We start from the raw sequence: 72,089 nt of genomic DNA, 5'->3' as shown, positions 1-72,089 counted from the left end.
TCCCGGTCGTGCACCGTGTAGTTTCTCTCAGATTTGTTCAGCTTTCGCGAAAAGAAGGCACACGGTCGCCACTCTGACCCCTCCTTCCCCGGCTGCAGAAGAAGCACCGCCCCTATGGCTCTGTCAGAAGCGTCTGTTTCGACCCTCAGCTTTTTTTGTAAATCCACATGTAGAAGTTGTTCGTCAGAGGCGAAGGCCCTTTTCAGGTCCTCAAACGCTCGCTCCGCCTCCCCCGTCCAAACAAACTTCTTTTTGCTGCTGAGACAGTCCGTGATGGGCGCCGTCAGGTGGGCGAAGTTTCGGATGAACTTACGATAAAAGTTTCCAAACCCTAGGAACCTCTGCACATCCTTCTTGGTCTTGGGTGTTTTCCATTCCAGCACCGCTTGAACCTTGCCGGGGTCCATGGCCAACCCCTTGTCTGACAAGCGGTACCCCAGGAATTCCACCTCCTTGGTATGAAACTGACACTTCTCCAGTTTCACCCACAATCTGTTGGCTTGCAGCCTGCTCAACACTTCTCTGACGTCTCTCACATGTTGCTCCTCATTCTCCGAATACACCAACACGTCATCTAAGAAGGCCACGCAATTCTTGTAGAGCAAAGGCCCCAGTACATGGTTCATAAAGGCTTGAAAACACGCGGAGCCTGTTTGTAATCCAAAAGGCATAACGAGGTATTCAAATGCCCCCAAAGGGGTGAACATGGTGGTCTTCCATTCATCCCCTTTCCTTATACGTATCAGGTTGTACGCCCCCCTTAGGTCCAGCTTTGTAAAAATCTTTCCTTTTCGCACCCTGGTCAAAATATCATCAATCCTGGGCATAGGAAAAGCCGCCGGCTCTGTCACTGCATTTAGGGCCCGAAAGTCACATACCAGCCTCGGCTTGTCCGTGTTTTTTTTATCCACAAAAAACACTGGGCTACCCCCCGCTGCCTTGGACTCTCTGATGAAGCCTCTCTTCAGGTTCTTGTCAATGAACGCTCGCAACTCCTGCATCTCCCTGTCTGACATGGCATACAACTTGCCTACAGGAAGCTGTGCTCCAGGGAGTAAATTGATCTGGCAATCAAAGGGCCTATGCGGGGGTAGTTGGTCCGCTTCCTTCTCGCTGAACACGTCGCTGAGATCAGCATACTGTGGTGGCACCTTCCCCTTCTCCATCACTTCCGTCCCTGCTAGGGTGGCTTGGGCCCCTGCTGACCCCTTTTCCCCCCTGCAGTGTTCCAAGCAATGTGCTGAACCGAAGGAAACCACTCTTTGATGCCAGCCCACCAGCGGATCATGTAGGGCTAGCCAGCTCATTCCCAAAATAATGGGAGCGCCTCCCAAGGTGGCCACATTAAACGCTATCAGTTCTGTGTGCCTTGCCACCCTCATTATCATTGGGACGGTCTGCAAGCTGACGCCTCCTCCCAACAGTTCCCTGCCATCAATCGTGGTCACCTGCAGGGGGTTGCTTAAAGGGATAGTCTGTATCTGGTGCTCAGCAGCAAACTCCTTGCTCATGAAATTGCAGGAGCTGCCTGAGTCCAACAGCGCCTTTATTTTTAGGGGGTGTCCATTTTGCAGCTCTAGAGACACTTCAAGCACTAGAGCAGGTCGAGGAGCTTCTGGCACTGGCACTTGGGGAAGGGGCACTTTCACTGCTCTTTGGCCTGGCTGCAGTGCCCTGCTGGCAACCAGGCGTTGGCTTTTACCTGCTCCGTTTCTCCCTGCTCTTCCCCCTCAACAGCTCCCACCATCCCTTGCCATTCCTTCCTCTGGGGGCAGACTCTGGCAAAGTGGCCTGGCTGTTGGCAGAGATAGCATTTCCGGGCTCCCTTTCCCTCCTTCTTCGCCCCCTCACTGGGCTTTGAAACTGCGCGCGCGCGGGCTGTTCCGATTTCCATCGGCTCTGCCGGCGGGAAAGCTGGCTCAGGAATGTCTGGAATGCGTAACTCCTTCCAACGTTCCCCTCTCCCTTCCCGCCTCTCCAAGGCTCTTGCCTCCTGGCGCGCTCCAATGGTCAGCGCAGATTTGGTCAGCTGATCCATAGACCCCGCCCTGGGGCTCCTGGCCAGCTCGTCTTTCACAGCTGAAGAAAGACCTTCTTCAAATAGCATCTGAATGGGTGCCGCCGATAAATCCCACCCCAATCTGTGAATCAGCATGGTAAATTCAGTCCAGTACTCACGGACAGATCTGCTTCCCTGCTTGCAAGCCATTAGCTGTCTGCGTACCAACCCTTCCTCAATATCACTGGAAAACATGATATCCATTGCACGAAAGAATTTCATAGTGTCCTTTAGGATATCGTTGTGCGTTGCCATCAGGGGTCGAACCCAGACCCGCGCCCCCTTCTCAAGATGCCCAATTACGAACGCAACTCGCGATTCCTCATCAGGGAACTCATCAAACTGCACATTCAGAGCATTTTGCATCTCAGTCCTAAAGGCATGGTAATCCTTGGGGTCCCCCCCAAACTTCTGCACCAATCCTGGTACCTTTCTGGGGAACTGAGTGGTTCTCCCCTTTTTGTCAGCATCCTGAGCCCTTCTCTCCTCGAGCCTCGCCGTCTGCAGCGCAAGTTGGACCTCCAGAGCTTGATACCTTTCTTCCAAGCTTGGACCAGCTCCAACCCCTGCGTCTCCGGTTCCGACTGGGTTGCTCATGATGCTTTCTCCTGCACAGGCAGCGTACAGAGACTGTCAGACTGCTGTCAGGGGATGGTTAGCTGCTTGTGCTTAAAATTGTGCCCCTTCAGAGTTTGTGCGACCCCACAAACCTCTGTGTGTGACAGAGCTCCTCAGACATGTCTGCTCTAGTCACTAGTAGAGTCTGACAGTGGCTGTCTGCGGAAGCGCTTCCAGCAAAGAAGTTCCTTAACGGAAACGCGTCTCCTGGACTCACGACGTGGCAGCTTCCGGCGAAGCATGGGTCTCCCTGCAGTAGCTTCTGACACCTCCCCGCTATTTTCGCTCGAAGTGTCTCTCACCCCTTTCTCTCCCCTGCTGCTTCCTGCCTGGGCTGCTGCGTCTCTCTCAGCATTACTGAGATCCTCCTCCAGAGACCCCGCGCTCCCCCTGCTGGTCCCTGCTTTGGCTGTTGACTCTCTCCCAGTCTCTGGGAGCCTTACCACTTCCCTTTCCTCCGATGTCAGTTCCCTGACAATTACCATTCAAATGGTGTGTGTTTTCCGTGTCTTGTGAATGATTATGCAGGGCAGGGAGCCCTGCCCCCCCCCCAATATTTTATTCAAGTCCCCTCCACCGATACTTCATGGAAAACACAACTGAAGTCACTCTGAAAGAAGATACTGGAGCACTCCAAATAATTTGCCCATGTGCATGTGCAGAAAATGGTAGATCCAACTGAAAGGCAGCACACTGAGATCTGCACTGATCATTGCAATGGGTCCCTTAATACTATTATTGTATAATGATAAGATTAGTGTAGAATCTTAAAATGAATGTGGCTGTGAGGGGCTTGGCTCTGTGAAACATGAAGTTACTGTTCTGTACTTCTGAATTTGGCACTACATTATTGGGTGGCCCTTGAGCTTTCATGGACCCAAGTTGTTAAGAACATTGTCAATTAATGCAAGATGAATGCAAGATGATCTTAAGCTCTCCTGGCCATTCCCCCTGTTGGAGGACGGAGCTGTGTATACTAAAGTCTTGCACACTCCTAAACCAGCCTGCTGCCTCAAATGTAGTGGAAGACACTATGCAAGCAAGAAGGAACTGCATCTGGTTAGTGGAACAAATCCTCATCCCCTACAGGCCAACTTTGACAGGATAATGTCATGTGATGGTCAGTTATCAAAGTTCAAAGGAGGTTACTGCACCCACAGTCATCAACTACAGCAACATCCTTTGAAGATGCACCTTCAAAGATGCCTGCTGATTGGCAGTTACAGGGAGCTGCTAGATCAGATCACTGGCCTTTCGTCTGGTCCAGCAGTGCTCTTCTTATGCATATAGGTTCAATCAGACCACTGATCCACCTGTTGCCCTAGTTCTGTCCACTCTAAATGAAAACAGTCTTCATAGATATAGAAAGAGGAATTTCCCAGCTCTGCCATTTAAAATCCTTTTGGATCAAGATATGGGGAATTAGAGTCACCACTACTGGCACAGGACAGTCATAACAATCAGGGAATCACCTTGAAATGACATTGAAATTATAGCCTTGTTTTTTAGTCTTGCTGGCTTGGAAAAAAAAAATCCCTACACCATGACTTTGAAGTACTTGGGGGGAAATACCGCAAGATATGTACCACAATAAACAAACAAACAAACAAATAAACAAACCTATTTTTGTCTGGAATTAACAAGCAGCCCACTCATTGAAATTGCAATGGTTCTTTTTTGTTATGGTGGTGGTGAAGTTTTAAGTCTACATCAGTTAACAGGATGTTTACGCATGTGTTTTTATCTCAAATTAAATGCTAGCAGCCAAGATGCTGGGGCAGCAGTTCAAATTGCTTAACTCACTGGAAGGAATCAACGTGAGGGAGGTTGTTAAAGCTGATTCATCCTATTAGGTTTGTTGCTGGTATTCAGCTGTCTGCAGTCTAATGGGCTCGCCAGTCTCCTCCCGCCGATAAAAAGAAATAATATGTTTTTATTTCCACGGCCAACCACAACTTCGGAAACAGCAAATGTGACATCTTTCATGTTTATTTAGGTGCTTGCTTCTTCTTTTCTGCCTTCATGGATTTTTAATGGGTAGATATTTGATTGCCCTGCACACACACACGCACACACACACACACTATGGCTCAGTGATAGAGCATCTACTTATGCAGAAGAACATAAGAAGAACCTGCTGGATCAGACCAGTGGCCCACCTAGTCCAGCATCCTGTTCTCAAAGTGGCCAACCAGATCCCTGTGGGAAACCTGCAGGACATGAGTACAACAGCACTCTGCCTACCTGTGATTGTCAGCAACTGGCATTCAGAAACATTGTGGCTGGTAGACATTAATAGCTTTTTCTTCCATCAATTCATCCAACTTCCTTTGAAAGCCACCCAAGCTGGTGGCCATCATAGCCTCCTGCAGGAGCTACTTCCATAGTTTAACAATGCAGCAGGTCCATGGCATCTCCAAGTAGGGCTGGGGATGTCCTCGCTTGGAGAGCTATTACCAGTCAGAATGGACAGCACTGAGCTAGATAGGCCAATCGTCCTACTCAGTTTAAAGCAGCTTCCTATGTACCCTTGTATAATTAGGACAGTTGCTTCCATGGGCCTACTGGGGTTGTATCAAAATGAGATTATAAAGCCATAGCTTTGTGCTTTCCATGCAGGAATTCCCCATTTCCTGGGTAGTGTTGGAAGAGACCCCTTCCTGAATCCCTGGAGATTGATGCCAGTCAGTGTAGACATCACTGAATTATATGGACCAGTGATCAGACTCAGTATAAGGTGCTTCCTATGATACTGTAATGTGTGTGCTTGCATGTCCACATGTGCATGCATGGTTTCCTTGCCACAAGGAAGGGCCATACTTGCAAAGACAGACAGCTTTCCTTGTTGGGATAATAATATGCCGAGGGGGAGAACTATGAATGCCTCCTCAAGCTCCTTAGAGAAAAGATGGGATATAGGCAAAATAATAAAAAAGCCAAAATGACTTGGTCTGATCCTGAGGCAGTTTAGTACTCTCAGATTTGTAGCTATGGTACTAGTGGTAGTATAGGAATGAGTAATAAATATTCTTGTGAACCAACCTAATTCACACTTCTGGAACCAATATGCAAACTGAAACACAGCTCTCCTTTGAAATGTGCACTTGTCCAAATTGTGCTATGAAGCTATCCAACCACAAATGCTTTCAGAAATAATAATAATCAAAGTATTGGGGAAAGAAAATAGTTTTGTTATAAAATGCACACACACATAATGATTATGTTAGGAAAAATAATGTGCAAACATGTCATATTAGGAAAAAAATGATTGGAAATAAGTGGGATGTGACTCCAAAGGAGGAGGGAATTGTAGAGGGCAGAGGGAGATATGGAGTGGGGCAACAGTACCATTATCATCAAAGGAGGCACAACAAGAGGGTGCTGGTTGCACCCATATTCTCCCCCTATTCAAATAGCCAGGAAAGTCTTAGCATCAGTCCACCAAGTTGAATGCCAGGTCAGTGAATGGCAAAAGAACAGCTATCCAGGACTTGGTTCTGGAAGAACATGCTGTGCTGGCTTGTATTGCAGAAACCTGGTTTGATGAAACTGTTTGGTGATGGTGGTGGTGGTGGGGGGGTAATCTCTCTCAGATTTGCCCTCTGGGATTTTCTGTACAGCAGCAGGCAAGGTCTGGGGTGTGGAGTTGCAGTGTCTACCATTGTTACATCCCCCTCAACAGGCGTCCTCTCCTGCGCTTTGCTGGGTTTGTGCATGGATCTGAAAACAAGTACCCAGGAAAGACTCGGGATCCTGTTAGTGTACCACCCACCTTCCTGGGCTAGCTTGGAGTCCATCTACTTGTTGTGCTGGGGGCCTTTAACATTCATGTTGAGGCTACCCTGCCAGGGGTGACTCGGGATTTCATGTCTGCCACAACAACCATGGGTCTGTCCAAAGCAATTTTTGGCACTATCCATGCTGCAGAGCACACTCTGGGCTTTATTTTCTGTGCAGGATTAGATGATGGTGATCTTAAAGTAGAGGGATTCCCTTTAGTTACATTGTCATAGTCAGATCACTACCTGGTGTGGTATAAATTCACAGGCTTTGGTTGCCTTCCTGGATGACTTAATGCTGGGAACTGGACAAGTGGAATGTGTCCCTGTTGATTCTGCTGGACCTCCTGGCAGCTTTCAGTACCATCAACCATGGTATCCTTCTGGGCTACCTTGCTGGGATGGAACGTGAAGGCACTGTTTTACAGTGGTCCAAGCTCTCTAAAAGACTATATGAACCTACTCAGGTTTCAAGATATTTGGGGAAGGCTCTTTTCTTGGTCCTGTCACCCTCACAGGCAAACTTGGTAGTGACATGGGAAAGGGCATTCTCAGTGGCTGCCCCCAGATTCTGGAGTTCCCTCCCTGGAGAAGCTAGAATGTGTCACCCCTTGCTGTCCTTCCATGAAGATCTTCTTGTTTCAACAGGCTTTGGAGAACTGACAGCTCTTAATGAAAGGGCTGGTGCTGTGCTAGTTTTATTGTAATTATTGCAGATTTTTAAATAATAATAAAGATGATGACATAATGATGATGATCATCATTATCACAAACTGATGTAGCAATGTGGAGAACTGAACCTGAGGTTTGAAAAATGAGAAAATGAAATATACCCATCTGTATTTTCTATGCTGGCCAGCAGCAGCTTTCCAATATTTCAGACCAGAATTTTCTCCCAGCCCTACCTTGAACCTGGGACCTTCTGCATGCAAAGAAGATAATGTACCACTGAGCTATGGCTCTTCCTCTAAGATAGCACTTGGTGCCTCCCACTTTCTAACTTTTGCTTGGTCATCTCTCTCCCCCCCCCCTTTTGTGTTCTATAACTCCATGCATCAAACTTGTTTGTCCAGCTGTTCTGCCTTATTTTTGCATGCTAAGCAATTGCTAGGAATATCCTTCTTTTAGCTAATTCAGCATCCTTCTGGTGCTGCATAAGTGAAAAAGAAAGTCTGTTTTAATACAATGCAGAGTATATTTTTTTGAAAAAAACAAGAACAACCTAAACAAGTGTTTGTTGTTAAAAAGAAGACAAAAATGGACATCAGCAGTTTCCTCTCATCCCACTCTCATGCAATGATATGGGAATCCTATGGAAATGAGCCAGCTTTTCTCTCTCTCATCTCTCTCCTGTAAATTATTTATGATGGCAGATAGCTACTGCTTTCTTTTTTAACCAAACATTGCTCAACTAGGAATGTATTTAGTAGAACAGCTAAATGAGCTTCTTTCAAAACAGAGACAAGCACCATGGTATGGGGAAAGTAATTAGGAGCATGCGCAGGAAATGCTGTTCATCTGGGAAGCCATTTTCTGGCTCAGAATGGACAAATGTCTATTTTTAGTTTGTGTCACTTTGACATATTTTCACCTAGTATTCAATTCTGTTTCCACATTAATAATAAAAAAACCTTTAAATGTCTATCATCTGCTCTCAAGTTAAGCATTACAAAATATTGCTTTCAATTGGTAATTCAAGACACCGAAACTGTTGAGAGCAGTGTTGCAACATTTGGAGAATTGCAAAGTCTGTGGGAGAGCTAAGATTGCAATTCTAATCCTAACTACCTGGAAGTTAAGTCCTAATTTAATAGAACCCACTTCTCAATAAATGTGGTTAGGATTGGGAGCCTAAGTTTGGTTAGTGTGCTGAGACTTGTTGGGACACCCCTATTCCACCTCAGAGAGCTACAATACTCAGAATGGTTTAGCAGAGAATCTCTTCCCAAGGTACTATAGGAGTTACAGCTCTGTAAGGGCAAGAGGGGTCTCCTAACTGCTTTCTGTGCCCTTAACAAACTACTTTGGGGGACTTCCAGAGGAGGAACATGGCGGACTAAGCATCTTTTGTTGGTAGGCTGCTGACTGAAATAAATATGTGGTGACTGATAATAGCCAGGCATAAATCTTGGCTATCAAATTCACTCTGGAGATAAGAGTGAACAGGGGCTCAATCTGTTTTTTACATCGGGAGACTGAGAAGCTGTCAGCTCCTAGGAAGCCTGATAGAGGTGAGCAACCTATTAACGGAGGAATTAACAACTTGCCCAACATAAGAGCCCTGATGCAAATCTGCAAAAGGCATCCCTTTTTAATTATCCCTGAGACAGTAATAATTTACAACTGAAAGAGGTTTCTCTGTCTGCTGGTGGAAATTTACATTTGGTGAGCTCCCGTTGCTCGGTCCCTGTTCCTGCCAACCTAGCAGTTCGAAAGCATGTCAAGTGCAAGTAGATAAATAGGTACCGCTCCGGCGAGAACGTAAACAGCGTTTCCGTGCGCTGCTCTGGTTTGCCAGAAGCGGCTTAGTCATGCTGGCCACATGACCCGGAAGCTGTACGCCGGCTCCCTCGGCCAGTAAAGCGAGATGAGCGCTGCAACCCCAGAGTTGGTCACAACTGGACCTAATGGTCAGGAGTCCCTTTACCTTTACTGTCTGGTTTTAAGAAGAAAGGCAGAACAAAGAGGAAAATAAAAGGAAACCTCCCAGCTGAGATCTGGGAGGGTCCACCACTTTCTGTGTGAGACAAGGATTAAGAGCTACCTTTGAGAGAGGACTTTGTGTTTTTCTGTGTGTGTTTTTGTTTTTATTTAGATTAGTTCCTTTTATGTTATTGTATTATGAAAAAACTTTAATAAAATCTTATTTATTTGTGTGTGGTTTTTAAAATGAATTTGGGGACAGTTTAAAGTGGCATGATATTGCTTTAAATGTATATTGGAGATGGGTCCTAAACTGAGCTTGAATGTAGTCGGAGCCTAGGATGCATCCTATCATGGATGAGGGAGGCAGATGTTGTCATGCTGCATCCTCATGGCCTGTTTCCTTCTTCATGCTGTATCTCAGAAGTGGAAAACTGTGAACTCCAGGTGCTTCTGGACTGCAGCTCTGATCATCCCTGATTATTGACCATGCTGGCTGGGAATGATGGGAACTATAGTCCAATAATTCCTGAGAGTCTTCTCTGTACTAAGCCTCCTTCTTACTTGAGGAGAGATGGCCATGGAATGGAACAACCAAATGTTACTACACTAGTAACATTATGTTTGTGCTTAGGACTTGGACTATAGTATCAACTCAGCAATAGAAAAAGAAAGAAACTGAGGAATGAATGATACTGTAATAAAGGATTTTTCCACTGACAAAACACTGAAGTTTAAATTAGTTTGCATCACAGTCCTTTCCTTCTAACATTCTACTGAGTTATCAATCCAATTGCAAGGCAGTTGGAACAGCAATTTTATAGCACGTTGTCAAATATTTTTTCACAGGAGTCCACATCAAATTTGATCGGGTCCCTTCCTGACAGACAGTCACTGGCCTTTATCATGCTGCTCAAAATGAGTTTCCTTGGCTGGTGTGATGGCCATCTCCAAGGTTGATCACTCCCCATGCTGTTCCGTGGCTTGCTTCATTCACTTTCTCAAGCACTGGAGCACAGAAGCATGGATACATCCCTCCTCATGTGCTCCCTTCCATAAGTGTCATTAAAGACTAATTTGCTGCAGTCATCCGCCAAGAACATCTACTCCTCTCCAGCAGAAAACTGTGCAGAGTTGGAAGCTGTGCTCATAGTGCCAAAAGAAGTGGGGAGGGGAACCACAGTTAATTGTTGCTGAGGTAAATTGAAAATATTTTGTGGCCTGATCAGATTTGCAGCAGCCCTTTGTTATTCTAATAATCCAGTTAAGGTTCAAACTGTTTGTCTACCTATGGTCTGCAAAGTCAACCTGTGGAGTTATTGTGGATAGGGCATATCTCGTGTGCTCGCCATGTTTAGATACAACTATCTGCTGCAGCAGTCAAGGCAACTCCCTTTTTTAAATAAATAAACACAATCCAGAAAAAGAAAAGGCAGTGTGAGAAAAACATGGAATTGAGGCTATTTGCATGGCCATTCTATTACACCGGTATAGAAGCTGAATGGCATTTTACTAGAGTCTGATAGGATGGCCATGTGTTCTAATTTGCAGAAGAAGGATCTGAGCGCACCTAATGCAAGGAGGACAAATGGCAGGTAGTTAATTTTTTTATTGACAGAGCACATATGGTAGCTCCTAAAGTGCACAGAACATGCACACACATTTCTGGTGACCAAGTAGCTGGTATTCCCTTCCTAGGCTTGTGCTGAACCCAGGGTGTTGAAGCAATAGCATGACCACCCCTCCATCCAAACGGAGGACGCACACTAGCAACCTGCAACTTCTCCTATGTGGAAGTTGCCCCTGTGTCTTTGTGTTCAAGCCCCTCATGGTCCTGGGGGACAGCGGAGGAAGCGAACCACCTCTCAGACAGCATCTTTTCCTCCACTCCTGGTCTGTTTTGCGCTTCCTCCAGCCTTGGCTTCTGTTCCATGTCCTGTTTCTGTCCCATCTCTTCATAAGCTCAGACAGTTCCCCTCCCTCCAGTCCTGGCTCTTCCTTCACGGGAAGCACAAGACTCCATGAATCACTGTCCCTGGCCCCAGGACTAGGGGTCAGATGTGCCTCTCTATATGGCCCACAGAATTCTCCCATAGGCCGTGCTTTGTACCCAGACTATTTTGTCCTGGCTGGAATATTGTCTTGAAATTAATCATTGGATAGTATTTATTTGCACACACGGTGTGTGCCACAAATATAGGAAAATACTGTCATCCAACTTTCAGATCCATTGGTATCTGAAGTACTTTTGAAGGGAGAGAGTTAAATTTTAAAATAAATTTTAAAAGACAGCAATTGAGGTTGACAACTCAAAGAGTTCGCCTGGAGCCATGCCATATATCAACGTCAGCAGAATGAAATATGGCTCTTGCTACATTTTCTTACAGAACCAGGCTTTAAACTTGACCTAGTCCTGAGGTGGAGATGAGCTTTTGCTTATTGTGCTATGCTATGCATATGCTCAAGTACAACTTATACTTGCAATTTCACAGATCACCTTCAGCTCTAGGCCTGTCACAAACAGGTTCCACCTATTAAGGTGAAGGCTGCCATTCAATTAATCATATTTCGATCTGGGACGAAGTGATGCATATTTTCCATTGTACCATTAGACCCAATTTGTGTTCTCTTGCATGTAGTTAAGAGGCCTAATCTTGTTTTCCCCTAAATCAAATACAACACACAAAATGTATCCAATTTTAGAAGGGAAAAAGGAGACAAACAACAATACAATTTCCTGTTCAACTCAGTGGAATTGGATTTTATTGAAACTAACCAGACTAATATTAGAAAAACAAAAAACAAATCCCTAAATGGTTCAGAGTTGCAACATGACTGTCTGGGTTGCTATAATCCACATTCAATTCAACATGACCAGAAACTTAATTATAGCAGCTATAATCACTGTGTCAGAGGAGTTCCTCACCAAAGTCTTTTACTGCATTAGTTCTCCATGAACTAAATGTCTTCTTCATCTTATGAGAGAACTAGAAATGAATGGAGTGGCTTTTACAAATTTATGACTAACTCATTCTGTGTGACGTGACAGTGTCAAATATTAGTGTCTTACAAAACATCCAGTAATCATTGTCATAGGGACGCGGGTGGCGCTGTGGTCTAAACCACAGAGCCTAGGGCTTGCCGATCGGAAGGCTGGCAGTTTGAATCCCTATGATGGGGTGAGCTCCCATTGTTCGGTCCCAGCTCCTGCCCACCTAGCAGCTCAAAAGCACGTCAAGTGCAAGTAGATAAATAGGTCTCGCTCTGGCAAGAAGGTAAACAGTGTTTCCATGCGCTGCTCTGGTTTCACCAGAAGCAGCTTAGTCATGCTGGCCACATGACCTGGAAACTGTCTGTGGACAAACGCCGGCTCCCTCGGCCTATAGAGTGAGATGAGCGTGCAACCCCAGAGTCGTCTGTGACTGCACCTAATGGTCATGGGTACCTTTACCTTTACCTTTTTATACATTGTCATAAGCCCCATGGAGGCACCATGGAGAGCACAGTTAGATGAGGATGGGTGGGAGGAGATCAGGAAAGTGGAGGAGTCTGATTTAGGGAGATATCTTAGTGGGCTGGAGTATGGGGATTCTAGACCACAGAGGAGTCTGATCCTGAGAACAGTCCCTGCAGCGTGAAAGGTGGAGATTTTGATTGAGGGGAAGAACTTTTGCTTGATGCCACACCAGAAACAAAGCATTGTAGTTGGACAAGAACATAATGCTGAGAAATCAAATGAAGCAGGAACACCTCCTGACAAAATGGAGACAAGTCTGAAAAGGTTGTATTTGGCTTCTAGCTCTGGAAAAGTACAATGATTACCCCAGAGAGGGAGGAAAAGGCAAAGTGAAAAATTCCTGGTTGCTGCAGCATTAGGTGATGTAGATAAATTCATGTAGGCCAAGACTGATTGCTATGTTCTACCTCCGCTGTTGGAGGCAATATGCCATTTGCTGGGAATCACAAATGGGGAGATCACTGATGCACTCGGATCCTTCTTATGATCTTTCCTTAGGTATCTTGCAGGCCATTGTGAAAAGAGGGTGCTGAATGAGTTGGGCCTTATGCAAGTATAATGAACAACACCATCTTGCAAGGAAGTGATGTTAGAAAGATAAAATGGAATGAGCCAGATTGAGTTCAAAGAGGGGAAGGCACTTGATTTCATTGACTGATTTTGCTTTAAAGTTGTACAATCATCTGCTTTATGGCTCTGTTGGGAGGTACAGTGACATGTACCAAATATACACTGAGCACAAAAACAATGACTTTTTTTTTTTGCTCAGAGGCTGCAATGGACCATTTTCTTTTTTTAAAAGTCCCCCATTGTAGTTTTCAAAGCCAGCAAACCAGCAAGGACTGCTTCCCCTCTGTACCTTTGATCAGGCATAGCTTTCCTCAGTAGAAATTTCACACTGAAACATTAGCAAGCAGTTCACGCCTTTTGATCTACAGTACATGTAGAAAGTATCACACCAGTGGCCATGTTGACTGCTGAGTTTCACTCAAGCATCCTCTGTAGCTGGAAGCAACATACTAGACAAGATAAGTATTTGGCCTTGAATAGAGGACAAGAAGTCAGGGTAATCTTGTGTTTTCAGTTTTATTGCTGCCTCATTGTAAATGTGAAGAGAGAGAAGGGGGTCAAGGAGAAACCACAGCTTCAGACTAAGCAATAGAATAGGAGCCAGTGTAGTGCAGTGGTTAGAGTGTTAGACCCAGACCTGGGAGACAAGGGTTAAAATCTCTATTCAGCCATTCAACTGGGTGGTCTTGGGCTAGTCTCACAGCTTAACGTACCTCATAGGTTTGTTGTGCAAGTAAGATGAAGGGATGGGGAAGAACCACATACACTGCCTTGAGGACAGATAGCATATATAAATGCAATAAAAAATAAATTGGATTAGTGAATGTGAAGGTTAGAAAGAATAATTCCATTAGGACATGTCAATTTGTCCTTTGCAAGAGAGTTGGTAAAAAAATTGCCCTCAGCAAATTTAGACTTTGGGCTTCAGTGAAATGTTTGAGAAATTTAAAGAGAAGTGAAAAGGGTTTCTAATAAGGCTAGCAAAATTTTATTGCAGAGTTCTGCACACCATGCAGATGGTTAATTTGGTAATTGTATTTAGATATCACAACATTATCCAGTCATTGAGACAGTGTATGTCCAGATATATCTAATTTAGGGCTTTGTGTTTCTGCATTGGGGCTACCTATCTCCCCACATGCTCAGTTTACCCAGTGTGATGGCATATGTTTGGTAGACAAATTGCTTTTCAGAGAGCAGAGCTGGTGCTTTCCATGAGAAAGGTACCAGGTTCAATCCCCAGCATCTTGAGACAGTGTTGGGAAAGACTCCCATCTGAAATCCTGGGGAGCTACAGTGTTGACTACTCAGCACAAATGAGATGTTTTTAGTCAAATGTCTCTGACTTTGGCCATGGATATATTAGTATATGAGCACATGCAAAAATGTGCATATGAGTGAAAATAAGATGCAAAAAAAAATATTGCTTGCAGATATGGATATAAGAAGGAAATTTGCACACACACAAATATGTCTGTTTGCAGAAATGTAAGCAGAAATACATACAGAAGTTCATACAAACTGCTTTTTTTGCAGGGGCAAACATATGTGGAAATGGGATGAGCCAAACGTAACTCTGGATAAATGGTAGAAACCATCTAGGTTCATCTTGCCTATACTACATACCGTAAATTCCTTGGTTGCGCAGAACAACTTTATACCTCCCTGCTCTTGAAGATAAAAACCCAGATGTTACATACATGTTGCTAGATTCTGCGCTGCCATGATGGATATTCGTTGAAGGATGGTTTGTGCCACAAACTGGGCCTGAAATGCAAGACCTGTGCTCCTTCACGCTCCCTCCTTTATAGTAGCTTTTAGGTGTTTGACCCTGTTTCTATCTTTTTAAGTATGTATGATATAATCACCTTTTAATTACTAGTTTTAATCCATTACCTGTTTTAAGTCTTATGTGTTCAGTTTATCCATGTTTTATCTTATGCTGGTCTGTGACCGAAATAAAGTTTGATACTTGATACTAATAGAAAACAAAATTGACAGAGCTGTCCATATTTAGAATAGAATGGCATGAGGCGGGACATCCGTTAAGGTTTTCCAGTTTTCCTCTCCACAATCAGTGTGCCATGCTCAGTCCATATAAACCCAAGAATATAACAGAAAGTACCAGCACATGGAGCCCCTGCATGTGCAGGAACTTACATAGACTAACAAAGACATGCAATATGCAATTGTCCCAGGAAGCAGTTGTGGAATTGGGGGCTGGGTAAAATCATAGCCCCGCTCCTCAGTTAACATGCATTTGCCCTGCATGCATATGAAAAGGGCTATGGTAGCAATTGGTTCTAGATGTTATAAAGGCTCCTGTGAGAATTCCAAAATTATGACAAATCACTTTGACAAGGTTACCATTGAAAGAAAGAAAGAAAGAAAGAAAGAAAGAAAGAAAGAAAGAAAGAAAGAAAGAGGTATGAATTTTGTACACCTCCAATAAATTACCAAGAACGGAAAATGTTAAAATAAATGAGTAGAAATAATATTCTGTCTTGCCAAACAGAAACAGAATGCAGATGATGAGAAGCACTTTGACTAAAAAAAAAACACATTCTGGACTTGTCTTTTGGCATTAGAATGTAAAACTGAAATCTGCTTATTTTACATACTAAAAAATACCTAGAGATCATTCTTATGTTCAGTACCACCTCTGAGCAAAATTAAAAGTTGCTCTTAAATATTTTATTTTTTTAAATTACACACACTGTGCACCCAGCCTTGCTTTTACTGAGGCGCATCAGGCAGATGCTGGATTACAACACTAATCAAAGATGGGTTCCTTAGGATTTCATCCTGTACTCTGGGGAGTTTGAGCCCAACAAGAAAAAAGGGAGGTGGCACACATACACACAATGCACCATAGAAAACAATCCATAATAAATATTCTATAAAATACCTTATGTTTTTGGACCTTAATTCCCAGCAGCCCCATTTGGCATGACCAACAATCAGGGATTATGGGAGCGGTAGTCCACAACATCTGGAAGGTACATTGGCTGGACTTCACCCAGCTGTAGGAGGTAATTTGTAAAGTCTAGCACTTGATCACCACTAAAGGGCATATAATGACATTGGCCCTCAGACTCAGCTGATTCGGGTTGTACCCCCAAATAAGATAAGAGTAGAGGAGTGAAACACATACATGATCGGTTAAGAGTTTTAATCCATGCTGTTCCCAGAAGTAGCAATACAGAGGACAAAACATCAGAGTCTAATATTGTGCCCAGAAGAGCCATTTAAAGCTGAGATCAGTATACCTCTTGAACTTCAGAATCGTAGTAGAACACACTCTGAATATACAGTGGTACCTCGGGTTAAGTATTTAATTCACTCTGGAGGTCCGTTCTTAACCTGAAACTGTTCTTAACCTGAAGCACCACTTTAGCTAATGGGGGCCTCCTGCTGCCACTGCACCGCCGGAGCATGATTTCTGTTCTTATCCTGAAGCAAAGTTCTTAACATGAAGCACTATTTCTTGGTTAGTGGGTCTGTAACCTGAAACATATGTAACCTTAGGTACCACTGTAGTCGAATAAGGATATGTAATTCCTGCTAGATGGTAAGGGGAAACATCTACACTCAGGCCAATGAAGTAAAAGAAAAACTTGGATGTAAAGCCAACATTATACACACCTGGTTCTTCGTTATGGTTATTTTATTCTCCTCTTTTAGTTATTATTTAACTCAGAACTACACCAGGGCTTTGCTCACTACATCTATCAAGAACACTTCTGTTTCATTTTGATCACCACAACGCAGGTTAATATTACTTTTGTTCTTCCATCTGGGATTACACAGGTTACAGACTCCGCTAACCCAGAAATAGTTCCTTGGGTTAAGGACTTTGCTTCAGGATGAGAACAGAAATCGTGTGGCGGCAGTGGAAGGCCCCAATAGCTAAATTGGTACCTCAGGTTAAGCACGGTTTCAGGTTAAGAACGGACCTCCAGAATGAAATTCTTAACCCAAGGTATCACTGTATGTAAAACGATGCTACCTGTAATTCAGTGGTCCAACACATGGGGCAGCCACACACAGAACCAATAGCAACCATAAGCAGCACAAGTGAGAGCATGCTTTTGCACTTATGCTCTTTTATATGCATCTGGATGAAAACACTGTGGGAACAGGATGCTGGATTAAATGGGCCAGCAGGACACTTCTGATGTTGTTATGAACTTAAGGTAAAGGTACCCCTCCCCGTACGGGCCAGTCGTGTCTGACTCTAGGGTTGTGCGCTCATCTCACTTAAGAGGCCGGGAGCCAGCGCTGTCCGGAGACACTTCCGGGTCACGTGGCCAGCATGACGAAGCTGCTCTGGCGAGCCGCCACCAGCGCAGCACACGGAAGCGCCGTTTACCTTCCCGCTATAAAGCGGTACCTATTTATCTACTTGCACCTAGGGGGGTTTTTGAACTGCTAGGTGGGCAGGAGCTGGGACTGAAAGACGGGAGCTCACCCCGCCGCGGGGACTCGAACCGCCGACCATACGATCGGCAAGTCCTAGGCACTGAGGTTTTACCCACAGCGCCACCCGCGTCCCTTGTTATGAACTTACTATGGCACAAAATAAGAGTAGGTTGCTTGTGCTGGGGTCTGAAGAACAGTGGGTCACTGAAGCCCTAGATAAGTAATGATCAAGTCCAACACAGTTCACCTGGCTATGGGGAAGTCCAATTACAATTCTATATGGAAAAGCTGCCAGCAGTATTTCCTTTAAGGAACAAGCCTCTACACATCACATTACTGAAGATCCACACTGAGTTAAGCTGTTTTATGTGATCATCTGGTTTACTCTTAGAGGAAGATTAGTGCTTGTTTCTTCAGAATTGCTTTGAGGTATTCTGACATAATATTTAGGGAATCGTCATGCATCAAGGGCACTTTGCAATAGGCTCTCTTGAGGATGAGAGACAGTCACAACACATATCCTTTACTTAGCTTAACATGTCCTGTAGTAACTAGAGGCCCAGAGGAAGCTATCAACACCATTTCCACTGACAGTTGTGGAAAACAAATCTCCTTCATCCAATGATATTCACACTGGGGAGTGGCTCATGAAAATGCTTGCATGCAAAAATGACAGAGTCTTGGGGCAACTTTTATCCTAACACATTTCACACAGCAGAAGCTACTGTGGATCAGTGGCCATTTCTGACAAAAAGGATCCTAGTGCACAAATGCCATTGCCATTCTACAGTCAAGGCAAGGATAGAAAACCTTTTTCAGCCCAAGTGCTACCTTCCAGGGAACACTCTGGGGGCTGGATAGCAGTGGTTGGTGGGGGGCAGAGCTAAAACTGGGTAGAGCAATATATGTGACTCTTAGCTTTGAACAGTAGGCTACATTCTGGCCAGACACAAACAAGTGGTTTCTATACAAACAAAAATCTTTTCATCATCTATCTAGAAAAGACAGAGGCACATCCCAGCTAGGCCAATGCACATGAGGAGAATGTGGAGCAGGACTGCTGAGGGGATGTGGCCTAAGGAGAGTCCTGAGGGCCACAAATAGAGGCTTAGAGGGCTGCATATGGGACCTAGGTCTGATATTCCCCAGCTCTGGCTTAAGGTGTAATGAGACCCTTTGTTCTTTCTGTTGTAATATACAGTTACTGACTCACACTGGCATGCATGAAAGGGTTAACCCAGGCATCCCCAACCGGCAGCCCTCCAGATGTTTTGGCCTACAACTCCCATGATCCCTAGCTAACAGGACCAGTGGTCAGGGATGATGGGAATTGTAGTCCAAAACATCTGGGGGGACTAAGGTTGGGGATGCCTGGGTTAACCTATGCCCTGAGTAGGTGTGGCTTGGAAGGCTCATAGCAGCCTCTGCTCCTCCACTTTTGCTTGTTTTCTTTGTGCTTCCTGGAAGAAGGAGCCATGTAGCACTGGCTCCCAGCTCAGCTGATCCTGCAAGTGAACTGAGTCTCTCAAAAACTGATATTTTAAAGCCTGCACCTAACCCAAATATTGCATGATCCCTTTTGTAAGGAAACCAGGTACTTTTCCTTTTAAGTTGTTTAGAACACACACACACACACACTGCCAATGGATGGAGAGTTGTTTTTAATATTCACTTATTTTATAAAACTAAGTGTCTCAGATTTATTATAGCCTAAGTATATTGTAGGGAATGCGCATGGGTGAGGGCAGATGCAAACCTAACCAACTTTTAATGTGCCTGGAACAATCCCCATTGTGATAACTCTGCTACAAGAGACTAAGGATCTCTCTTCCAAACCTCTCTTCCATATATTCTCACGAGGAAGCTGGCAAAATGTGGGCAGAACGAGGTAACGGTTAGGTGGATTTGTAGCTGGTTGACTGACCGAACCCAAAGAGTACTCATTAATGGTTCCTCGTTATCCTGGGGAAAAGGTGTTTAGCCTAATATATGCCTCTGTCAAAAATAGAAATGAGATTAATCTGGCATGACTTGTTGTTGAGAAACTCATTCTTGGTCTTAGTAATCACACCATCTTTTTCTAAGTGCTCATAGACCGACTGTTTAATTATCTGTCCTAGGACTTTTCCTGGTGTCAACATCAAGCTGACCAGTCAGTAGTTACATGTGTCATCTTTCTTTTCCCTTTATGAAGAATGAGACAACATTTGCCTGCCTGCAGTCTGCAAGGATCTTACCTGTTTCCCAAGAATTCTCAAAGATTATAGGCAGAGACTACAGAACTGGTTTACTACACTGAATGGGTTTGCTAATATCATTTCATTATTATGTACTATAAAATAATACATTTAAATTTTTACCCCCACCAGTGACCCTTTTTCAGCTTAATTGGATATCCACAAGTTCCAGTGTTAAGAAATGGAGAAAAGCTTCTCTCTATTCACTTTCTCCATGCCAAGCACCTCTTACTTACCTTTAAACTAAGAAATCCAAACTGCTGCAACCTTTCCCCATCAGAGGAAAGGTTTTCTGAACCTTTTTCAGCTCTGCAATATCCATTTTGAGGTATGGCATACCTCAAAACTCAGCACCACATTCTAAATACAGTCACAAGGATATCTGACTTGTTTTATAACATGAACAGCAAAATGATCTCCACACAGAATACATCCTTAATTATATTACTGAAATGAAGAAAGCTTGGCAGGAGTTGTTTCTCTTGTGAGCTCCATTCAGTTCTGTTATTAGCACAGATTCCTGGGCTCTGAATTATTTAATTCTGGCTTTTGTACCAGGCTCCAGTTGGTAGATATTGAGGCTCTACCAAGCAAAAAAACAAAGGCCTGAAATCTGCCCACTCCTAAAATATAAGAACATAATAAGAGCCCTGCTAAATCAGGATCAAGACCCATTTAGTTGAGCATTGTCTTTTCACAATGCCCAGCCAGATACCTAAGCCAAGCTCATAAGAAGGATCTGACTGCAACACTCTTTCCCCACTTGTGATTCCCAGAAAATGGCATATTGCCTCCACAGTGAAGGTAGAACACAGCCATTAATTGCCCAGCCTTGTCCTGCTTTGCTTTATCTAAACCTCTTTTAAAGCCATCTAAAATGGCAGCCTACATTACACCACCCAACACAATATATGCTGCAACACCCATAAAATTTCCCCTTAACATTGTTGTTCCTGTCTGGGTCAGATGTTATACTTCTCGGAAGTTGGAAACCAAAGGCAACTTTTTCAGACTTCTCTCCATTTTGTCAAGAGGTGGGTTTGCTTTACTTAACTTTAACGACAGCATTCTGTTCGTGCACAACTGTAACGCTTTGTTCCTGGGGTGGCATCAACCAGAAGGTCAACTTTCAATCTGCGGTAATTACAGTGGCTGCCCTGCAGGACCATGGCTCAAACTGATTTAAACTGACACACATCAAAATTGCCATGGCAGGTCACCTGCAAAGTAATGACCTGACATTGGAGCCTGAGGGATACAGTGAGAGAATGTGAAGCAGGGGCACAGTTCTTCCTGGTTGAGCTCCTGGTTTCTTTGGGCCATCATAGTGCTGTCTACCTACACTTTATCTCCTTCAGTTCAAAATAGTCTCCTCTAACATCTTCTGGAAGTAAAGACTGGTGAACAGAAGGCATACCTTTGCAGAATCTTTGCTGCCAGATTGCACAGTGGAACTGATACATTTTAATATCTTTAAAAAGTATTATAAATTTGCTGGGCTGTATGGCTCAGCCCCTTCCAGTTCCTGGAACCAGCAAGGGTTGACATCCAATGGAGGAGCCAATCACTGGAACAGCCAGGTTGGTTTCTTGGTGCGTTAATGACCTCTTAAGTATGGGTCATTAGAATAGCAAAGAAAATGCCTCTGTGCCAGAGGTCAAAAGGTACTCATCTTGTTGGTACTGAGGAAGATAACAGACAGAATTGAAGGTGTGTGTGTGAGAGAGAGTTGGGCTAGAGGCAAACAGAAGCCTGATAGAGCTATGCTTGATTTTGGCTATGGGAGAAGCAATACCTTCTTGGGGTGTTAATGCTGTGAACCTCTCCATCATAGGCTCAGGTTCTTTATGTGTAAATACACTACATCCTAAAGACACCAAAGTCTCCACTGCCCCTTGTTCCAAAGAAATCAAACTCTGAGAAAGCGTCTGAAATACCTAGAATCTCACATCATTCAGAGATTGGGGTGGTATGAAACAGTGCAGACAAATGAAAAACATAATCAAAATTACCAAACAAACAATACAGTTTATATTTTCCAAATAAACAGAGAGCAGATAATATTTTAAAAAATTATAATCAGCAAAACACACAATGAAAGCCAAATTTTGCAATTTGTTTATCTGAATTTGACATGTAAGAAATTAAATCTCACTAAATGTTCTGCGTCTCCCTTACCCTTAGAAATGTGTATGTTGTTAGTTATTTTCTCTTTAATAACCAGAGACCACGTATTTAAGTCCTGCAATCTCTTCCATTTCTTGACCAAATAAGTTCTCCGTGCAGCCAGCATCTGCATTAAGAAATTCCTTGGATCGGAAAATTGCTGTTTGATCTCCCAGAAGCTAAAAAGAGCAAGTTGTAGGGAGGCTTGGGTGGGGTATCTACATTTTATTCATATGTCTAACCCTCAGTCCAAAATTGGATGTCAGAGGCAGTGGTGGCACCAGAAATAAGATTAGGTGGGCGATCACAGAAGGGGCAAAGTATCTTTCTAGGTGTGCAAGCTGTTTCCCACAGGTTTAAGAACTCTGAAAAGTAACAGCATATTCCGCACTAAAACTGTTCATCCTTAACAAAAGAAATAATTCTGAAATGAGTCATATCTTCATTAATTTTGATTTTTTAAAAATTGTATAACATGTATTAACCAAATTAAAATTATGGGATGAAAAAAGGCTTTTCAATAAGGTAGAGACAAGGCAGACCTAGGAAAGTATACACAAAAAGTATGAGGTGTAACAACAATTATTATACAACAAACCAGCAACACCAAAAATTGGCTTATGAATATGAAGGACATTTTTACCAGTATATAAACTCATAAACCTACTAAACAATAAGCAACCTAAAGTGCAATGTGCCTAACCAAGCCTGGAGATACTCATAAACATAGAGTGAACTAATGTCTCTCTCTTTACTATACCGGTTGTGTATGCAGTAAGTATTACACTACACAGCTGGTGCAAACAAATAGCTCTTCTAATAGTCGTCCACTGGAAGCACAAAGCCATATACGTAGGAGCAGGTGCGAGAAAGTGTTCTTCAAATAGTCATTTGCTGGAAGTGAAATAATAATAATAATAATAATAATAATAATAATAATAATAATAATAATTTATTATTATTATTATTATTATTATTATTATTATTATTATTATTATTATTATTATTTATACCCTGCCCATCTGGCTGGGCGGCTTCCAACAAAATATTAAAATACAGTAATGCATCAAACATTAAAAACTTCCCTAAATAGGGCTGCCTTCAGATGTCTTCTAAAAGTCTGGTAGTTATTGTTCTCTTTGACATCTGGTGGGAGGGCGATAAGTGATATAAGTATGTGCGGTTGCGGGAGAACAACTCCTCACCACTCCCACGGTGAAAATGGTACAAATAGTCAAATGGAGCCAAATAAAGACCTGTTCTCCAGATATTATCCAGGTTTCACAGCAAGCTTCATCAGTCAATAGTGCTAATCACTCAACATGGTTTGCTCAAGACAAAAGATCACGGTCCCACTCCACCCTCACAGTCCTTTGTTTAGTGTGCATATGGAGTTAAGCCTTGTGATGCAGCAGCGCATTTTCAGTTACAGGAGGAGCTCTAGATACCTTCCTCCCAAAGCCGAATTCAAATCTCCCAAGCCAAGCCACACTCCACTAAGCCAAATACAACCAAAATCAACTTTAATGTTTCTTGCTTTTATTTAGGCTGCATCTCACGTTGGATAACATGCAGCATAATATTTAAGGCCGCCATTCTATACACATTTTCCTAGTAGTGTAGTAGCAAATTTAGAAGTGCAGGGGCCCATCATGATAGTCACACCACATCCTCTCACAACCATATCCCCTCCGAGATCATACAGCCTTCTAAGATAAAACAAGCTTTCTTTGGCCTTTTCCAAGCTCCTTTATTACATCTCCCCTCCTCCCCCAGCCCAAGAGAAACATCCAGACTCACATGGGAGACATTGGCCTTTTTTCTTCTGTTCACCATAATGGATTGCAGCAAATCTGTCTTGCTTGCATTGTAGTGCAACTTGGAAAACAGACCCTCTGTGACCTCCAAACTTCCTTTGTTGAGTTCCCCAATTTGTGTGAAAACCAGATAACAGGAACCCATGGGCCCCTAGATTTTGCTAGACTCCAATTCAGTCCCAACCAGCATGGCCAATAGTGATGTATGATAGGAACTGTAGGCCAGCAATACCTGGAAGTTCCTCATCCCTGAGGCCTAATGGGCTCAAAGGTTTAATGAGAAAATGAATGATACTCTGGGAATGGTGAGCAGTGATTCCTTCCCTGCATAACCTATGGATCTCTTTTGTTGTGTAACAGAAACTGTACTGTTCTAAACCTACTATACTAAGTTACCTCATTACAGCTCTGTACATTCTTTAAAACGTCCACTGGTGAAGAAATGGGTGGGAAGCTGCTTCTTCTTTTCCTGAAAGAAAGAGGAACCAGGTTGAAATGACAACTCCATTGAATCCTTGGGGAAATAATCTACAGAGAGTCATGTGCGGAGAGGAATTTGAGCTGGCTTATTCACCCTCAAGAATCTAGGGATGGAAAACCATATGTAAGTTTGAAGGAAATGCCACAACTGCTGTGTAAATAGAACAGGAAGCCTTCTGAAGGAAAGGACAAGCATCAGGATTTGGGAGAAGTGAATGGTTCTCTGTGCCAGTGGCAGATGCTGTGAGTGCAAGAGACCAGGCTTCTAGGTCATAGGATGCATTTCCTAGGAGATCGCCTTGGGTGGGTAACAGAAGAGGCAATTTTCCTTGCATGCATTGGTTTCCTCTGTAGAATATTGTGGGGGGGGGGAGGAAAGGGCAAATGAAGAAGAAGCAGTTAGTTTTCTTTATGACTTTCAAAGGAACTCTTCTCTCCACAGGATTTACAATTTAAGCACCTTTTCTCCTTTTGTACTAAAAATACAGTGGGTTTGTTCCAAAAATTCCTCTTAGCTCCTTTGGGCTTGGTGGCGGCGGCGGCTTAATTTCGAGTAGTGTTTCTTTAAAGTGGCAAACAGCTGTAGAGTAAAAAAAAAAAATCCTTATGAAAATTTACCAACATTTTAGTGCACATTTCTTTAAATGTGCACATAATTTCTCTAATATTATGCATTTCACAAATACCTGCATTTTATGTATACTTCACGTGTGTGTGTGTGTGTGTGTGTGTGTGTGTGTGTGTGTGTGTATATGCCTTTCTGTTACAGAAAGGGGGGCAGTGGCTGTAGAACAGTATCGTGAAATTCAGAATAGTGTGAATTGGGTAGGCTTGCATTAAATGGGAACTGAACCAACCCCCCCCCCTTCATATCTGCAAGATTGTTCAAGCCCCCCCCCCCAACTATCTAAATGCATATAAGCAATTGTTGGGTACCATACCTCTTAAGACTTTGCCCTTGGCTCTGTGCCACTGGAAGTTCAAGTGGAAGTAAAAACATACCTCAAGGAAATATTAGACACACAGACAGGACTAGGGCACGCCCACCCATGAAGCAAGGTGAGGAGACCACCTCAGGTGGCAGGATCCAGAGGGGCAGCTGATCCTGATGTAGTTCTTTAGTCTCTGCTTCTTCCTGATGTAGAGCTTCGCTTATCCCTTTTTCCCTGGTGGTGGGAGCTGCCATGCAGAGTTTCCCTCAGGTGCCTAAATTTTCTGCCCAGGGCTGCAGAAGGGGGAAATTGAAGGAAGAAGCCAATGAGCAGCAGACAGAACACAGCAATTGCCTGAAGCATCTTAGCATCAGGAATGTTGAGCCACAGGAGGAAATAGATGCTCTTCACCAGCTTACCTCCACCAGGAGGAGAAGAAACATAGTGAGGTATTGAGACAGTTCCCTATAGGTGGGCATGGATTCAGGTGTCCACATTGAATGGAATTGTATGCTCTCAGGTACCAGGGAAAGCAGGCCTTCCCTGCTACCACAGTGACCTTTCAGCACTCTTTTTACTCCCTCTTTCATCACGTACGCTAGAACTGCCTTGGGGCCATTGATGTATCTCCAGATCCAGTTATTTTGTAGAGCTTTCTTTTACATTTAATGTCTTTCCTTACTTTTTATAGCCTGCCTTTTTCTCACCATGGAACCCAGGCTGCCATATATATGGTTTCCAGGAGGTCGCCCACCCAGCACTGACCAGAACCAGACCTGCTTAGCTTTAGATAGGAGGTGGCCTCAAGTCCCTTCAGATTGTGCACCCTAATCCCCAAAATGCAAAGTGGGTGAGGTTTTGCCCTCCCCTTTCTGTCATGAAATCTAAGCTGTAAAACAGGAATTGCAGAATGTTTGGGGAAGTTTTTTATGCACCTTTGGACCATGAGACTGTCTCCTTAAAAGTTACTCCAGTATTTAAAATATTGTGACTTTTTATTTAAAAAAACTTTTTAATACATAGCTCTGACATGTTTGACACATGTCAAGCATTCTGTCAAATTCTCTTTTATTTCCCTTAAAAAGTGAACTCTGTAGCCCCACCATTTCTCTTCAAAATGTCCAATTATATCTAATATGCCACTCTGAAAAATGCTTTAAAAACAGTTGTAAAGATGACACTTCTTGCTGAGAAATTCCACTGAGACTTCCATGCTTGAGTAAGTCTCATAAAACCAGACCACTAAATAATTGGGCATGGTGGATGTGATTCCTGGCCTGCCATCATTTTCAGTTTTTGGATGGTTACAGTGTGTTTGTTTGGCATGCTCAGTGATGGGCCAGTTCACAATGGCATTGTCGCTTGGTAAATGAATTGTTTCCAGTAAACTTGGCAGATCTGTAAAGTTAATTTGCTACAACTGGCTTTGAAAAATGGTCAATTAATCAATTTGGAGCATGCTCCTTTTAGATGAAGTGGGTTATGTGGACTAATTGGGTTCTAACTTAATATGTACCATTGATTTTTCTAAATGGCCTGGCTTGTCATTTTTTTTGTCACCCTGTAATTGATTTTTAATGCATAAAGCACTTAGCGTTTAAAAGAGGATACAGATAAAATAACTAAAAGTAATAGATTTTTGAAGGCTCGTTGGACCATAATGTCTGTCTCTATCACAACATTTCTGAATGAGCACCACTCTTGAGAAAACAATATCAGTAATGTGTTAAAAGAGGCAGGAAGGAGAAGATCAACCCCCCACCCGAAATTATTAATGAAGTAGCAAGATGCTCACCTAATAGCATCAGTATACAAAGAAGAGCGGCTGTTATGTTGGATGACAGTAGTAGAATTGATGGGGGAGCAATAGCAAGGGATCCTTTCCAAAAATTCTCCCCATCCAAAGTTCTCCCGCAAGAGACTCAGAACCATTGATAAATGAAGGGATGCCGGTGGAATGGTAAAGCTGGAGGCAGTAGATGATGAAATGGAGAGGAGCATCACACAGGTGCCTGGAGGAGTGAAACAGTCAAGTGATGGAGATTGGGAAAGCAAAATGAGGAGCAGTTGGAAATTATCTTAGAACAAGGCTAGATAAAATCCAGGAGAGAGCAATTTGAATATTTTGAATAATCTTTCTATATTGACAGACAGAAAATCGGAAATCTTCTTTATTTCTCTCTCCTCTCTTTTTTCTTTAAATTTTTAAATTATCTTTATCTCCCTGTCTTCTTTTATCTGCTTTCTTTTTTATGTTTTATTTTGTTCTTTAATGTCCTCTATTCTGGGTTAATGAGGGTACACACTTGAAGTTGATGGATGGATGGTGAGAGACCCTGTGTGAGAGGCAGGGGAGGGAATTACTGCCAGGGTGGGAGGCTGGGAGAGGAAAGGGAAGCTCCCAGGTAAGAGCTGGGAGTGTTCACCTCTTTCTCTCTACCTTTGAGAGATGACTTTGTATCCTCCCTTCTCTTTCACTTTTCCCTTTTTGTCATTTTTTTAAAAAATAGATTAGTTTCTTTCTTATTATATTGTATCATGAAAAGTTTCAATAAACTTTCATATATATGAACAAAGTTCACCTGCAGGTTTTGGAATTATGAATTTGCTGTTTTTGAAGGAGCGTCTCCACCCGCATCATTCAGCCCAGACACTGAGATCCAGCCTTTTGGCGGTTCCCTCATTGTGAGAAGCAAAGTTACAGGGAACCAAGCAGAGGACATTCTCGGTAGCGGTGCCCACCCTGTGGAACGTCCTCCCACCTGATGTCAAGGAAATAAACAACTATCTGGCTTTTAGAAGACATCTGAAGGCAGCCCTCTTTAGGGAAGTTTTTAATGTTTGATGCTGTATTGTTTTTAACACTCGATTGGAAGCTGCCCAGAGTGGCTAGGAAAACTCAGCCAAATGGGCGGGGTATAAATAATAAATTGTTGTTGTTGTTGTTTTTTCTGAAAAGGTACTAATACATCAGGGTTTGTTGGAGATGGAATGAGCCTGGAACAAAGCGCCATGGCAGTAGCATACCTTGGGGAATTTCAGCAGATGCCAAAATTTAGTGCCCCCTGCCTCTCATGCTTCATTCTAAGTCATAGTTGTGGCATCCCCTGTGGAGTCCCTGAGGCTCTCCATGCAGGGCAGGGCAAAACCAGTTCTGCTCCCCTATTTTGCCTCTGGCCATGGGACCTGTCAACTCGCAAGACAAACCAGGAGGCAGGGATGAGGAAGAAGCACAATCAAAGAACAGTGGAGGTTAGGCCATTAGGGATATTGGGGCACTGCCCCACCAGCCTGACCTTAACCACCTGCCTGCCCTCTTACTTACAATGTGTCAAGTCCATTGAAAATCTTCTGCCTGTAATTGACCCTTGGGAACTGCACTTGCATACCCTCCAACATTTCTTCAATGAAAATAAGGACGCCTCATCCTATAATGATAATTTTACTATTTATACTCCCCACATCTTACTGTGTTGCCCCAGCCACTCTGGGCAGCTTCCAACATATATAAAAACATAATTAAACATTAAACATTTTTTAAAAACCTTCCCTATACAGGACTGCCTTCAGACGGCTTGGGGGTCAGATAACTCCATACCCTCCAACATTTCCCCAATGAAAATAGGAACATTCCAGGATCAAATCAGAAACCATGACGGCTTCTCTAAGTTAGGGACATCCTGGAAAATAGTGACACAGAGGGTCTGCACTTAGATCCAACAACTTATAACAGTGATCCTCCTTTCCCCCAAATTTTAGTCCTAAATTTGGTACTGAGCCCAGTGCATACATAGTAGGAGTGTTCAGTGGATTTGGATGACTTCTGAATCCTGAACCAAGGTAGACTTTTTCAGAGGTATTTGTGGCTTGTCTGAGATTAAGAAGGATCTGTCCAAGTCTACACAAGTCAAAGCAAGGACCCCCAAAATGCTTTGTAGCATCTCAGTAATCGAGACCTGGGGGGGGGGGTGCTGTAGACAAGCATTTCTTTAAAGTGAGACTATTTCTTTAAGCTTACCACAGAAGAATAATGGCAGGTTGGGGTAAGTGGTAGGGGAAAGCTTTGCAATGTTTAAATTGTCCCAAACTTCAGAAAAATGCCAGAAACAGGAAGGGAAGCTCCTTTATGAATGATGGACATTCTGTTTTGAATGCTCTCTAGTTCTAATGCCTTTGCGGGAGACAGCAGATTAAGAAAGTTGAGGGAATGCGCCATTGTGATTTACAGATCAAGTTTGTAACTGGAGGGAAATATTTTACCCAGAAAGTTACTCTCTTTTAGTTCTTCCAACCCTTCCCCTTCAAACCAAAATGAAGTTTAAAGGTGCCTACCATCTATTTGTCCACATTTTACAGGTTCATAACCCAGGGGTATGTCTGCAGTGTTCTGATGAATTGCCCACAAAACATTAAGGTAAAGATACCCCAGCCCGTACGGGCCAGTCATGACCGACTCTGAAGTTGCGCGCCCATCTCGCTTAAGAGGCCGGGGGCCAGCGCTGTCCAGAGACACTTCCGGGTCACATGGCCAGCGTGACAAAGCTGCTCTGGTGAGCCGGCACCAGCGCAGCACACGGAAACGCCGTTTACCTTCCCGCTATAAAGCGATACCTATTTATCTACTTGCACTTGGGGGTGCTTTCGAACTGCTAGGTGGGCAGGAGCTGGGACTGAAAGACGGGAGCGCACCCCGCCGCGGGGATTTGAACCGCCGACCATGCGATTGGCAAGTCCTAGGCGCTGAGGTTTTACCCACAGCGCCACCCACGTCCCTCACAAAACATTAGGAGAGATCAAATTGTTCTTTTTCTAACACCTCCCAAACTCCAATAGCTGTCCCTGCACAATAACCACCAGAGATAATCTCGCAGGATGCATACTCTCAGAAGGCACTAGCTTGCCCTTAAATTTCATCTAAAACAATTTTAAAAAGTACCTAGCACACAAATCATTGGACCTATTTACCTGTAATTTAACAAGCTTTCATGCACTTTGGAGAGGCCAATATGTCTGGAAATTCCACCCACTTCAGTCAAAAAGTTGTTGTTTCTTAAAATCTTCCAACAGTGTTTTTTTTTGGGGGGGGGAGTGGGAAACCTGGGCTGAATCAAGCCCCTACAAAATACCTTGGACAGACAGTCTAAACCAAGATTAAGAACATGTACTGACTACAGATATGTAGTTTGGTATGGGGTTATTGGCTCCCCCCCAAGCGCTTCAATTCATTTAATTTGTTAGTGTCCCTTCACCCACACATGGGTACAGTGATAAGATACAGAATTAAATCTTGATTATTGTGCACATTGTTGCACCATTATATGTTTAGTATGGCATTCAGCCAATGTCCTGGAGTGGAAGTGCCCATTTGCAATCTTTTTGCATGTGACAGGCTTTGCAAAGAAAACAAGCAGGACTCTTTGTGAGTCTGCAAAAAGTTCAGAACATTATTGCTAAAAATATTGATCCAACAGCATGAATCATTTGGCAGAAAGTAACACATTTATTTATTTATTTATTTATTTATTTATTTAAATATGACCTCAGCCATCATGTTAGTACAGCACATCTGACTCATCCTGTCTGGGCAGAAGAATCTAGAATGGGAAGCTCACAGAAATGCAATGTTCTGTCCTTCAACAATGATTACCCCCTCTCAGCCCCTTGCAAATAGATAGCTGGGTTTCCCCTCTTAATTCATACAGTAATATAAGCTTTTGACATACCTTATGGCAAATCTAAAAATATCACACATACTTCTAATTGCTTCTTGCTCATCACAGTGGAAGTACATGTGGCCCTTGAGGACACCATCTGCTAGATGACACTGTCACCAGTCCTACAAAGGCAGCTCCAATGACAGTTCAACTTTTTACCCATTGACAACTCTCGTACATCGATCCAGCACACAGTTCTGGAGGTGACCAGTGTCCAAAGTTACAATTGATTATTTTATTTTATTTTGTATGTGGGAATGGAGTGCAAGATGATAAAGCTTCAGCAGTTTAAGTTGAAATGGCCTCTGTTTCAAACTAATAAGCAGAGGCACACAGAACTGGAAGGAGTAAAAAAAGTCCTCAACAATAAGCACAAGTATGAATCAGTAAATAGTTCCCATAGACAGATCCACATTTTGCACATCACAACAGTACTGGTGTCAGATTGTGGCATCTTCAGGCATGTATCAGTGCAACCAAACTCAGCAGGGCCCATAACAGTGATGCCTGTTTTACCGCCCCTACCCCCTGGATGCAGTCACCTGTTGCGGGGATTAAATGAGGAAGGAAAGAAGCAGGTACACCACCTTGAGATACTGGGGTAGAAAAAATGTGGGACATAACTAAAATTAATCGACCTATTACCAGATCACTGAAATCCGAACCTAGAATTAAATGTTTTTCTTGTATTTCTTTTAAGGATATGAAGATATTTGTATTATATTGTTTAGAGAAGACCAACCAACTCTTCTTTGAAGTTTTAACCCACAGAGATTTTTTTCAGTGGAATTACTGACCCCTGTTAAGGAAGGGTTTCCACTGCACATATTGACAGCATGGCCTTAATTACTGCAACAGCCACTGATGCAAACATGTCAATATAATTAATAGCAGACTGCCTTCCATCTGTTGATGCTCCATTTGCTGGCTACCATCGAGGGGCAATCTGTCCCCCATAAAAAAGTTCAATAAACACAAGGACATGCGGGCTCAGTTAATACTTCTCTAGGGACTCATCACAAAATAGCCAGCCAAAACAGCTCCTCCATCTTGGTAAATACAGAAGGGCTGTGATATATTATTGGCCAAAGAGTGTTACTAAACTACAAGTTTCCTTTTTATGATGTTCATAATGGACAGTTTGAGACACTTTGGGGTGTTTTTGGTGCACTTTGTAAGTTTGGGTGATCTAATTTTTTTGGGTTTTTTTTTTATTTCTGGAGAAAATTAGTTCCCATCATGTCATGACAAACCTAAATCTAGATGTGGGTGGTACATTCTTTGGTTCTGCATCAATAAGAATGATAGCTTGAATAGGAGCTGGAACTGCAGAAAGTATAGAATGTAATAGGTAATATTTGCTGACCACACAGAAGGACAGGCTCAAAGTATTTACAGTAGCCCTGACCAAAACTTTGGTTTAATATGAAGCAACTGCAGAGATCAAGGTTGGATTCACCCATTTCCTTCTGTCCCTTTAAATGCCAAGTGTCCTCTCGCTGAAGTTGGAACTAGAAACTGAGGTATAGCTACACAACTTAGACATTCACCCCACCCCAAATTCATATTGTGAGGCAGTGATCCTTCAAGAAGCTCATTAAGGAGGCCGCTGACACAGTGTCAGCACCATAAAAAGAATGAATTTACACCTAGGGGTCCTTCCAAAACAGCTCCTGCCCTGTGGGAGACTGAATCCCCTGTACACCCGTGTTTACAAAATATGTGAATGGGAACTGAGTGGAGTCAAATGTAGCACTTCCTACACTAATCAGGTAGCCATGCTCTAAATGTTCGTCTATGTCTTTATGCTCTACTTTTTGAAAGAGGCAGGAAAACAACAACAATTCCACTTTTTCAGAGAGAGAAATACTTTTTTTGCAAAAGTGAGTGGTAGGGCGTGGCTCAGCACTAATCCAGACCCCTACAATTATCCTGACTCAGCCATGAAACACATGGAAAAGTACACAAGGAATGAGATTGGAATGTTTATTTTTCTTCCGATTGGGATCAATGGGCATACAATGATTACAACAACAACAACAACACAGAATCAGGAAAACACAAACAGGAGAACAGAGGATAATCTGTTTCTCTCCCCATTCATGGTGGGGGAGAAAATTGCTCAGTTCACATTTAGAGCCAAATCTATCAAATTCACACCTTCCAAAACAACACATGGACTGAAATACAGTGATCCTCCTGTCCACATTTTCAAGGACCAGGCAGGCTAAAAATACATATACAGTGGTACCTCGGGTTACAGATGCTTCAGGTTACAGACACTTCAGGTTACAGACACCACTAACCCAGAAATAGTACCTCAGGTTAAGAACTTTGCTTCAGGATGAGAACAAAAATCGCACAGTGGCGGCTTGGCGGCAGCAGGAGGCCCCATTAGCTAAAGTGGTACCTCAGGTTAAGAACAGTTTCAGGTTAAGAATGGACCTCCAGAATGAATTAAGTTCTTAACCCAAGGTACCACTGTAAAAGTTACAAGGGATGGAGTACAGTAAGTGCTTAAATGGGCTTGGTGGACTTGCATCTTCAGAAACACATAACTGAATTTACAGAACTGAATATTTCAATAGACTTCCAGTGATTTAATAAATTGTTTTGTTTCCCAGCTCAGAACTGTACAGCTTGACAGTATAAATATGAAGTGAATGTTATATCTCCCTGAAGTTTTTCTTTGTTTGTTTTTGCTTCATTTTTTTAATTGCAAGCTGGACACACTGAAAAAGTGTCCTTGGAGAATAGTTTGTCCTCATATGTCAAGTATGGGAATCCTGTAACCTTCCAGAAACTGTTGGATTACAGCTTCCATCATCCCTGTCCATTGGCCTTGTTGGCTGGGACTAAGAGTTGTTGGAGTCCAACAATACTTGGAGGGACACAGGTTGCTTAACCCTGTTACATACGGACGTCTGGACCCAAACTCCTGATCCATTAATGCATGGGTGCACTCCAGAGGTTGCTAGGAAACCTCTTGTTGGGGCTGATGGGAGTTGGGGTCCAATACCATTTGGATGGCCATACAGGGTCCCCCTCCATGTTATATGATGTGGCTTGGATCCTAACTTCTGTCCATTCATGTAACTCCCTTCACCCCTGACCACTGGGGCTGACCAGAGTCCAAAAAGTTCTAATTGTGTGGCAAGGCATTGCCCCCTACCCTTCATTTCTCCCCAATACCAACAATAAGAGACATGACAACCAATATTTGGGTGAAATCAGGCCACAACCTTATTATCAACAGATGTAAGAGGTTTGGCATAGGCATTGGGTTGCAGCAAGAGTTCTTATTGCTGCAAAATGGAAGAGTGATGAAATCCCCTCTATCCATGAATGGACTCAAAAACTGACAGAATATGCGGAGTTTGATAGCTTATCAGAAAAAATAAAGAATAAACCAAAACAGGAATTTGTCTCAAAATGGGAAGTGTTTAAAATATATTTGAAAAATAACTATAGCAGTTTAAACTCTGTTTTAAAAAAATCAAATAATTAAAAAAAAAAACATTTGGAGGGTCCCCCTCCCTGCTATATGAAATGGCCTAGAGCTATCCATTAATGTACCTTCCATCATCCCTGACTACTGTACTGTATATGCTGGCTGGAGCTGATCAGAGCTGGAATCCAATAAGCTGTAATTTGCGCAATGTTAGATACCCTGCATTAATAGAATTGGGATGTCCCCTTTTCCTCTATAGTTGCTGTGAATCCTGGAAATCTGTCCTGGGGTTGGAGAGATCCTCCAGAACACATGTGGTGTGGGAATCTGCAGTGGGAACAATATGAAAACTAGAGAGTCCTTCACCCTGTACAAGTGAAAGTGATTTTGGCACCAGACCTCTCACTCTTGTAGTGGCTTTTGATCTTGATTCCACCCCCCATGCAATCTAGAACCTTTCAATATAGTTTGTTCAATGTTCTACACATGGTTCATTTATGATGCATGCTTTTCATTTGCTCCGAACTGAAGATTTTGACATGAGTTTTCATCATTATACACCAAAGCAGTACTTCATGGCACTTGCCATTACGATGGGCCATTAGTTTCTGCAGAGATTTTAATTTTTAATAGTAATATATATTTGAAAATCACTCCTAATATGAAATGGCATAAGCACTTCCTGCCAAGTTTGTATAAATGATGCAAGTAATTATCCCATACTTTTAAAAAATTTAGATATATTCCGTAGACACAGAATTGGAAGAAAAAGTAGTAGACAGAGCATCAATTACATGTCTGCAATATGAAAATGGGATGTTGTGCACTGTTTTTGAAGTTCAAAAGCATTCATATCTCATACAATTACCAGCAATGCCTTTATTAGAAGATCAATGAAGGTAATGAGTTTCCCTGAAAGATAGGCTATCCATCACTATTTATTTTCCAACCACCCCCTGCAACTGCTGGGGGACTGCTGATTGTGCTCTAGGTATGTTCTAAAACAGCAACAACCTGAACTCCCCTGATCTTCTGCATCTTCTGTACAATCAGCGAAATGAAGTCATATTGTTTATTTCATTTAAAGTCTACACATTTTTGAAAATATTTCATACATTTTCGTATGCTTTCTTCTCCTAAAATATATTTTTGGGGAGGTATGTTTCTCCACATATTATTTCATGAAATATACAGAATCCAGTCAACTGATGAGTGTAAGTCTGGGGCTGGAGAATTAGGATGGGTCACTTTGAAGTGAAGACCTAATGAATTTCTCATCCATCCCTGCTGCAGACTACAGGTAGACTGTATATACTTTTGACTGTATATACTTTCTGTGCAAAATAAATACATCAACTTACTGGCAACTTCCCACCTGCAATATGAAGTGGCATTATCTCTTGTGCCACTTTACTTTTTAAAAAGTAAACTAATTATTTTTAAAAAATAAAAAAATAAAATTATTTGCTTTTTTGTTGATACACCAAGAAAAAGAGAGAGGAAGAAAACCCAAAATACAAATGAAAATAATAATGAACACAAAATTATTTACAAAACAATAAAGCAAGATTTAGTCTCTTTTGTCACTTTACAATTGTATGCAATTGTATTCTGTTCACTTTCCAGAACGGCCATAGCATGCACAAGTTCTCAGGTTCAATTTCCAGTAACTAGCACTAGTTGTTGGGTCAGGGAGGGGCTGCTTACCTGACCTCCCACCAGCAGAGTAACAGGAGAGTGAGAGGGAGGGGCATAAACACACAAAAGCCCCACCCCAATGACCTCTACTGCTGTTTTTATTGTAATTATTTGTATGGTTTTAATAGATTTTTTTTAAAAAATCTAGTTTTAATTCTATCGATGTTTACTTGCTTTTTAATTATTGCTCCCCCCCCCTGTGTTTTTAGCCATTTTTATTTTTATCTGTAAGCTACCTCAAGTCTCTGTCAGGGAAAAATGTGGGGTATACAAAAATATATATTATAATAGCATAATAATGCTCCTGTAAAGCTGGAAAATTTTTAGCCACATGGAACAATGGTCCAAATTGATATGTTGATCATGTTCCTATACATTCCAGAATGGTGAAATGTTTGAAAAGAATGCCATGCAGTTCCGATCTTACTCATTTCCATTCACTTCTGGGACAGTTTGAAATGCAGTGATGTACAACACAGAAAGAAACCCCGACTGAAACTTCCAGCTCATTTTGATTCAATTATGACTGACTGACTGACTGAAGAATTCTGATGAGAAAGGCTTGGAAAGATGAAAGGGCAAATTGTGAACTTTAAAATCACCTAGCACTTTCTCTGTCATTTGCATGGAAATTATATTCTATTTAATTGTTTGGCATCCGTCTGTCTCAGGAGACAATGGAAGAGACAGCCTTCGGGGGTTAAGGCAAACTGTTGGAGAGTTACAGCACCTGCTGTGGCTTTAGAGGCTGTCACAGTAGAGATATGTTTTGTTGCAGCTGGGGCAGAGGAAGGTCTTGGGTTGCACTCATGCAGATGCACCATGGTGTTTCTTCTCTCTGAGCTGCTCCCAGCAGTCATTCCCATACCCTCCAACATTTCTCCAATGAAAATAGGGACACCCCATTCCAGAATGATAATTTTACTATTTATACCCGACACATCTTACTGTGTTGCCCCAGCCACTCTGGGCAGCTTCCAACATATATAAAAAACATAATGAAACATTAAACAATAAAACCTTCCCTATACAGGATTTCCTTCAGACAGCTTGGGGGGTCGGATAACTCCACCATTTATCCAATGAAAATAGGGACATCCTAAGGAAAACCAGGACAGCTTCTCCAAATCAAGGATGTCCCTGGAAAATAGGGACACTGGAGAGTCTGCATTCCTCCTCTGGTCACTGTTGTGGATGCACGACCTGAGTGATTGCCTTCAGGTGTGCCAGTTGTCTGCACTGGATTCCCACATGGCGTGTCTAATGCTGTCAGACTTCATGCCATGTTTGCAGACATTTTTGTAATGCAGAGTTAGTCTGCCAATGGGCCTGGCGCCTGATGCCAGCTCCCTGTAGAGCAGGTCCTTAGCTAATCAGCCATAGTTTCCCTTTTCATGCCTTTCTACCTTTAGCAGAGGGGAACATCAGTATAGAACATCACCCCCTATGTTTGGCAGGAAACAGGAAGCTGCTGGAGATGCCGGATAAGTGTAAACACTGATAGCCTGGGCTTCAGATTTTTGGAGGTTAATAGAGGTTATCTTCTGCTCCCTGCACTCCAGGTTCCAACTTCTCCATGGCATTCTGGCATTGATTTGGGTGCAGCTTCTTTCCATCTCAGCCAGATGTAGAAAAACTGGGAGATTGTGAGCAGCAGCAGCAGCAGCAGCAGCAAGCTTTGTGGCTAAATGGGGATTTGCACTCGGGTTTGTTTGTTTTGCTGAAATATTTATATAAAATATCAGGGGAGTATGCAGCAATATAAAAACTTATACAAAATAAAAGCAATACTGTACAAACATAAAACATTAGAAAGGCTAGTTGCTCAAAGAAATGGTTAAAGAATTTCATAAGCCTGCATAAAGAGTTGCCTGAAAGTCAAAAGCAAGCACCCCTGCCTAATTTTCTGCTGGAAGAGTACTGTATTCCACAGCATGAAGCTAGCAGAACTAAATGACCAACTTCTGATTAAGACCAGTTAGGCCCCTGTAATAATGAGGGAAACCTTAACAATTTTGATCTTCCTCTCAGTGAGTAAGGGAGTCATACCCTCTGACATGTGCTTGGAACATCCCTATTGTCATACCAAGGATGACTTCATGACACAAACATGTCCTACTAGCAACCAGCATTGCACATTGCTGAAGGATCTACTGCAGAAATGAATGATGCATTCATTTATTCTACCACAAATGACCCTTTTCACTGATTTGAGAGCCAAGAGGATGTTTGTTCTTCCAGTCAGAGTTAATCTAGAGAGTTTAAATGTCCTACAATAGGGTGTTAACAGTTCAGAGCATCTCTCAACAGCTGCAGTGCATGAAGTGGCCACTTGCCCATTCACTGGTACCTTAGTGTTCAGGCACAGGCAATCAGACCCGGAGTCAGTAGTTGGCATTCCCAGGAATTTGTCGGGATCCCCAAACCTTGGCAAGACCCATTTCCCCACTAGAATGGCACCACAATTTTAACTCCTCACATTCCCCTGACTTATCAGTAAGTCATTTTGTGTTGCCTTGGGCAATATTTGGACAAAAAAAATTTAATTAATGATAATGGTAATGATATCACTCTGTGGCATAACCCCCCCCCAACAACTATCCTGTGTTACGCGGGACATCCTGGATCACAGAAGCCAATCCTAGCTTCTGTTTGGATCCCAAAAAGTCCCATTTAAGACTGGAATGTCCCTTCACCCTGGGAAGGTACACAGGCAATCTGAAATGCAAATGCCAATGTGCCAAGGAGTAGGCCTCTCAGAGGAGAAGAGGAGGTGGCCTCACTGCGGCAGTGGCAAGATGGCAAAGATAAGGCAGTGGGCAGCGGGCCAGATCGGGTTGGGTCGGTGGGGAATGGTGGTGGTGCCATGATTGAGGGGGTGTCTCAAATTTAGAGCAGCAAAAGTTGGAGTGCATTCCAAATGCACTCCACCAAGTCCCCTCCTGGGGGGTTTCTAACTGGCATCAAGTCAGCTGTCGGAAGGAAGAACTACAGTGGTACCTCGGGTTACATACGCTTCAGGTTACAGACACTTCAGGTTACAGACTCCGCTAACCCAGAAATAGTACCTCAGGTTAAGAACTTTGCTTCAGGATGAGAACAGAAATTGTGCTCTGGCGGCACGGCAATGGCAGGTGGCCCCATTAGCTAAAGTGGTGCTTCAGGTTAAGAACAGCTTCAGGTTAAGAACGGAGCTCTGGAATGAATTAAGTACTTAACCCGAAGTACCACTGTATATGGTAAGAGCCTGGGCATTGTCACCAGCTCTGCTTTTGGATCTGATTGTGAGGGGGTGCTATTGGGTACAAGTGCTCTTTATGAAATCAGGAAAAATAAATACAGTAAATGGACAAAAGTACAAAGATTCACAAAATGTTTAGGGGTATGTGTACCTCGAGTCCCTCCAGAAAAAAACACTGATTGTAACTTTAGGAGCTTATGGCTGAGCTTGATTTTTCCTCCCCCCTCCCATTTCACTGCTTCACCCCTCCTGTCATGTTTCTAGATTGTGAGCTGGAGGGTGGGGACTCTTATTGTACTGATTTTTGTAAGGCTTTCTGAGAAGATGTTTTGACCAAAGGGTAGGGGTTTAAATGCTATTAATAAATTATTAAATAATAACCATGAAATAAACAAAGATGTGCACTAGAGACAAAATGCAGCTCCGAGATTTAACTCTGTGAGACCCTGACGAGAGAGCTTCACCCCATTGAATGATAACAGTAGGAAGTCAAAGTTTAACCAGGCATTGCCCAAAAGTGGGGGGAATGGGTGGTGGTGGTAGAGAGAGTGATGTTTCAGGGTAAGGGATCAGAAAATCGGAACTATTTCTGACAAAAAGGGAGAGCTGGAGGATATATGGGAATTCGTTGACAAGGCCCATGATAGCAATAAATGAAAGAGCCTGTCTCTAGTTGCAGATCAGCTATAAAAGTGTCTTTGACATGATGTCATGTTTCTCCAGTACATTATGCTATGCTGGTTGTTTTGCTCTGAAGGACTCTGGGGTCTTGCTTCCTAGGCTGGAAAGCGTGGGGTTTAAAATGGGTTACATGGAATTTACGAATCAGCCGTATTGTTAGTGTTGCAGAGATCAACAAGTTAAATTCCTCCATCATGACACCAACAGAACTTTGCAGCATTAGAGAAGCACTTGCTTCTGGAAACCTAAAACATTATTGCCTTCTATTAACACCCCACCCCAGTGCATTTAACCCCACAAGATAATAAACAATATCCATTTGTGTGTGTCTGGCTATGCATACACACACAGATTACTTGGCTGGAATGCTGTTATGCATAATAAGTTCATGTTATGTCAGGCTGCTAATGGTAACGTTACTTTTAGATAATAACCTTACTCTTGCAAAAATAGTACAATAGCAACTGCGATGTTGTCTTTTCATATCTGTTGTGTAATGCTCCAATTTAAGAAGAGCTAATAAGAAGAGTAGATGTTAAAGATCCATATTCATAAGTGAAATTTCACTTTTGCATTAGTAGCCATTATGCCATAACCCCCCCCCCCGTAATCTTCAAACACTTGAAGGATCTTTCTACAGCAGCCTCTCCCAGACTGATGCCTTCCCAAAATTTGGACTACAAATCCCAACAGTCCCAGATGGCATGGCCAGGGCTGAGGGGTGATGGGAGCTGGAGTCCAACAAGTTTCGAAAGCACCAAAAGGAAGGTCTCCAGCCAGTATATAATACATTGTCTTTTTTCTTAATTTGTTTATTTGATTGTGGGGAAAGATTAATTATGGATGTTTCTGATGCATCTAGAAGACAAACAAAATATGTAGTTGATACAAACCCTGCTTATTCAGTAGCCATCCAAAAGACTAACACATGAACAATGAGGAGTTGCTCATTAACACTGGAAAAATGCGTGGAGCATTAAAGCAGAATTCTACCTTTATGCAGTAGGCTAAATATTATACTCTCACTCTCACTCTCTCCTCCATCCAGGCAAGGAGACATTTTCAGAGTGCCAGGGCACATTCCAGCCTGACAAAAACACTCAAGGTAGGTGCAAAGCATTGTCAGTGAGCCTGGGAAAGGGGGTGTGGCTGAGGAGGACATATAGCCTGGGAAGAGTTCAGTGAGCCAGCTGAAGAGACCTGTAGAGCCACAGGCTTGAAGTTTCCCACCTTTGACCTAACATATGGAAGGTGGAGGGCAGAGCAGATTAGATGAAAGACATTGGAGGCAGAACCAAGAGACATGCCCTTTCCCTCCATGCATTAGCCTTTCAGGTGGAAAGAAGTTGTTATATCCACTTGCATTTATGGTCTGTGATTAGAAGGATTGTGCAGCATTCTAAATCATGTATCAGGCTCTCAGCTGCAGACGTTCAACTTCCAATGAGTGGAGGGTGATATACCCGGCAACAGAGAGGATCGTTGTCAGCTGCCACATGCCAACTATCTTACTTATGCTTGATTTTAATTGCATGGGGAATTGAACACCCAAATATGGCTATTCCCTTTAAAAATATTGCTTAAGAAAGCAAAGCATCAGGTGGGGTGGGTGGTTAGCAAAAGTGTATAATTTGAGAGAACTCAGTCTATAAGAAATCAGGCACCAGAAAGCTGGCTCCCTTCTTGTTCTTCACAGGGCATCAATCATCATAATAACGATAAGGGCAGACTCTTCTGGTTTTTATTTGATAAATGGGTTCACAATTTTGCAGGAGGGACTGCTTTGCAATAAATTAATCGTATTAGTGGACCTCATGTTTCTCCACATGCCATTCCACCATCCAATTTATTTCTCCCACATCGATGTTGCATCAGTACATGCAAGGGTGTGGAGGGAGTGGATGGTGCATAGCATAGCAGGGGAACAGTGTTACCGATTGGATGAGGACAAAGATTTGGGGAGGCCCAAGAAATCAAAGGGTATCAGCAGTCTGAATGAAATGTTCCCAGAAACATAGGAAGCTACCTTTTATGAAGTAGACCGCTGATGGGAAACCTGCTTCCCTATTGGTGCTCTTGGACTGCAACTCCCATCAGGTCCAGCCAGCATGGCAAATAGTCAGAAATGGCAGCAGCTGCCACCCACTCACATCTAGAAGGCCACATGTTAACCATTCCTGAGTTCAATCATTAGGCATGTTGTCTACACAAGGAATAGAGAACCAGAGGTCCTCTAGATGATAATTGACTCTTCTACACCATCTCAAAATTCAACCCCTTTACTTCAGAAAATATTTGGTGAATGATCACAATTTCACCACTATCAAACAGGCTGGAGAATTTGGAGGGGAGGGGAGAGTGTTTTGTCCTGTGCAACCCATTGCAGCCACCTTGCTGAAGCAGCACCAAGATTCTTGACCACTGGAGAATATATAATGTGGGAAAGACAAGGTGAAAATGCTGTGAATTGATTGATTGATTGATTGATTGATTGATTAACGGACTGTACCCTGTTCAGAGGTTTTCTCTCCTATAGATATGTATAATGCATGGAGCTGGAATGGGACTGTGCAGAATGTTGACCCCATCCCAGCCAACACCATCACTCTCTTGTTATCTCTACTCTGCCAACTGTGTGGAGCCTACATGTTGCCCCTTCAGCCTTTTCTCAAAAGGTGGGGAGGGATGAAGTCGTCAGGGACAGCAACACTGTTAGCCCTATGTATAACTAAATTTATTTATTTGCATTAGTAAACTGCTTCATTAAAAAACACACAACCCATCTAGGCAGTGTACAACAATGCAAAAACCAAACAAACAATAAAACAGAATCATGGGCAGTACGCCAGGTGAGCTCTAGTCAGAGACACAATCTAGTTAGAGACCTGATCCAAAACACAGTAAAACAACAATGTAAAAGGCCGATAAAGCCAGGAATTCAGGGTCAGGGAAAGACCCGGGCAAAATACGTATGTCTTCATAAGACATCTGAAGGAACTAATGGGAGGTGTTTCTCGTATGGCAGAGGGGAGGGTATTCCAGTGTACAAGAGCAAGGGCAGAAAATGCACGTTTTGGAATCATCACACTATGATATTCTGTTGGGTACTGTACTATAAGTGAAATTACTCCCAGATGATATAAGTGAACTTCCAGGTCAGTGTGGGGTGATGCTGCCTTTCAGGTGACCTGATGCTGAATTGTCTAGGGTTTAGCCACAAGACCTTGAACATGGCTTGGTTCTGCATAGGCCTTGTGTGTTTCTCTGCCTCAGTGTACTGCCTCATCTCAGCAAGGTGTGAGGAGAATTTTGTTATGCTGATTAGAAATTTGGCATCACTGCTGGGCAGGCCCAGAAGCAACCAGTTTGTTGAGCATTTCACTGTTCACCTAGTTCCTCTGAACCTTCCCCCACATCATTGGCCTGCCCCCTTTGAGCCCTGCCTCAGTTCTGTGGCAGTGGGCTAGCTCATTGCCTTTCCAGTCCTGCTTTATTATTCTTAGTGGTACTAATTCTCCTGGCTCCCTTGTTTGAGAACATTTCTATCAATTGCATTTGGCACCAAAACAAATACTTGTGTGGGGTGGGGGTGGGGTGAGTGGGGGTGATTGAGTGCTGAATGACACATAAGTACAATAATTGTCTGCTTGTGATCTGAGTGGAGTGTTTTTGTTTTGCTTTTGGTTCATTGAATATATATGTGTGTGTGTGTATGATTCTTCAGAGTTCAAATTCTTTTTCATGAAGATGTCTCTGATATAGCATAGACTGGTAGATGAGTGGCAAACCACACTTTACAGCCCAGGACTTATGAATGTCCCGATTGTGAGGAATTCAAATTTCAAAGGACAGGCTGCCCTGCGGAGGTATGTATACAAGTGATTGGAATTTCAAAGAGCCCAGAGTAAACACCAGCTCTTTGATGGAGTAATTTATGCATGGGATGGGAAGAGCAGCGGTCAGAGTGGATCCCGTAGTGTTCAAAGAAAACAAGATTGCTGGGCCTTGGTATAGAGACCTGCTCCAGATTAAGGCACCAATGAGCCCTTCTGAAAACTGTTATTCCACCTGAGAGCCTGACACCAGGGTCTCTGAGTGGCATTCGAAAGAGTGTGAATGGGGTGGGGGGGTGGGGAATCAGCATCAATGACTTCATAAAACAATAGTGGATACTGAGCCATGTTCCATATGCATGCTTTGACATGAGAACATAAGACGAACCCGCTGGATCAGACCAATGAAGCTCAAGAGTGTGCCCTCAATGACTTGTTAATTTGTTGTTTGAGATTATGAGTCTTAATGTTATATTGGTTTTGTGAAATTGGTGTTATTGTGTGAATTGCAGATTTTGAGAGCAATAATGTAGTTTTTGGTGCAAGACGAACTACAGACCAAAAACAGTACTCTATGAGGCAAATAGAGGGCAGAATGGATAACAATGCCTTTTTACATCCCTGCTTGTACATTGCACATCATATCTCAGGTTTTACTAGCTAGGAAAATGCACTGCAGAATCTGGGGATTATTGGAGGGTGGGATTGCCCCCCTGCCCCACTTGTGGACACCCAGGTATCTTAGTGTAGTGTCAGAGATGTTCTGCACTGTGTCTGAATCAATTGCCTTTGCACCTAGCTCAGTTGGTGCTGTGTCCTGTTTTCTTCGTATCTTGCTTCCTCCCTGACTTTGTCCTGCTTAAAGGCCCCTCTTAGACCAGGGTACACAGGAGCTCTCAAAATGCTGCAGACATCATTGATGGGACTCAATAGCATCCCAGAATATTTTTATGTAAGCTAAGACAGAGGGGGGGGAACCCTTCTGGAGGATTAAGAAAAGTTAAGAGGGTATTCACATACCTTGCAGAGAGTTAATAGCAAGAGAAGAGAGAATATCATCAAACACAATATTTTAAAGAGGAGACAGCTTCACAGACGGTTTGATGTGTGTTAATCACTGATCAAAGGACAGTGGACTTAACAATTTAAAACATCTTTGGTAAGGGATGTATTATCATATCAAAAGGGCAACTTGCTCCTGTTAGCATGCACTCCAATTGCTGATGAAAAGAGTTCAGTGATGTAACAGGGTAACCCTCAAAGATTCTGGCTATCAAAGCAAAGAGAAACAGACTCAGACTGTGATCTACCTTGGTCAAATTCGTGGGAAGGATCTATGGAGAACGGAGCTGGTGCTGGTGTACAAAGCCCTATTCAGTTGGGGACCAGGATACCTAAACAATCATATCTCCCCTCATATTCCCCACAGATGCCCTGCAGAAGAGGGTCTTTCCCAGATCAAATCTCAGCAGAAGTTCCCTTTCACATGATGTTGTAACTGAGCTTTTAGTGTGGCAGCACCTACCTTTTGTAATTCCCTTCTGTTGCATATATCGGACAGCTAGGCATAGCCTATACTGCTTTTTCAGTGCCTGTTGAAACCATTCCTCTTTCAACAAGCCTTCTAAGTGATGGTTGTTGTTGTTGTTCTTTTATCTCAGTGAGCATCTACATTTGATTTTAAATTTTGTTTTATATATGCAATTATTATTATTTTATATAAGCAATAGTTTTAACTTCCATATGAAATTGCTTTACTATTTTTTGCTGTATTGTGAAATTACTTTGAGATGCTTCATAAGAAGTGATTCATGAATTGTTTGTTTGTTTGTTGAAATTATACTTCATCCACCCTTCCTCCCCAAGGAGCTTAGGGCAGCAAACTGACACTCCACTGAAATCAAACCAAAAACAGACTGGATCTAGACACAACAAAAAACACGTTGTAAACATTGAAGTGGGAAATTACGTTGGCAGAAGACGGAACTCTACAGTGGCATCTGATTTCACAGTATTATAAAGCATATAAAGTGCTCTTTCTTTACTAATGTAGCTGAGTCCACATTCTAAAACAGTTAAGACATTATAAGAACAATTACAATTAAAAATATCCTAAAAGCAATTATTGTTAAAAACTTTCTTCCAGTCAATGAGCACACCTTGCACAGAGTTGACAGGCCACTCAAATACCTGGGTAAACAGGAATGTTTTCCAGACTTTCCTGAAAGCTGATAAAGTTTCAGGAAGATTCACCTCACAGGGGATGGCATTCCACAACCAGGGGACCACCACTGAAAAGGCCCTGTCATTTGTCAGTGCCAACAAGGCATCCCACAGTGGCCGTACCTCCAATAAGGGGTTGGAATAGATGATCCTCAGGTCACTTTCCAACTCAATAATTGTATGATTCTATGGTAGAGCTCAGAAATAAGGCCTCATCTGACAATTGTAGGGTTGTCATGTGTACATAAATATGTAATGGAAGAATTTTTGGAAACTCTACCTCCTGGTAGAGTACTTTGGTACATAGGTACCTTGCAAATATGATATTGCCAGAAATGCTTATAGTGCTGGCAGGAGAAGGAATATTAAAACAAGAGGGAAATATATGTGTACAAATGTGCATATTCTAAGGTTAAGTGTGCATAAAATGCATATATTATTGATGGTAAGATGCAAACATGAATTATATTAGGAGAAAATACTTAACAAAAGTATTAGGACACATCCTCACTAAAATACTATTAAAGTTTCATGAGGACTTCTTTAACAAGAAACACAAAAACTATCCAGTATGCAACCTGATGTAGAAATGTAGAGAACTGAACTTAAGATGGGGGGGGGGTGAGAAGCTGAGACAAACTGAAACTGACCAATTTACCCATCTATGTAAGACTGTCCTTCAGTGTGTCATTACTCTCCAAACTCAGAACATGGAAAGAATATTTAAAGGGCACTCTTTCTTTCTTTTTTGGCAGATCTAAAAGATCACAATGCAGTGGATGAACGGAGGCAGCCTTGAAGCTAGGGGGAGGTACCATTTATGTCTGTTTCATTAGTCACAGAATTAAAGCAATTATGTCAAATAGAACCTTTTAAAAATCTGTCCTCACATTTGATGGAACCACTCATCTGAAAAGTCAATAAAGCACAAACATTACCAAGCACTGCAGTTTTCCTGCTTCTAACTGTACTGTATAATTGCAATTCACTGCTGAATCTATTTTATCCCATTGAGCCACTAAGAGTTTAGCGTGTTAGATACAGTTGTGTTGCCCAGAGGGTGAAATGGCTTTTTCCACTGTTTCCAATTCTGCTGCAATGAAACAATGAAAGTGTAGTTTGTTTAAAACCATTAGATGTCGAATTAATATTTACACTGTCTGTTCTGTTGATGAATAAGCTTTGTGAGTACTTTGCCCTGTGAAAAAGAGGGATAAAAACCAGCAATGTCCTTGAAAATGTTGAAAATGGGGAATAAACACAACAATGCCATTGAAAGTGTTATACAACTCCAGTATCTCAATAATTCTGTGGTTAACTTTTTTAAAACAAAATTGTGTTAAAAACGCAGAAACACGGACACTCAGGTTGGAAACTTGTAGACAACTCAGGCAGGATATTTTATGTTACAGATTTTGGAGGGGAAGCAAAATACATCCTAGTTTAAGATCAGCCCACCTGATCTTACGCAGTAAGTCCACTCACCCCTTTTAGGTGTGGCAGCATTGCCAGACGGCAGAGGCTCCTCCAAGGCCCTGGCAAGGGAGTAGCATCATCAGAGCCCCATACGAATAGGGGGTGTGCGCGTAAGCCTAGATCCTAGCCTAAGGTTGCAAGATTTTTTTCAAAGAATCTGAGGATTATTTTTTTAAAAAAAAAGTTGTTTAAAAAAATTAATAAGTCAAATCTTCTCTTCTGTGGTTTCCTCTGTCACACGGCCTTCCTCTGGGCCCTGGCCTGCTTCTCTTGGAGCAGTAGCCACTATGGAGTAGGCTTGGGCCAGGCCTGGGCTCGGCCATGTGTCCTTGCCCTCCCGGTGGTCTCTTCCCTCTCCTCCTCAGCAGCGGCAATGGCCCAGAAAGGTCGGGGCTCCCCTCTTTTTTCTCCTTCCTCTTTCTCTCTCTCTCTTCCTTCTCCTTCTCCTCTCCTCCTTCTCCCTGCTTTGGGTTTTCCTGGCCCCGGAGCGCCGCTGGGCAGTTGGCTGGGTGGCTAGGTGCTTTCGCTCCCAGCTTGATTTGGGTCACGGAGGGAGGGGTGTCAGCGGTTCCCCTTGTTGATGCACTGGGCATTCCTGGTTCCCCCTCGGCAGTGGCGGCAGCAGTCTCAGCAGCCAGGAGCCAGCCTGGTAGCGCAGTTGGCTATGGCTTGCTTCAGGAGCTGCTTGCTGATGTGACGCTCACCATTTTGCCTCACCAGAAGTCCCCATGTGATGTGTCTTGTGCCGTTGAATCAATCACACAACATTCATTCCCTACTAACAAATCTACAACAATTGAAATATAAATCCAGGGACATTAAATTAAATACGGGGACATTCCGGAGACGTATTTTGTCCAGGGAAAGATTTGTAAATCTGGGGACTGTCCCCGGGAAACAGTGACATATGGTAACCATATCCTAGCCTGCAACCCAGATTGGCAAATGGGGATACAGGCTAGGACGCAGGCTGGGCCAAGGGGTGGAGTCAGTGGAGTGGGAAGGCTTCCCTTGGGTCCACACCCTGGCCATTTAAACAGCCCTCACCTGGGCCCTACCTGCTTTTTCCTTGTCGGGTTTACTTTAAGATGAGCTCACCTACCTATGCAGTAAGGGATACAGCTAGGACAAATTTCCTATTTTTTTAAAAAAGAATTGAAATCAAAGATGCATACTTACACATACACACAATGTTATAGACTGCATAATATTTCTGGGCAACATCCAATGATGTCTTCCCACATGCACAGTGGACACAGTGGAACGTCTCGTTTCTCTTACCCCACCCGCTCCACCTACATTCCCTTAAATATATTCTGGAGAGTCTTTAAGCCTTTTAGATCAGGTTTGTTTGTTTTTTGGCAGGGTGGGAGGTTCAGGGGTCTGTAGTGAGAGAGGTGTAGCAGTGCCCCATTTGCACCATATTGGATCCCACCATCAGATTTTTTTGTTGTATGTTGGTTTAGCTTTCCTCTTGCCTTGGATGCCTAATGCTAAGTGATGGGCCATGAGGAGAGGCAATTGGATGGAAGGTGCTGGGTGCCTGATCTTTAGGGGCAGGAGGCTGACTTCTTAGTGAATTAGAATTCCTCCCTTACCTAGGCTGGTAGCTCGCAGCATAGAAGTCAAGCGGACCACAAGTTATGAGAAGCTATAAAATCAATCATAAAAGTTATATTTTGCATCAATTTGGACACTAAGCAGCAATAACAATTGAAATCTACACTGTCTTTTCCTTTCAAAACATTATCCCCCCCCCAATTCAGAACGTTTTACAATAACCACTAATGCTTTTGTACTGTGCCAGATTTGTTCCATAACTCAAGAAAATAAGATTGTTTCTTTTTTTATTATTCACGACTTTTAATGGATGCCAAAGAATTTAAGCAGAGATAGAATAAATTCTACCACTGGAACATTCTGCCATGCCAAGTGTTCTCATTTTCTCTGGATATTTTCCAAATTGTCATCTTCTCTCCCTTTGTTGATAAGATATTTCCTTAGTATATTATACTTTTGTACTGTTTTAAACACCAGAATATATTCACCGGCCCTATGAATCATTTCTCTAACAGCTTATTTGCAAGCTCCTCTTTATTCATGTTTGGAAGGTTGAGTGGGGGTGGGGGTAGAGACAAGTGTCTGTAGCCAAAGTGCTGAGAATAGATGAGCTTCCATGTTTCCATTGTGTATTGAAAATAGGTTATATCATTCTTAATGGAGAAATCAAGGGAGGTGTGAGGATTTAAAAATGCAGTAAGTACATAACTACCACTAACTGTTAGAAGGTTAGGCCATCTTTAATGTCTTTTCATTTCCTCTTCAGGGAATAACAATAGTAGAGGAAAGAAATGAAGGACTGCAGCTCAGCGGAAGAGCACCTTTTTTGCATGCAGAAGGTCCCAGCTTCAATCCTCAGCAACTATAGGCAGGGCTGATAGACACCCCAGTTTAAAGCAGCAGAGAGCTGCTTCCAGTCAGGCCACATTTACACCATAGGGTTAAAGCACAAGCTCTCTAGATTTATTGGGCTAGAACTTCCTTCAGCCCCAGTCAGTATGGCCAGTAGCCGGGAATGTTCACAGTTGCAGTGCAGTAGCACCTGGACATTCATAGATTCCCACCTCTGAGATCAAGCATGAAGGTCACAGGCCATTAGGATGCAGCATGACAACATCTGCCTCCCTAGTGTATGGTGAGAGTCAGGAGTCAGTCTCTCTTCCAGCTTAGTTGAATGGAAAACTCTTTCTGGCTTAAAGTGGCTGGCCACTTGAGCATTGTTGAAAAAGAAAAGAAAAAACATCACCAAAAGAAAGAGGACACACGCTTGCATAAGATTTGAATACACTAATATGTGTACAGTAAACAAAAAGAAATGAAAACAGTTCGGTAATGTGGCACTGACTTTGGGAAAGAAAGAAAGAAATCCTTTACTTATGACACACGCAGGAAATAAACCCAGAAGCTTTTTAAAAAGTGGCTCAGTATGAGTGGTACATGACTTGGAACCGATCATAGCTTTGATTAAAAGCCACAGAATTCTTCCAAGGACTGTTTGTTCTCAGTCCTTGAGGTCCCTTTGTAATGTTTAAAGGAAAAATGTACCATGGTCTTTGTAAAAACAAACACAAAAAAACAAACACCCTTCTTTTTTGTCAGTACATCAAAAATGCCACACCTGGGTACCATTTCCCAAACATAGTCAAATATGAGATCCTTCATTTATGGGAAGTACTGTGAATATATTTTGTTCCTCTTACATTCTCATTTTGCCAGTCAATCAGTTTGTTTCAACATCTGTTTGCTTCTTATTCTTATTCTTAAATCTGCATGAAAATTAATATACATTTCTGTACGCATTTTTCCTAATATTTTCATTCTGCTCTGCAATGCTCACATTTTTGCAAACAATTTTCCTAAACATAATGAATTTTTGTATGTGTATTTGTTTGCAAACATTTATATTAAAAAACTGAGGTTTTTTTGTAGAGGTAAAAGGTAAAGGACCCCTGGACGGTCAAGTGCAGTCAAAGGTGACTAAGGGGTTGCAGCGCACATCTCGCTTTCAGACAAAGGGAGCTGGCATTTGTCCACAGACAGCTTTCCGGGTCTTGTGGCCAGCATGACTAAACTGCTTCTGCACAATAGAACACTGTGACAGAAGCCAGAGCGCATGGAAATGCCGTTTACCTTCCCATCACAGCAGTACCTATTTATCTACTTGCACTGGTATGCTTTCGAACTGCTAGGTTGGCAGGAGCTGGGACAGAGCAATGGGAGCTCATTCTGCCACGGGGACTCGAACCACCAACCTTCCGATCAGCAAGCCAAAGAGGCTCAGTGGTTTAGACTACAGAGCCACCCATGTTTTTTGTACACCTATATACACAGGACTGGTAGCGCATGGTCCTATCTTACTGTTCACTTAATAGCACATTCTTCACCAGCTCCAACCTTTACACATTCTTAAACCTTTACACAGGGTGCATTGCAGTTGTTCAAATGTAGTGTTACTAGAACACTCCTCACCACTGAAGCCACCTGGGCCTCAAGTAACAGACTGTTTGGATTCAAACAGTACCCCCAAGGCAACCCCACCTAGAACAGGTCCTCCTAATTCATGGACATGTGAATTAATCCTCAATTTATTCCTCCTCCATGCAGCCCAGCACTTCCCTGAATTTGGTCCACGATCTCTACAATGGATGGATTGATATTACAGTCTCATCAGCATATTGATAACATAGAACTTGAAATCCCTAGAAAAAATGGCATCTCCAAAAGATTTCATATCAATATGAAATAGATATTAAATATCCACTCAGAAGTCGTTGGGGTTTCATCATTGTTTCATTGTGGCTTGGTGGGCAGAAGCAGTTCTATACAGAACAATGCTTGTTTTACCATATCCTTTTATTTTGAAATGTATAAATGAGGAGGTCCTTGTGTCTGTCAGAACACAGACAGCAAAACAAAGCATTAATGGCAGACACATTGTATATCCATTTCTTTTTGGAAGGAAATGGTGCTAGCAGAACGAAAACTTAAAGCAAATGTGGTAGAGCTGATCAAATATGTTTTGATGGAAAAGTGACAGATAACAGACAGGAAATGACATTCAATAAATGTGTTTCTTCTGACTCCAAGGGGGTGGGGACTGAATAATGCTAGATTATTTCATCAGCTTGAAGTTGCTATAGGAAAAGAAACATACTTTTATTTATTTGCAGCATTTCTTTCTCTTTCCCCTAAATAAAGTGCACACATTCTGTATTGCTTAAATGACACCATATTTTAAAACTGTGTGGATTATGGAAGATGTTTTCGCTTTCATTTCAGGAGGGTCTGAGAATCAATACCATGTCCCAATTCTTATTGATTCTCAGAAATGGAGAAAGAGCCTCACAATTTCATCATTTCTTGGGTGCTTGGACTGGTGTTTACTCTGAAGAAGGTTGATTGAGTTCAGTGGGACTTTCACCCAGGGAAGTAAGTGAGGTGTCAACAAAAAAGAATTTTGTGGCACCTGTAAAACTATCAAATCTATTATGGCATAAGATTTTGTTGACCTACGCACCATTTTGTCAGATGGTGATGCAGAAAAGTACATGTATTAATAATTACATTAGCAATGGTCATCTACCAAAGGAAATAAAATAAAATTGTTGTTGATAACACAGGTGTCCTGGTATTAGTGATAAAATTAACATTTATAATGTTAATAATAATAATAATAATACTATTGTCCTGTGTCTATCCATAAATAATGACACTGGAACTGTGTGATTAACCTTGTATAGAGCCATACTGGAATTAAATTATTTAAAGTCAGATAGCAGCATTGAATCCACTAATTACAATTAATAAAGACAATGGATGTATTTTGTGTCACCTAGAGTAGCATTTTTAATGAGTGACTAATAATATGAATAATATGGGACGCGGGTGGCGCTGTGGGTTAAAGCCTCAGCGCCTAGGGCTTGCCGATCGAAAGGTCGGCAGTTCGAATCCCCGCGGCGGGGTGCGCTCCCGTCGTTCGGTCCCAGCGCCTGCCAACCTAGCAGTTCGAAAGCACCCCCGGGGGCAAGTAGATAAATAGGTACCGCTTACCAGCGGGAAGGTAAACGGCGTTCCGTGTGCTGCGCTGGCTCGCCAGATGCAGCTTTGTCACGCTGGCCACGTGACCCGGAAGTGTCTCCGGACAGCGCTGGCCCCCGGCCTATAGATGTGAGATGGGCGCACAAACCCCAGAGTCTGTCAAGACTGGCCCGTTCGGGCAGGGGTACCTTTACCTTTACCTTAATAATATGAATGGGACGCGGGTGGTGCTGTGGGTTAAACCACAGAGCCTAGGGCTTGCTGATCAGAAGGATGGCGGTTTGAATCCCCGATGCTTGGTCCTTTCTCCTGCCAACCAAGCAGTTTGAAAGCGCAAGTAGATAAATAGGTACCGCTCTGGCGGGAAGGTAAATGGTGTTTCCGTGCGCTGCTCTGGTTCGCCAGAAGCAGCTTAGTCATGCTGACCACATGACCCAGAAGCTGTATGCCAGCTCCCTCGGCCAATAAAGTGAGATGAGTGCCGCAACCCCAGAGTCATCCACAACTGGACCTAATGGTCAGGGGCCCCTTTACCTTTAATAATATGAATAATGCAAACAAAGTAACTTGGAAATGATGTGTTAGGAACAGGGGTGTGCAGCAACAACAAGATATGGTTTGAATCCAGATTTGGTGATTCAGAAGGAAGTCTGCCTTCATACAATACAATTTATAGGCTTGGCCTATTTGGCACATAGCTTGTTCAGGTCTGTTTCCTTTCTACCAACTCCATTCACTATGGCTAATTCAAACAATATATATAACCTTTTCCCCTTTGACAGAAGTGGATGAAATTTTCAGGCATACTGGCCCCCTCCAATGTTAATACAGTCTGCAGAATTATAGGGGCTTTTGTGCCTAACACTGTAAAAATTTGATTTATTCACCTTAAGGCAACATATATAACTTTTAATATATGTGGAGCATAGAATGAAATTTACAGGCTAGATAGCCTGTTTTGAGGACACAAATATTGCCAGAGTTAGAAGGATAGCTACAGTGGCTTTCCTGCTAAGAAAATGGCATCACTAGGAATCATTTCGTCTTTTGTGGGCAATTGGACTGAAATTGCAGACATGGGATAGATGCCCCTGGAAACCTGCAAACGGAAGGGAAAAAAGTCCAGTGGTTTTTGTTTTAGGTGCATTTAATTTTGATTTTGGGGAGACAATTAAAAAAGATCCACCTACTGGGTAAAATATTTCCCTCTGATTAGACAGTTTTAGCAGACACTTGTCTTCAGCATTATTTTATTATCTGGATCTAATCAATATTCCTCCCTTTGTTGGTGGCTTTCACTCCTCTGACAAGACAAAAATCCCTCTGAGGAAGCTACTTTATCTCAGGATTCAGGATTTATCTGAATCAGTTGCACACCCCTAAATAGAAATATTGCATTTTCCCATTAGCTACTTCAGTTACCCTCACAAAAAAATATTTCAGTCTATAGACCATGGTGGAATCTACACACATATAAGAAACTCTGTGAAAATGCTTTTCTAAAAATGTTTTGAAAAATATATTGAATTTGGCATAGCTCACTGTCTCCATCTAGTGTCACCTTTGCATATTGCACTTTACAACACATTTAAAATATTTTATTTGCAGCTGTATAGCTGAGTCCCATGCTATATGGAAGCTGCTGAAGTTGTATCCAAGAGTGTCTGGAAGGTATTGAGTTGAGAAGGCCTGCAATAGCGAAGTCCAAGTTTATTTTTATGGTTACATTTATTTCCCACCTTTTATATCCCCCAAAGAGCTCAAGGTGGCACCCCAATTTCATACCCATAACAGTCCTCTGAGGTAGGTTATGCTGAGAGACAGTGACAGGCTCAAGATCACCAAGGAAACTTTCTAGCTGAGTGGGGATTTGAATCCTGTTCTCCCAGGTCCCAGTCCAATGCTCTAAGCACCTTAACAGCTCTTCCAATTGAAACAATGGCGAGATTGGATGGGAGGAGTCACTCCAGGACCTGTTAACTTTTTACTGCCCAGGGAGAATCTTTAACTGCAAGATGAACCAGCATTGTCCACTCCAGATGTTATAGGACTGCAACTCCTATCAGTCACATCCAGCAGAGTCAGTGACTGAGGAGGATGGCCCATGACAGCAGCAAGTTTTCCCTGGTTAATGTCTGGATGTGAGAGTCCCTTTAGCCAGTTTTAGACACAGAGAAAATTAGGGTACAGATAAAAGAAACATGGCAAAGTAATAACTATCCACTTTGTTCCATTCATGTATTTCTCATTTTGGCATGTACGAGTTAAACTTTTGTTCCCTCCAAATGTATTAACTCAAATGCGAAAATCCATTTACTGTAAACAAGTAATCCCAGTCAAATAATTGAGCTTTCTGCTTGAGGAACCTTGGCTTGTATATAATATCTCTGTGCCTCATGGTTACTGGAACTTGAAACTGGTATAAACATACAAAGCAAAGAACATAGTACAAAATTTACAGGTTGCTTCTAATTAAGCTTGTGGCTAAATCAAGAGTCCAGGAAAGGTTGAGTTAAATTGCATTCCATGCTGGTGTGTGCATCCATAACCTTGCCATGCCTCAAAGTGAATGTCAGTCCATGTTTAATTGGATGTTAACTGGACATTATTTAATATGATGATGGGACTTGTGACCTTCTCTGGGGGAAGGGCAGGGAAATGTCCCTGTGGAAAGGTGGGGGGGGGGAGAAATCACATGAGTGTATCCAAGCATGTTGATTCATTTTATTGGATCTACTCTGAGTAAGACTAGCATTGAACACAGTCCACTGTGTCTTCACTGTATCATATCCATGTTGGCCGTGCATGGCAGCTTTTAAAAATGTGGAATGAGTGAATGATTAACAGGAAGACATACCAAGAGGACAGGTGCTCATCGTCATATAACCTCTGTGTAATCAAATCAGAATAAATGCTCACTAAAGACTGGACATAGTCTAATCACCATGTAAGTTTGTGCAAGCAACTCAGGATGAGTGCTGGATTGACAGGTCATGTGGAGGACCTCTATATCTATATATTGAGCATTGATTCCAACCGTGACAATTTATGGGTGGATGAATATCTCTGTGTGTGCACATGTGCACACAAAGTGCATACATCACTCCCAATTCCTACTAAGTTTTAGCCATGGGTGTATTTTCAGTACACTGTTGTTTATTTGATATAATGATTCACACCTGCTCATTCAGTACATAAACTCATGCAGGGACATTTCCCTTTATCACAGCGATTAATCAAGACAAAGCAGAGCCTTAAGGAGAGAAAGACCTTGGACTAGAGGAAGGTAAACTCAAATGGAGGGAATTGAATGTGAACAGTTTGACCAAATAAAAAATAAAAAATGATAAGTACTGCATGAAACAAGCCTGGCAAGAAAGGAAAGGATAGATTCCCATGGTTTTTCTCAACAGGGTAAGGCATCCAGAAGATGCATGTAATAATTTCACACATTTCTTTGAAAGATAGTGGTAACATCATAGATAGAAAAGAAACACTGCTATGCTAAAAGATACATTCACAAAGGCACCTGTGCATTTTCAGAACACAGCTCCTGTTCTCAGGGATTGGGCTCGTAGAATATAGTGTAACTGTTCACAGCAGTCTGGATCTTGTTCACCAGATGCTGGAGTACAAGCATAGTTCTAACAACTGATCAATGGCCAACAGGATTTTGAGATGTAGGAAGAACCTAGGCAGCTGTCTTCTGCCAAGTCAGACCACTGGCCCATCAAGCACAGCGTTGTCTGAACTGACCCACTGCAACTCTCCAGGGCTTTCAGGCAGGGGTCTCAACCAGCCTTACCTGGAGATGGTAGGGATTGAAACTGGGACTTTCTGCATGCAAAGAAGCTCTACCCTGGGTTATGCCCCTTCCCTTGGTGGTGGATATAATGGTGGCAGACTGGTAATAAACAAAATTACCAGATATAAACATTTATGGGAAGGAAGAATCCAGCTAGTACACTTTCCCCCCAACTCAACTAGATTCCCTTTATTTTTTTACTGGATTCAATGCATACCTTAAATAATGGTATTTCTGAATATTATGAAATACTGGTGGTACACGTAGGACTTAAAAATAAATGCCAACCCCCCCCATACCTAAGTGTGAAACCTCAGGGTTTCTCAAGAAGCTCAAGATAGGAATGGTAGGCTTTTGTGTGTGTGTTTCTAACTCTTTCTACCTTTGTCTGCTTCCTTGCAAATGAAAGCTTTATACAGACAGATGTTCCTCTTTTGCAAATAATTTTGTTGAGCGGGTGACAATGCAGTACTTATTTATTCAATTATTGCATTTCTGACCCACCTTGCCCCTCCCTCAAGAGCTCAAACAGGCATGCATGGTTCTTCCCCCCACCATTTAATCCCTACAGCAGCTCTGTGGAGTAGATTGAGAGGCAGTGATTGAGAAGCAGTCACAATATCACTCAGTGAACTTAATGGCTAAGTTGTCTCCTAGGTCCTAGTCCGACATTCTAAACACTGACACACATTAGCTAGTATTTTTGCAAATAAATGGTAACAAAAGAAATGACTGTTTTGTTTTGCCTCCCCCCCCCCAGGGAATGTTTTCTTTTCATAAAGCTGTTTGGCTTTGTGACAAGTGATAAGGTGAATTGCCTAGGACCCTCACCCTACCACCCAGGCAGTAAAGGTGTCTCTCTCCGGCAGAGAAGGTCCTATGGCTTCTTAGTGATGTAAACGTTTCAGTGACTCATAATGTTGCTGTTTTTTTGGTCTGGCGGTCAAAAAGACCAGAAAGAAGACCCTGGACAATATAGCAGTGAACTGTAAGGGAAACACAGAGATCTAAACAGAGACTATTATTTGTGGCATAGCATCCCTTTACGTGTATTTATTTTTGATTCATGTTTTGTCATGGCCAATGGCTAATACAATAAAGTTATTTGGATTTGGAATTGCCTAGGACCCTGAAAACACATGTTCCTAGGGATGGAGGAATTTTTTTTTAATCCAGTTTGCTTTAAAGGAGAATTTATCAACTTTGCAGTTTCTGAAATAATATGAGATGATCCTTTTGAAATTCACACTTATCATAATTTTTAAATACAGTTTTCCAGCCAAGTAATCATCATAAAAATGTTTAGATTAACAACAATATGCAAAATGCTTTACATTAGGGGAAATTATTTGCAAAAAAATGCATATTAGGGGAAACTACATGCAAAAATGTATTTATTAGAAGAAATTCACACTAAAATACCAGTTCTCCTGAGGATTTTTTTTGTAAAAAAAATTGCAGGTTGTTGCAGAAATATGGATAACTGAATTTGAGGTCAGAAAATTGAGGAACTGAGTGAATTGCAATGGGCTGATCCATCCAGCCCCAGCAGGGCCGGCCCATCCTTGAGGCAAAGGGAAGCAACTGCTTCAGGCAGCAGGATCCAGAGTGCCTTCAGATCCCGATATAGATTTTTATTCCCTCCTTGTTCCTGATGTAGATCTTCACTTAGTCCTTCTTCCTTGGTGGGGAGGGTGGCACCATGTTGTGGTTTGCCACAGGTGCCAAAATGTTTTGGGCTGGCCCTGATTCCTAGACCAGGCTTGGACTCAATGGGTAGCAACTTTTTGAGCTGTTGTTGTTGGTTACCCTTTCCCTTTACATTCCAGTACAGTGGTACTTTTGGTTATGAACTTAATTTGTTCCAGAGTTCCGTTTGTAACCTGAAACTGTTCTTAATATGAGGCGCTCTTTTGCTAATGGTGTCTCCTGCTGCTGCTGCTGCGCTGCAAGCACGTGACTTCTGCTCACATCCCAGGGCAAAGTTTAGCTCAGCAATGGATTTTTGGATTGCAAAACATTCTGGGCATGAGCAGGAGACTTAACATCCGTCAGATCTCCTTTGTCAGTTAGTTGTATGTTGCTCTTTAAGACAATTGCAGAGTTTAATGGACAACATGATTGCTATATTTTATAACTTTATCAAGCCAACTGCATTTATTACTACAATGCAGGTTGGCTCATCCCAAACAGGTGCCTATTTGATGGCAGACAATGTAAGCTATAGATGCCCAAATGATTCCACAGATGATTGTTGTTTCTGTAAAAAAAATAGTATAGTCGCAGGTGGTGTTGCACACCCACTGTTTAAACTATCTAAAGGTTTTCAGTGTGAGATACTCTATCTTGGGATGGGGGGGAGGCTTTTATTAGATTTGACTTTGAAAATACCTGAACTGAAAAAATGAACATTTCTTGGAATATTGCAATACCATTCTCCAGCCATATAATGTGTACAAAGTTGTACATATGAAGTGTGCCTTAAAAATACTCATATTTGGGGAAATAACAATAAAACCCATTACTGAAATATATAAATATTAGGGGAAAATATGACTTGCAAAAATGAGTATATTTGGCAAAATTGCATACAGAAGTTATGTTTATTAGGAGAATTTTGTAGTATAAATGATGGTGGGAATTTTCACGAGGACTATTTTTTATAGTCATAAACTGACATGGAAATGCAGAGAACTGAATTTAAGATTAGAAAAATGCAAAACTGAGAGAAAATGAGATTAACATTCATCCATCCCTAAATGTATCACAGGATCCTCAGTGTTTCCGAGCCACTGGGCACATTTGGAATTTTGAGAAAGCAGTGGCCAGCACTTAGATGGCTTTCCAAGCAAATTAGACAAATTCATAGAGGATTAGACTGTCAAATGCTGCTAGCCATGTTGGCTGTGCCCTGCTCCCACACCTGGAGGCACCAATGCTTCTGAATACCAGTTGCTGGAATGCACAAGAAGGGAGAGTGCTATTGTACTCCTGACCGGCTTACAGAATCCCCACAGGCCTCTGGTTGGCCACTGAGAACGCAATGCTGGACTAGACGGGCCATTCAGGACTGGCCCATCCATTAGGCTCCATGAGGCAGGCAGCTCAGGCAGCAGGGTGCCACACTGGGAGGTGTGGCAGATCCAGGACCCTGAGGAGCGTGCTGCTCGACATCTCCTGTGCTTGTTGCCTACTGCCACCTGGAAAGGCTGGGGCCACCACTACCCCCTGCTCCTCTCCAACTTCCTTGTTTCTCTCAGCCATCTTCAGTGCACCAGGGCTCTCCTGAGCCACCTCCAATTGCCTCAAGTAGAAGAGTCGGGAAGAAGCAACAGCAGAGGACAGGGGGGTGGAGGAGATGGTGTGGTGGGTGCCATTTTCTGTTTTGCCTCAGGTGGCAAAAGGCATTGGGCTGGCCCTGGGGCTATTGGCTTGATCCAAGAGACTCTTCTAATGTTTTTATGTGTCCTACATTTCAGGAGAGAGTTCTCTGTTTGAAGACGACATCTGTTTGAATGTCTTCCCAGCCCAGGTTTAAAAATCAAGAGCCCCCAAAACGGAATCCTGCTGGGGCCTTCATGCTGCAGACTGAACAGGCCCACAGGACACCTAGTCATAGACTATTTCCACTGTAGATGTCAGATGTCAAGGAGATAAAGAACTACACAACTTTTAGTAGACATCTGAAGGCAGCCCTGTATCAAGAAACCCAGCCAGATGAGTACGGTATAAATAATAAATAAATAAATGAATAATATTATTAATTTTATTATTTTTATTCTATTATTATTATTATTATAGGAACTGTATGTCTGTTTAAATGATAGCAATTATTTTTTAATATGAGAATGTTATGTAAATATGGTGTCCTCTTTTCATCCTTTTGTTGTTGTTGTTGTTGTTGTGTATGATGCATTTTCTCCTTTTGGCACTGCATAACTTGGCTGCCCTAATAATTATGCGACCCACACATTCACATCTGTGTGCTTGTGAATTGTGGGGCAGGAAAAGGGCAGAGATAGTGAGCAGTACCCATTTCTAAACTGGGTTGGCATTTAAGAGATTTGAGTAGACCTGATAAGATGCTAGAGTTTATTTAGGGCACCGTATTTCATAAGTGTACATAATTACCTGTATCTTGCTGCATTAATGTTTGGAATTTCAATAAATAAACACTTCAGTTTAAATAATATCTTTCTGCACCATTTCAGATCAGTTCTGCTGACGATTTGCTTGATTAAACTAAAATAAATGTTATTTTCTGTGCATACAATTTTGCATAATCCAGTCATTATTAGTAATGGGCTTGGTATTTTTTTAAATGCTTTCATTTGCCACATGCTGCAAGAAATGATCTCATCTTATGCAACCAAACTGAATCCACTAATTGAAGAGGCAGTAGATAACACCACAGATTTAAGACCAATTTTAATTAAGACTTGAGGTGAAGGCAGTGAACTATAATAGTAAACTTGACAGTGCCTAATGGTTCCAGAGTGTTACAATCCAGTTCTGAAACCCTTGGGCATGCTCACCTGGGGAGTTCTCTTTTGCAAGAATCCCATTCCTTCAGCAATGAAATTTGTTCCTTTAGTTGGTTTGTTTAGTTCTGAGCGATACTGCATATCATCTGTCTCCTCCTGAGTTTTAGTGTTGCAGAACACAGCAAGGAGGAGGATGTGAACAAAATGGTGCCCTTTTCTGATGCATGGATGGATTGAGTGCCTAAAATGTGCTAAGAATTCATAATAGAATTTGAATGCAAGTAGCTAGAAAACTTCAGTTGGTAAATGCCATCTTAAGCATTCCCTTTTGAATGAGAGAGAATAGAATGTGCTTTTTAAGATGATGCCTTTGGAGATGAATGAATGCATTCCTCCCTTTTAAATCCATCCCACTTTATATGCAAGCTTATATAAGTGTAATCACACAAATGATTAAATATAAATCCATATTAAGATTTATTTAATTTGAATGATAAGTCTTTGTTTTGAGGATTTCCTTACACTCTAGTTAAGGGCTGTGGATCCTGTAGCTCTCCAAATGTTGTTGGACTACAACTCCCATAAACCATTGGCCATGCTGACTGGGGCTGAAAGGGAGTTGGAGTTCACAAACATCAAGAAGGACACAAATGTGTGTGGGGTAGTGGGGGGGGGGTGTAGGACAATATATAAATTCAATAAATAAACAAATAACAAATAAATGCCATAAGTCTTCCTGCTCTAAAGTATCCTTTTGTGTCTTTTAAGTTTTTCATTACAGATCCAAATAATATGCAGAGAGTCATGCTTTTTTAAATTTCATCACATTCACGAGCCATTCTCAACAGGGAAGTCCCTAAAGTCAACCCCACCCACAATCATTCCCTGCAACTAATTATTGGTAGCATTAGGCTGGGACAGTGTATCCTGAGACTAATAAAATAAAAAGCCAGCAAAACAAAGACATCAAGACCTCTCTCCAGAGATCATTCATAATTTAATTGTCATTTTGTGCAATTGAAGTATAATGGGACTTATTATCAGCTACATTCAAGCTGTTTTGTTTTACTGCCAGCTACAGAGGGGACTATAAGGAAATGGGAAGTTTTTGTTGATACGCCAAGGGACTTTGAAATGATAGAGAAGAATGGAGCTCATGTCAACCAACCAGTCTTTTGAAACAAGTTGGGATGTTCCTAAAATTTCAGCCCTTCAATTCTCACAGTGCAACACCCTTAGAGAGTGAGAAAGAATTCCATCAGTATTAAGTACCTTTGTTATGTTTAGACCAGTGATAGGGAAACTGTGGCCCTTCAGATGTTACTGAAGTACAACTTCCATCAGCCCCAGCCAGCTGATAGTGTGAGTTATTGTCTATCAACACGGGACTGCAAGTTCCCCAGCACTGGCTGAAGTGTACAGAGATTTGGACTCATTCCACCTTCTAGTTCTGATGCACCAACTAATGTCACAAAATATACTCAAATGCGCTGTTGAAACCGCATCAAAGGCAAAGACCACAGATACAATATAGCAGGCAAAAGCCTGGCACAGTAAAAATGTATTTACCAGCCAAAGGAAGGGGACTATGATTGGGGGCCATTTCATTAGGGAAGGTGTTCCACAATTTTGGTGCAACCATGGAGGGGGCCCTGTCTTTTTTTGCAATCAAACATGCCTCCACCCTAGACTGCACAGAGAAATTCCCATGCCTGAAACACTGGAGAACTTCTACCACCAGTCAGCATAGAAAATACAGTGGTGCCCCGCAAGACAAATGCCTCGCAAGACAGAAAACTTGCTAGACGAAAGAGTTTTCCGTTTTGGAGGTGCTTCGCAAAACGAATCTCCTATGGGCTTGCTTCGCAAGACGACAATGTATTGCGAGTTCCTGCTGGTTTTTTCCCCTCCCCCCTTTTTCTAAGCCACTTAGCCGCTTATCAGCTGATCCGATAAGCCGATAAGCTGCTAAAAGCCGCTAATAGCGCTAATCCACTAATCCGTCAATGGGCTTGCTTCGCAAGACGAAAAAACCGCTAGACGAAGAGAATCACAGAACGGATTCTTTTCGTCTTGCGAGGCACCACTGTACTGAGCTAGGTGGACCAAACAGCTTGCTATGCTTTTATAAAGATGGTGATGCTACCAAGTCCTTCAAAAGCAAACAACTACTTTGTCTTAAAAAGTTTTCTTAAATGAAACAAAGATGATCTAAGGTCAGTTGCATAACTAAGAATCATAGTTCAACCTGTTCCATATCATTATAATTGGCAAAATAGACTTCCAAATTGCATGTTACTGGCTAAGCGGTTGCATGCTGAGGTCCCCCAAAACCCCTACCCCAATAACTCACACATCACACATAATTTTTGTTTAGGTTTTTGGCATAATTTTGGCCACAACTTTATTTTATACAAATTGAGAGTGGTTGCTTAGGCATTGGTTATGACTATCTGTCACCCCCCGCCTTGGGGGACAGCACTGACTCCCTAGCCAGTCCCGGAGGAAACATGGTCAGAGTCAGATGGAGCTGCGTCACAGACTCTCACTGCTCCGCGCATGTTCCTTGAAGCTTACGCGGCCCGCACCCTGCCGTCAGGGTTTGGACGAAGGGGATGGTAAGCTTCAGAATTCCTTTAACGGAATACCCGTCAGCAGCAGCATTGGAGGGGCAGGCACAGCCAATCCATACCCCTCCACCAACCAATTTAACCAATGCCTAACCGCCACAGAGCCTTAGCTCACCGCCAAACCACTCACAAATGCAACCCTTCCTTCAATCCCAAAGCAACCATAGCCAACCAGGTGTCGTTCCCTATAGGGGAAATATTCACCCTAAAGCTGGCAGCAGCCTTGAAGGTAATCACAGGGTGCAAAATCACGGAACCACCTGAAGCAAAGCCTATTTTACTTTATTATTTTTATTTTATTTTATTTTATTTTATTTTATTTTATTATTTTATTTTATTTTACACTTCCTTATTAACATGCTTCCCGGCCGCTTTGGTGGTAGTTTGTCTAGGCACTGGTTCCTGACTAGCTGCACCTGACCTCAGCAGGGCAGCACTGACGACTGGGCCCCACCATATCGTCAGTACCAGCAACATTGTGGGGGAGCAATGAATCCCAAGGCAATCGCATCCCGCCAGGTGTCGTTCCCCATAGGGGAAAGATGCACCCCCCATCTGCCCCAAAGAGGGGAACAGTCTTGAAGAAAATAGCAGGGTGCAATATCACAGAACCACCTAAAGCCAGGACCTATTTTATTTTATTTGTTATTTTATTTTATTTGTTATTTTATTTTATTTGTTATTTTATTTTATATGTTATTTTATTTTACTTGATTTGATTTACTTTATTTATTTATTTTATTTTCCACCGCCATATTAACATGCTTTCTGGCCTGCTCAGTGGTAGTTTGTCTAGGCATTGGTTCCCGACTAGCTGCACCTGACCTCAGCAGGGCAGCACTGACGACTGGGCCCCACCATATCGTCAGTACAAGTAATCAGCGTGGGGGAGCAATGAACCAGGATCAGACTCAAGCTCACCCCAAATGCTCCCAGGGACTCTTGCGTGGCCCTACCCCTCGAAAGGGGTTGACAAAGCATGGCAAATTCTTGGTTTCCTTTAATGGAATATATTTGCGCATTGGAAGGGACAGGTGCTCCAACCCCCCCCTCCAGACCACCTTGAACCAAATGCCTTAAATTATTTTGAGTCCAGGGAGAGCTGCCATCAACTCAATCCAAGCCCTCTTGCATGCAGGAATGCAAACTTATGCTGGAGGAAGACAGCAAATCATTCTCGCCCAGCTGTACCACCAGCCCTGCGGGAGGACCTGCACAGGTCACACTCGACCGCACCAAAGGAAGGATCTCCTCCCAAAGCATTCCCCATCTGGAGATCCAGTATATGTCCACATGGGCAGGAAGACTGAGATGGCGCCCCAGTCCAGACTTGTCAGCGCGCTTGCCAGCCCAGTGTACAATGCTGTGGCCCAAATGTGCACCGCTGGTCCTATGAGAAAAGGAAATAACAGACAAGCATCAGCACAGACATCATTGTGACACTTCCTGATATAACCCTTGTCAGCGTCAGACTTCCAATGACCCGTATTCACAATCCTGTCTACTGGCAGGCCCCCAGTGTGCAGCCGTTGCAGCAGCCCTATTCGGAAGGAATGAGGCGTGTTCAGTGGTAGGCAAGCCGCAGGCCGTAATAACTGGTGCACGACGTAAGCACATTAATGCCTGGCTAACGGGAACCCATTTTCATGCACTAGGAGTGGGCCAGCCCCCAGGGGAATGAAAAGCCAAATTTTTCTGGTATCCATAACCGTGCAAGGGCCCTCCTCATCTGTAATGGGAAGCCTGATTGTGGCACTCCTGCCCACTAAGTCTGTTTTAGAGTTCCCAACTCTAATGACAAGCTCCAAAGCAGATAAGGAAAAGTCCTGAAGCAATAAGCCTCCAGACTCTCAGCCCTGTGCTGGCTCCAACAACCATTTCCCCAACCCTCAGTGCCCAAAATGCAATGGAATACTGAAAGGAGTCTCGCCTTGATCTTTTACCAGCAGACAAGTTTTAACTTGTTGCAGATCCTGCATAGGTAAAATTGACCGACTTCCTGCCCACTGTCCTATGAGGTTGGAGCCTATTCCAACCTTCCAAGGCCCTGCACATTACAAAGTTTATACAAGGGTCTCTGAAAAATAAAGCTTCAGTATAACAGACATTGCAGCGGACTGAATTCTTATAGTTATAACAGCACGCCCAATCTGCGGCAGGTGGACCAAATACTGCAGGATCTGCTCAGAGGATGGGGGCCAGTTCATCTGAATGGCCGAGGACTGCCAGCTTAAGGCTAAGAAATCCATCCAGGCCTTCCCATAAGAGCTAAAAGCAGAAGGGGAAATGGAAGCTGCTGCTCTCTGTAATTACTAATTGTTGTCAAAATGCCACAGGTGGTCTGGAAAAGTCTGGCAATAGCTGAGTCTGGAGCCCAGGATCTGAAGCGCTCCATCTGAAAATGGGATAGAGTGTCAGAGACATCATTAGAGGATCCCGTAATCAGGAGAGCAGAAAGCACAATATTAAACCTTAAGCGGTGCAGCTCAAAAGCGTGAGCGGAGGGGCGGAGACTCTGCTGGAGCATGAGGACTGTTTAGCCAAGACGCTCACCACTACCTGGTTATCAGACCAAAAGCAGATCCGATGGTCACTGAACTCCTCGGGCCACTTGTGAACTGCTACTACAATGGGGAAAACTCAAAAGTTAGGTCACATGATTGCCTCACCATACCGGGCTTGAGGCCATGGCTTTGCACACCAGCAGCCCCTGAAATAAAAACCAAAGGGCAAAGATCCAGCAGCATCAGCATGAACCTGAAAAATCCCTGTGCAAGTATCCTGCCATGGCCAACTACTATTGCATACATATAGGAATTGCAACCATTGCATGAGATCCCATTGCATGAGAAAGGTAAGGGGACCTCAACATTTAGGAATTGCAACCATTGCATGAGAAAGGTAAGGGGACCTCAGGCCGCAGGCAGCCTGGCCTAGTGGGAAGGGAAGGGGCGGCCTGGGGCAACCACTCTGCATGCAAGATTAATTAAGTGACCCAGCAAGATCGGATCTGATGAAGCATCACTTGCTACAGAGGAAGTATTACAAAATAACTTCCTTCAAGGCAGACAGCTTCTCCATAGGCAAGTGGTATGTTTTAGCAACGATATCCAACTGGATCCCTAAATAAAATGGGAATATGGGCAAAAAGTATTGAGGTATTGCTTGCCAGCTTCCAGCCCCGCTTGGGCAGGGGGCATCTTGTGCTGCCATCATAATACGTAAATTTACAGGGCCGACGCTGGCCAGAACCGCTAAAAAAGTCCCGACAAAACTGCCGCCGAGCCAGCTTCCTTTTCAGACACACACTGTGCAATGCAAAAAACACACTCCGTGCAGTGCTCACACAAACCAAGAAATGCAACAATACTCCGTGCGATGCAGCTACACACTCCGTTCAATGCAACTACACACTCAGTGCAAAAACGCACTCCGTGCAATGCAAAAACGCACTCCATGCAATGCAACTACCCTCCATGCAATGCAACTACCCACTCTGTGCAATGCAACTACACACTCAATGCAATGCAACTACACACTTCATGCAATGCAACTACACACTCCGTTCAATGCAACTACACACTCCGTGCAATGCAAAAACGCACTCCGTGCAATGCAAAAACGCACTCCATGCAATGCAACTACCCTCCATGCAATGCAACTACACACTCCGTTCAATGCAACTACACACTTCATGCAATGCAACTACACACTCCGTTCAATGCAACTACACACTCCGTGCAATGCAAAAACGCACTCCGTGCAATGCAACTACCCTCCATGCAATGCAACTACACACTCCGTGCACTGCACACACCCTCTGTTCAATGCAACTACATACTCCGTGCAATGCACTCTCTGTGCAATGCAAAAAAGACAAAAACCAAACCACACACACTCTGTGCAATGCCACTACACCCTCCGTGCAATGCACACACACTCTGTGCAATACACACACACTCTGTGCAATGCACACACACCCTCTGTGCAATGCACTCACACCCTCTGTGCAATGCGCACAACCTCTGTGCAATGCAAATGCAAATCTCTCACGCAATGCAATGCAAATGCAGCCCGTGCAGCGCTGTGCCCTGCAACGCACAGAGCAAACTGCAGTGCGGGCACACAAAGGTGCTTTCTCCCGCTTGCATATTGCAAACGTGGCACCTGTTACATCCCTCGCAGTGAGGGAACCACCAAAAGGCCCTCGACACTGGACCTAAGTGTCCAGGTAGAGCAATGGGGGAGCATGCAGCTGTCCCATATAGGGACCAATCCTGCAACCTAGGCATTACCGGCACTATGCGCTGACCAGCTGAGCTATCCAGGATGATCCCTAAAGACCCAGGACAGCCTCACCCTGACCCCTGTAGAGGTCCAAGGTGATGTCTGAATCATGATCCCTGCTCCTCTTTGCCCTCCTCCTGGATTGCAGCCTTCGAAGATGCTTCCTTCTGGAAGAGGACACCTGGGGCGTCCACAAATCATCCCCTGCAGGAGAGGCAAGCTCTTGAGGCATTTGCAAAAGCCCAGTCATAGTCCGCAAAAACTAAACAATGTAAGGAACTGGTGAAACCAATGCTTCATGGACCACATGGGGACACTATTCAGGCCGGAAACGCTTCCAGGCCATCGAATTCTAGGGCAAAGCCCTAGGATCACCTGCTAGGCCAGGCATAAATGTTTCCAGTTAAATAGCAAAGTTGAGATAGCCCACAGCTTGTCCAGATACCCCTGCTTGCCCTTTTAGAGGGAAGCACCCCTTCAAGAAACCCAAGTTCTTTTATCACAAATGGGCCGAACTACCCAGCAACAGAATAGCCCAAAAGGAGCAGTTTGTTTTGTTTTGTTATAACAATGGCTAAGAGGGGGATATGAACCCTGTCTCCCAGGTCCTAGTCCTACACTTTAGCCACTAAACCACAATGGCTCGCCTCTAAAATGGCAGTCGCCACTATCAGGGCAAAACAAACTTAAAGAAAATAAACTTGTTCAGAAACAGCATAGTTCAAGAGCATATACAGAGTGCTCATAGTCATTGGAGGCACAGAGAGCCTCTGCCGCCCTCTGTCTGCCTCAGATATACATTAGCAGCAACTGAGCCTGCAAGCAGGTACATTCTTATAGAGAGGTCAGAGACTTAACAATTAACTGCTACCTGTAGCATACTTAGGCTCGAAAGTTATGCCCAGGCCGAATAGGGCTCCATGCCTCTGCTCTTGAGAATCTTAGTCTCATAGCAATATTAAAAGAACTCAAAATAGTGCTCCCGCCCAAGGCTAGATTAAAATTTGGCCAACAGCGCTGCACACACTCAAATAAAGCCAACCTTCGGGGGTGCTATAAACGAAAGTGATTCCAGCTAAGCTGGGAACAGCCCTGACTAGCCCCACAATTTACAACAGGAGAAATGGGGGAAACCTTTTTGCGAAAGAAAGGCAAGCCACAGATACAGGGAGAATCTTCCCACAGGGCAGGGTAAGGGGTGGGGTGGGAAATCGAACAGGAAAAAGGGGAATTGAATTATTTAAGGGACTAAAGAGGATTAAAAGAAGGGGGAAATAAAGAAATCTAACCAGACAATGAGAAGTTTGCATCACTGTCCTCCAGACAGTCCAAGTGCTCCATGTGATCCGATGTCCACAGCGAAAGAGAAAGAGAAAGCTGTGGACCACTGATCCCACCCCTAAATTGGCAACATCAAATTTACCCCAGTAACACCATCCTCCAATCTGCTCCAGGCCCCTTGAATCTAATACTGCCTGGCAACCAAGTGGAGTTTTGTTCGGCCCCATCCGCAACACGTGCTCTCTTTTAGTGAGAACACGCTTTGCAGAAACAGGGTAGCAAGGAGAGAGAATGAGCTACTTTGTAGCAAATTAATATTCTCGATTACATCTGTGTTTACCTAATTAGTCTAGAGACAGATATACGCTAACAAGAAATGCTTAAAAAGGGAGAAAGGTCTGTCGAAGGGAAAGACAAAGCCAGATTCTAAATGAGTTGCAGGCTTGTTTATGGGGCAAAGCTGGAATAACTACAATGGGGTTGCCAGCAAAGGAGGGAATCACTATCCTGGTAAATCAATAATTTTGTTCAATAATGTGGGAATAAGAAGTGCATTATAGTACAGTCGTACCTTGGTTTGCAAACAGTGTGGTTTGCATATGTTTTGGATTACAAACATGTCAAACCCAGAAGTGCGTGTCTCGGTTTGTGAACTTTTTTTGGATTACAACCCTTTTTTTGGGTGGGGGATTACAAACAAATTTTGGGGGGAGGCCCCATTGGTGAAAGCACACCTTGGGTTACAACCTGTTTTGGTTTACGAATGGACCTCCAGAATGGATTATGTTTTAAACCAAGGTACCACTGTATTTTCATTTTTCATGTAAACTGGGTGTTGTCATGAGTCAGGGCTGGGGAACCTTTCTCAGCCCAAGGACCACACTTCCAGGCAACCTTCTGGGCGCCACATGCCTGTGGTCGAAAGGGCAAGAGGCAAACTTGGGTGGAGCAATGAATGTGAATTGGACAGTAGGCTACTTTCTTCACTTTCACATATTCCTCTGCATCCTCCATCCAGGCAAGCAAGAAGTTCAAGGGCATATTCCAGTCAAGGCAAATCAAGAAAGGTGCAAAGCAGAGCTGGTGATTTTGATGGGTGGGATTGGGGGTAAGGATACAGTGAGCACTGCTCAAAAAGACATGGTTTGAACTGAAGGTGAACCCCATTTTGAGGTGGACCCAATTTCGGGGTTCGGATCTCCATGGCAAACAAACAGCCAGCCGGCAATATTCTATACATTCCACTTACTGCTAATGGGAGCACCTTTTTAATTGATTTAAATGAGTTTTCAATGAATTATTATTATTATTATTATTATTATTATTAGCATGCCACTCTGGGCAGCTCCCAACAGAATATTGAAAGAATGATAAAACATCAAACATTAAAAACTTCCCTAAACAGAGCTGCCTTAAGATATCTTCTAAAAATAAAATATTTTTCTGTGTATACGATGATGTTGACCCCCAAGTTTTTTAGTGAAAAATTGGAGGTAGTCTTATACACAGATTTATATGGTGAGGCTGGGGCTAGCTACGGTTGGGCATGGAGGTAGCCGGGATTGTGAGTCGAGGGGACATGGTGGCAAGGAGGCAGCTTGGCAGCTGTGCTGTCGGCTCTTGCCGGCTGAGGTGAGGCAAAGCCAGATGCAGGTTGCTGCCATTGCATTGCTATTAAGTGGTGCTCTACGCAGCTTTCATCGACTTGAAAGCTGCATTTGACTCAGTCTCATGTGTAAGACTATGGGTGAAGCTAAACTCCTCAACTATAGACAAAGACTACTGTACCTGCTATTAAGTGGTGAAGTATGGCTCCACTTCCCACTGCTGTCAACCAGAAATTGAGTGCTGTCAACCAGAGATTGAGTGGGAGATTGCCGGAGAAAAGCTCAGTAACATTTTAGCCTATCTTCCAAAATCTCAACAACTTTTTGGTCAACCTTATGAAAAAAACTCAACAATCTTTTGAGCTCACTTTAAAACTTTGATTTATTATTTTGGGGCTCCCAAAATAGGAGTTGTCTTATACATGGGTCATGTTATACACAGAAAAATACAGTACCGTAGTACCTTCATTCTCAAATGCCTTGCAACTTGAACATTTTGGCTTCCGAACAAGCATACCCGGAAGTGAGTGTTCTGGTTTGCGAACATTCTTTGGAACTCAAATGTCTGACACGGCTTCCGCGGCTTCCAATTGAGTGCAGGAGCTCCTGAAGCCACGTCTTGGTTTTCGGAAGTCGAACAGACTTCCAGAATGGATTCCATTTGAGAACCAAGGTATGACTGTAGTTGGTTATTTCCTTGACATCTGATCTGAGGAGCTTCCACAGGGCGGGTGCAACTACCAAGAAGGCCCTCTAGGCAATTAATTAGATCTACCACGGGTGGCGCTGTGGGTTAAACCATAGAACCTAGAGCTTGCCAATCAGAAGGTCAGCGGTTCA

Source organism: Podarcis vaucheri (genome assembly GCF_965113315.1).
Source record: "Podarcis vaucheri genome assembly, chromosome: Z".
NCBI lineage: Eukaryota > Metazoa > Chordata > Lepidosauria > Squamata > Lacertidae > Podarcis > Podarcis vaucheri.
This window is presented reverse-complemented; position numbering follows the sequence as displayed.